Source organism: Cibotium barometz, chromosome 38, assembly GCF_041138505.1.
Source record: "Cibotium barometz isolate CiBa-2024 chromosome 38, ASM4113850v1, whole genome shotgun sequence".
In the NCBI taxonomy this organism is placed as follows: domain Eukaryota; kingdom Viridiplantae; phylum Streptophyta; class Polypodiopsida; order Cyatheales; family Cibotiaceae; genus Cibotium; species Cibotium barometz.
Genome location: NC_141083.1, coordinates 27693368 through 27765456, shown reverse-complemented (window position 1 = coordinate 27765456; position 72089 = coordinate 27693368). Strand labels below are relative to the sequence as shown.

Here is a 72089-nt window from a genome sequence, read left to right as displayed (position 1 = left end):
TGTGATGACATTTTAATATACATATTGAGTTGAATACCTCTTTGCAATCATGCCTTCGGATGCGGAATCATTTAATGAAGCTTATATCAAGAAATCATTGAAACCCAAAAGCAAAATTAGAAAACCTAGGATGAAAATCAAGTCTAGGCCTAGTTATTATTACTATGCAAAGGCTTATGGGTTTGGGGAATTCTTGAGTAATAACATGCATCTATATGGTGAACGGGGATTCTAGCTTTTAATACTTTGCATTGTTCAATTCCAATCATGGAGTCATCATCCTCTTTACATTTCATCAAGAAATTCAACGGTCATGACTTCCACACTTGGCAAGTCAAAATGAGGTTATTACTAATGAAAGAAGGAGTTTGGGGCATAGTCAATGGTACTATACCTAAACCTGCCACACGAGAAGGAGAAGTCTCTTGGCAAACCAAGGATGAGAAAGCATTAGCTCTCATTGCCCTAGTTGAAGATAGTTATATACATTACATTGGTAATGGAACATCTTCACAAATTGTTTGGAATTCATTGGATAAATCCTTTGGTGCTCAAGGCCTCCACAGCAAAATCAGTCTCAAAGTAGACTTTTACAGTCTAGAGTTCAAGGTTGATGAGACACTTGCGTCTCACATCAACACCATGAAGAGCTTGATGGCCCAGCTCGAAGCCATCAATGAACCAGTCAAGGAGAGTGATGCCATAGCCATCCTCCTAAAGTCAATGCCATCCGAGTATGATACACTCATGCCGACCTTAAAGTACATGCAGGATCCCACTTTGGAGGGGATAGAGAGTGTTCTCTTGGAAGAAGAGAAGAAGTTGAAAGGTAGGGCCATTGATCTTGTCTCAACCCAGGCATACCTTGTTCAAAAGCAAGCCGGCAAACCACTCTAATGTACACATTGTGGAAGGATAGGCCATCTTCTCAAGAATTGCTACTACAAAGACAAGCCAAAGCGAATGTGCACCAAATGTGGAAAGCCAGGTCACCTCGCCGACAAATGCTACACCAACCAGGCAAATATGGCAAGCACTTCAAATGATTTCGAAGAAGCAATTCAAGCATGTAACAATGTTACTACCTCTTTTGATGAAGCGGTAGATGCAGATTGGGCTTTCTAAAGCCAACAATGTTTATGCCCTCTCTTACCCAAATGTTTATGTATGGACACCTCTAACCACCGATGATGTAGGTTATGTGTTATTTTTATGATGCCTACAATATCTCTCAGTAGGCCATGTAGCCCTCAAGGGGAGATTGATGGGGAGTTAGGTCTCCATGACCAACAAATGATGATGATGCCCATGGATATGATGATGATGATTCTATGATGATGATGGGGTATGGGAGAGGAATGTTTTCATGTCATGCTATTTTCTTTTCGCAATGTAGAAGCCATGCTCCCTATGAGCTATGCTAACTTGTTGTATGTACTGTAGAGCTATACTCCTTATGAGTTAAGCTTCTTTTCTTTCATGTAATGTTTGGATGAAGGGAGGGCAATATACCATGCCATGATCAAGGGAGGGTGTTGGAATATGTGATCAATGTCATGGCCTAAGGTTAAGGCACACAATGAAATGTAAAAGGACCATGTAATATGAAGAGAATCTAGGTGAATGAAGGGTAAACCCCCACTTGGAAGAGGTGAGTTTCAGAAGATACTCTGGAGGCTATATTCTAGGGAGCCATGTGGGGGGAGATGGCCTTGGATGCCCTTGATAATATGTAAGCAATGATGTCACTCAACCTTGTACACTTTGGCTATAAAATGATGGCCCTCCTAATGAGAAAAATATGAATTTCTATGCTATGTGAAGCTCCTCATTATGCTGCCATTTTGTTCCCTTAATCCTTGATTAAGTGCTAGTTAATTACCTTTTTGCTTATGTGACCACCATGGCTTATCTTGAACCACCATAGCTCATTTATCATCCCTTGCTCACATTAAGCTTGCATTATCACTCATTATGCTTTTACCAACAATGGCATACCGCCTAAACATAAGTTTACTAGCAGAAAACCAGATTTGGTGCACTTGAAAGTGTTTGGGTGCATTGTACCTACACTTGAAAGTTTTTGGGTGCATTGTACCTACACTTTGGGTGCATTGAAAGTTTATATTATGACCAGAAATCCCACTACGTCAGTTCATGACATACCGCCTCCTAAACGTAAGTTTATTGGCAGAAAACTAGATTTGGCACAGTTGAAAGTGTTTGGGTGCATTGTCTATATACATGTACCAAATGATGTGAGGTGCAAGTCAGACCCCAAGGTAGCATTAGATATTTCCTTGAGTATAAGGTAGATATTATAAATCCACTATGCATGAGATGCGAGTGACCAAGAATGTTGTGTTTGATGAGATAAGAAACAAGATACACTAGTGAAGGATTCCATAGAGGCTTATGTAAACAATGTGGTTGCAAACGAATGGAGGAGAAATAATCACATGTGCTTAGTGGACCAAGAAAGTCCTCTAAAAGTGGGTGTATTATTAGAACTCTGTGAGGAGATTAAGACAGAATGCCAGCAATTCTGACATATCGTTTGGTGGTACTACAAGAGTTGAAAATTCAGTAAATTCACATGTATTACATAAGGGAAAAGAGAAGGTGGATCAACCTTTCATAATGCCTAATATTTCAAAAGGTCATTCCTTTCTTGATGGGGATAGTGGTGGCTTAAAACAAAGCCTTATTAAGGAGTTTCAAATCTCATTTGTTGTTACACCTAGTGTACAAAGAGCCAAAGCAGTGTTGAGAATACATGGCCATGATCCAGGTGTACGCAGGTCTACAAGGATCAGATAGCTAGTGGACAAGTTCAGATATGATGAATATACAACCCATCATTATGCATATATGATTAAAGCAATATAAGAGATATAGTCCACATGTTTTGAGAAAGCACTTGGACATCATGGCTTATAGAAGGAAGTCTACATGGTGTGAGGACCATGCACACCTATATTTTTTTAAAGGTTATGTTCAACATTGTATGGCTTGAAGCAACCACCTAGAGCATGGTCAAACAAGATACGATATTATCTTGTCATTATTGGAGATCTATAACATATTTTTCACTTTATGTGAAAAAGAATGGCAAGGACATTGTGCTGGTAGTCATCTATGTTGATAACTTGATTGTCACAAAGAACGGTGATGTTGACATTCATGAGATGAAGATGCTCCTCAAGAAGAAGTTGAAATGAAAGATTTGGGTGAGCCGCAATACTTCCTGGATATAAAGGTGATTAGATCATGTGATGGATTTGGATATCATAGAGAGACAATATGCTTTGGATATGATATCCAAGTATGGAATAACAGGTTGTAAGCTAATCTTAATGCCATTGGAGAAGAACACAAAATTAATTGCAGACATAGGTGAACCTTTAAAGGACCCTACTATGCACATGCCCATTGTAGGGAGTTTAATTTACATGACTATCACTGGACCAGGTTTGAGCTATATTGTTGGATTAGTGAGTCAATTTACGCAAGCCTCAAGAAAGCCACTTGGATGCGATTAGGAGGATTCCTATGCACAAAGTCCATGGTACATTATGAACTTTTCTATGAGACTGGAGTACATGTATAGGTACATGGGTATACATTAGATGCAGGTTAGACTAATAGTGTCTCAAACATGTGATGTATTAGTAGCTTTATGTTTTTTCTGAAGTTAGCTAGAGCAACAAGGAGCAACCAACGGTTGCGTCGTCGAGTATAGAGTATACGGATACTACCATGACAGTATGTGAGGTAGCTTAGTTGCAAAAGCCACTTGCAAATTTAAGTAAGCCCAACAATTGTCATTTATTATGACAACATGAACAGTATACAGTTGGCTAGTAACCCGACAAATCATGTTAGAACGAACCACATTGAGATGCATTATCACTGTGTGAGAGAGACGATGATGTGGATTTGGTATGTATTAATGCAATCATAATGCAGCTCGAATCTTCACAAAGACATTGAAATATAGAAGCCCCATAAGTTCAAGAGCTTATTTGGAGTGCAAGGTCTAGAGTTGAGCTCGAGAAAGAGAGTTGCGATATAGAGCTCAACCACTATGGATATGAATGATTATGGGTGATATGCCACAATGGTTTACAAGTTGTGAGACTACCACTTTAGTTCACTAGAGTTATTGCATAGTTATAATGCTATCTCAAGGAGTCAAATTCACACATTGAACCGACCTTGGATGTTTTAGTAGTAGAGTGGTTTTCCTTAAACATGTACTCTTTTCTTTATGATATGGTTATAGAGAAAAGAAGAGAATAGAAAAAAATTCAACAATCCATCTCTTTTGTTTACTTGTCTACTCTTGTTGGTGTGTTTGATTGCAAGGAGCTCTAGCTCACCCTCTTCCTTGCATTCTTCTCAAAGAATATAATAATGTTCATTTGCTTCCCACAATAATCATGTTAAAGATGACCAATAAATGTGTGCATGTCAAACTAATGTGAGATCACATTCTACGACTTCTTTAAGTTACTAAATCAATTACATCATCACCATTAGATATGTTTAGAAAGCCAAATACAAAACCCATGTGTTTTTAAGGTGTCCATTTTCACCCTTATCTAACCTGCTCTTCCATTTGCTCCCTTTTACATATATGCACCTATGCACCCTTCGCTCATGATGCTCATTGCACCCACCTAAATGCAAAAATGGTGTATGAACCCCATAATCCTAAGAGCTTTGATTGTTGATGAAGCCAGAAAGCTGATTGGTGGAAAGGAGGATTTGAAAAGCATCACCAAGGAAGCATTTGAGGTTAACAATATAAAATAACCCTCCACTTAGGTTCAAAAAGCAAAGGAAGAAGAAAAAGACCTCCCTCTTTATGGGAAGGAGATGACCCTAGCCCCTCTCTCACACAATTTTCTACTTTTTAAAAGAAAATTATTTATTGTCCTCTAATGGGCACATTCTGCTTTTGGCCCTGCTACCCTTTGCTGAATTGAGTAAACCTCCTCCATGGCACCTGGACATTGAGATGAATGAGGAGGGGAAACTGTGTCGGCTTTGGTTCCTTCAGGTAACCTTTTTTTACATCCCATCATACCCAAAACCCTGATTAAACATCTCATTATGCCACTCACAGATCGATCTTCCTTGGGACATGTTCCCCATATTCGCCACCACAGGACACTTCATGCATGGGTAATTCTTCCCAAAACTATGTCTTGCCTTTCATATACTCATCTTGCATGGAGAACCATGCACCCATGATCGTTTGGATGCTATGCTACATGTTTTGCTCAGCCACAGCTAGATCCAAACAGAAAATTTAAGCCTTGCAGCATCTCTACCATCCAGATTCAGAGTCAAAGCAAGTTCCCTAGCCATGTTCCAAAGTGTTCTTGCTCTCAAATTGCAGGTGTTCTATGCTCTAATCTTGGAGTTTTTGTTACCTCTTCCTAGGCTATCCCTTAGTCCATCCAGTGTCTTCCAGTCATCGCTGTTCCAGAGCCTCCCTCTTGGCCACTGCACCATTATGTACCTGTGACCTGATGCCAACCTTCACGTGTATCAGGAGATCCCTGATGCTGTGGCGATCTCAAACCTTATGCCCACCACCAGTATCATCTAATCCACCACTTGGCTTTCTCTCCTCCTTTCTCTCTCTTCCAGGAGTAGGGGGATCAAATCTGTTACTGTGAATTGGTTGAACTCTGGGATCATATTTTTGGGAAGCAAGAAAGGTCGACGCCGTTACGACATCTCCTATGAGAGGCCGATGCACTGCTTGTTCTTGCAGGCACATGGCTGCAACTGCAAGGGATTGATATAATCCTCTCATGGGATAGCATCCTTGAAGCATTGGATCTGAACCTTCTGCGATCCTTGAACAGTGGACGGGCCTGCAAATCAAGTTCCAAGTTAAAATTGCGACATTTGCTAGTTAATTAACATAAAAAAACCTACAAATAGTATGGAACTTTTTTGTTCTTTTTTTTTTTTGGAAAGAGGGAAAGAGTTTCCATAAGCATCCTTCCCGAATGGATAAAGGTGCCCTTCAGTCCCGTGAGGATCAGAAGCAGCCCCTTCCAGCCCCCATCCAACAAGAAATCAGCAGAAAGCAAAAGAGGAACTTCAGGGCTTCCATTTTCAGCAAAGAGAACTGCAAAAGTGGAAGAGAAGACAAGCGTTCAGCCTGGTCATGCATCAAGAGTACAGAGAGGAATTTGCTTTCATGTTCAGCCTTTGTATCAGCATTTTCCTTTCAGTGAAGAAAAAATCAGGAACAAATAAAAGAGAGAAGAGGGAGGAAGGGGGGCATGCAGGCTGTTGGGACCCAATGCCAATGTTTGTGTGGATGGCCTCTTTGCATCTAAAACATGGATGAATCTTCTCTCATGGAATGTGCAGGGCCTTGGTGGCGTCTTCCCTCGCCGCCGGAAGCAGGTCATCAGGAACCAGCTTCACCCTGCAGTTTTACGGATGGTCACATGGAAATTTTGCTCATGCAGGAACATAAGCTTGTTACCAGCCAATGCACTAGACCTCGCAAGCTTTTATCTGGACATACTTTTTGGTCCACTGTAGACAGAACTAAAGGTGGAGTATGTACTTCAGTGGAAGCTGTACAATTATTCCTTATATATGATTGGTCATGGAGTTATTATCCCTGCCAGAGCACAGTGGATTATGATTATGCAGGGTGGATTGAAAATTGGTGTGCTGAATGTGTATGCCCCTAACCTCAGAGAGGAGAAAGAAGTTTTTTTTGGAATGCCATCAGACTCTCTCCCTCAAGCGACTTCAACATGGTTGAGCAACCCGCAAATAAAAAGGGGGCACATGAAGGCATCATTCACCCACTTGAGAGGGCATCCTGGAAGAGATTTATCTTTTCCTTTCATGGCAGGGATTGTTGGTTAGAGGATGACTTCCATAGGAAGTTGGATTCACTCTTCTTTTCTTGGAGTAATCACAAGAGTGGTGCACATTGCATTTATGCCCGCTTGGACCACTATTATGTTGATGATTGGGCACTTGATAGAGGTGGAACTATCTTCATTCTCTCAATTTACCTTTCAGATTGATTATTTGCTTGGTAAGGAGAAAGTGGTAGCCAACGCGTTGAGTCGAAGGCCACACCTGTGCACACTGTCGAGAGTTGCCATAGTGATTATTTCATGCCGATGTAGGCAATGTATGCTGAGGAACCAGATTTCAAGGAACCCTAGGGCAAATGTGTGCTTTGTATTGCTTCAAAATACATCATTCAGGATGGTGGCCCGACATTGGAGAAGTTATCCTGTTTTTGCTTTTGGCCTCACATGAAGCAAGATGTTCATGAGTATGTACAAGTCTGCTAGGTCTATTAGAAGTCAAAGCCAGACACCAATAAAGCCGCTGGTAAGCTTCACCCATTTCCAATTCCAAAGTTGCCATGGGAGAACATTTTTATGGACTCTGTCACCATTTGGCCACCCGAATGGCTCACTCTTGCTTTCACACTATGTACATATTGGATTGGTGTCCATGGCTTATGGAATGTGCCTATGCATGTGATTGACACGTGTCATGCTGTATAGTTGGATATGATATTCCGCTGGGACTTGACGTTATCATGCCCGGAATATATGGAGGACTTGGCTTTCCGCTGGGACTTGTGCCTTTGTGTACATGCTCGGAAAGGCATGGAGGATTGGCTTTCCACTGGGTCTGGTATCGCATATACTTGCTTGGAAACGCCTGGTCTTATATGGTTTCATGAACGGAAATTGCTCATGCCAATGCTGCATTGCATAACATCTTTATGTGCTTGCCTCCAAATGAAATTGCATGCTGTTTTCATGCCTGCATGACCTATGTGTAGTTCCAGGCTAAGGGACGCCCGCCCGTGAACCGTGAACCGTGAACCGTGCGTGTGAAACTGTCTGCTGACATGGTTGTGTGGCATGTGAACAGGTGGTAAGTATTACCCAATCTAGGCTCAAATAGCCCTTAGGACTTAGCCAATATTTATAAGTGAGTGCGTTCCCACTTCATTAAAGTTTGGGCGCCCAAAAGTCACTTATAAATTATGACCGCTTCCAAGTTCACACTCACCGAAGTCCCGAGGGGCGGACAAGACTCAATGTCCAGGACCTGATCCTCCATAAATGGGCATCTCCCCATGTCCCCTCACCTGATTGGACCCCAATTCACTTACTTATTATTAAGAGAAAATTCGTGTTTTCTCTTCATGAGGATTTTTGGAGGCTGAAAACTCTATTTTTCCACCATTTTTCTCCATTTCCAAGCTCTCCATAGCCATACCCAACTTGCTACCGCCACACCGAGCAACTGGAACTCAAATTGAGTCGATCCAATAAGGCTAAACCCTCATTTCAAGGCAAAGAGAGGGCTGTCCAAAACCTTCAAAATGATGGACAGCCACCTAAAAGGGACCAAAACCAAGCCAAATCAGGTCCAAAAGCTGAAAATAAGTTTGCTAAAAAGCGCCCTTATAAGCCGGCAAACTTTGGTCTTAGTGCTGAAGAAGGAGCAATATATGCGTGAAGGCAAATGCTTTACTTGTGGCAGCACTAATCACATGGCAAGAGCATGCCCAAATAAGAAGAACAAAGCTGAAAATGCTAATGTACCGAAGCCCAAGGTACATATGGTTCCGGATGTGCAAGGGGATACAATGCATGACAGCAAAGATAGGGTTGTATGCAAAGCTTGGGGACAACTCAAGAATCAACCCGCTTTGTTTATGTTTGATGATTGTGCAACGGAGAATTTCATATCCACTCATATGGCAGCTGCTTTGGGTATTGAAGTGGAGGACATGGGTCCTCAAATTGAAGCAGGGACTGCCTTTGTTGGTAGAGAAGTGCAGGTCATGCCTATTTTTGGCAATTTGCACATACACATTCAAGGCTATGTAGATCATGAGGATTTTCTTGTGGCGCCTTTGAATGGCTGTGATGTATTGCTTGGAAAGCCTTGGCATACATGTATTGACCCGTGTAAGGCTTACAAGACTAACAGGATCACCTTCATGCATAAAGGCCGAGAATATGTAATTGATGTTGGTGAAGAGGGTGATACCATTCCCCTTGTATCTCATGTACAAATTAAGAAAGTAATGAAAAAGAGTATTTTTGCGTACTTGATTTTTGTATGAGATCCTGTTGAGGAAAATAATGTACATGTAAACACTCTTTGTAATGATAGGCTGAAATTTTTACAAGAGCATAATGATTGTTTTGCTGATGAGCTACCAAATGAGTTACCACCTGTACGACCGGAAGATCATCGCATTGATCTTGTGCCGGGTAGCTCACCACCTAATAGGCCAGCCTATCGTGTAAGTGCATCCCAAAAAGAGGAGATCATGAAGCTGTTGAACCAACGAGAGAGAGAGAGAGAGACACGTCATATGCATCCCCAAAGGTGTGTGGAATACACACAATAGATGAGTATATATAGAGGAGATCCTAGGGCTATATATATAGAGACATTCTATATATAGCCAACACCCCCGCTCAAAGAAGGGTCTCTAACTGTGGATGAAAAAACCCTTGGGGGCTCAAGGGAAAAACCCACAGCTCTATATACACCTACCGCTATATTAAATTATTTTATAGTTACAAAGTATTATTCAAAGGAGCTACATCACTCCCATATATACAATAGCCATGAAGACTGCGAAGGAGCTACATCACTCCCATATATACAATATCCATGAAGGAGCTACATCACTCCCATATATACAATAGCCATGAAGGAGCTACATCACTCCCATATATACTTCATCACTCTTATGTGTACAATAGCCAAATGAAGGCTTTGAAGGTCATCCATTTTCATGTTGTCTTGATCCATTCATGTAGGCTGGGTGCGAGTGTATCTTCGTGGGGTGACGATGCCAAATAATATTTTTGTAGTCTCTTCTCTATATTGAAGCTCAGCAATATCCAAATACAATCCTGATCCATAAACCCTGTAATATGGAAGAAGTCTCCATAACAAATGGAAAACCATAATTTTGTTATAGAAATATGAGATGTACACGAAAAGATGTACATAAAGAAATAGACATAAAGGTATCTATTATATGGTTGCTTAGGAATATAGTCCATCCGCAAGGATATGCATGGCAATGTCAACTTGTGGAAGATCATCCAATCAATGGCAAATGAACTAGATTTGGTAAGGGAATCTGGTTACTTGGAGAAGTTGACTTGGAAGATTGACCTGTCACTAAAATAGAAAATGACACTCATTCTAGTTAGTAAGGATATCATGGAAAGCTAGAATCATATCTTTGCCATGGGAAAAATCTATGACATAAGATCAAACCTCCAATATTATGAGTCAAGATAATGAGACAACTATAACTTGGATCAAACCTCCAAGATGACATGATATGAAAGTAAACCTCATAAGATGACAAGACGAGAAATCAAACCTCTTACGTCCATAGGTAGGATAACCAGACATGATGAAAAAGCAAACCTCTGACATGAAACAATAATTAGGATGTAGACACCTCTGACAGGATGAAAAAGTAAACCTCTGACATGACGTACTTGAAAGTAAACCTCATAAGATGATAGGCCGAGAAATCAAACGTGTGACATTCACAATCAGGATAGTAAACCTCATAAGATGACGGAACAAGAAATCAAACCTTTGACATCCACAAGCAGCATGTAGCTAGGATGACATGATGCACATGAACATAAAGCTCATAAGCTGATAGGACGAGAAATCAAACCTCTGACAGGAAGAGAAATCAAAACTCTGACATGTAGTCAGGGGATGACATGACGTGAACGTAAACCAACCTCGTAAGATGACGGGACAAGAAATCAAACCTCTATCATGTAGTCAAGATGACATGACGTGAACATAAACCTCATAAGCTGACGGAACGAGAAATCAAACCTCTTGGGAAATATGCTCGACGGAATTTCTTGTTAGTTGTCATAGATTGAACTCCAAGACTTGACCACCATTATAGCCATTTAGATCTGCATGGTTGCATTGTCGACCACAAAAGACATTGATAGACTTAAATAAACCTAGTCAATCTGATGAGCCAAAGCCAAGGCACGGTGCATCCAAACAACATGGCGTCATGGATATAATCCATGGAAACGTAGTCAACCATCATTCACGAAACATGTAACCATCATCATGGAACAACACCATGGCATCATGGATAAAATCCATGGAAACATAATCAACCAATATAGATTAGCCAAGTGAACCAACATCAACGAAACATGTAGCTTGGAATGACCAACATCAACGAAAAATGTAGCTTGGAATGACCAACATCAACAAAACATATAGCTTGGAATGACCAACATCAACGAAACATATAACCATCATCATGGAACAACACCATGGCATCATGGATACAATCCATGGAAACGTAATCAATCATCATCTACAAAACATGTAACCATCATCATGGAACAACACCATGGCATCATGGATACAATCCATGGAAACGTAGTCAACCATCATTGACGAAACATGTAACCATCATCATTGGAAACGTAGTCAACCATCATTGACGAAACATGTAACCATCATCATGGAACAACACCATGGCATCATGGATACAATCCATGGAAACGTAGTCAACCATCATTGACGAAACATGTAACCATCATCATGGAACAACACCATGGCATCATGGATTGTAGTGAGTGAATTACATCAATGCAATGAACACATATACATATATCAATAAAATGTGTAACCATCACCACCATGGCATCATACCAAGGCACCAAAATTACAATCTCACCAAACCTGTCAGAATCACCGAGGCTTGCATGCTTAAAATAATAATTGTCAAGTCCGTGAGGCTGGTTGTAATGTAACAAGCAAAGGTAGAACACATGGCACCTTTAACTATTTCTTGCAAAGGCTCTCGAGAAATAGTTGCATGCTTACAAAGCCTCTCGAGTCGTAACAGCATGCTAAGCATCAATAAAGTCCTCTTTACACACAAGACAAACTTCCTCGAAGCCATAGAAAGAACAAATACACAACTTCCTTGTGAGAACAATCAAACGAGAGATCAACATCACCGCTGAGATAAAAGGATAATGAGATCATCACCAAGATGACCATGACCAAGTAACTGTAACGATTCTGAAGTCATGAGATAAAACAATCAGATCATCACCAAGATGACCACGAGCAAGTAACTATAACGATTCCTAAATCATGAGTTAAAACTATCAGATCATCACCGAGATGACCATGAGCAAGTAACTGTAAGGATTCTAAAGTCAGGATCATTGAATTTACCACAAGCATTTCATGGGCACAAATTAGAACCAACCTATTTCAAACAAACTAATGCACACCTTTGGTTTGGTATGCGGGATTTTTGCTCACACGCACAGGGCTACGAATTGATATTTAGAGAAGGAGTAACCATTCAAAAAGTAAGATCCAACATCAGATATGTAAGTAATATCAAGCAGACGTACACCAAAAGGATAGCAAGCCAAAACCATGACATCATGGATAAATTCCATGGAAATGTCATCAACGAATATAAAGAAATCATCATAATGAGCATCACAAAATAAAACCATGGCAGGATGAACAAAATCCATATACATAACATCAGTCGATCGAAAAGTAAGGCATAATTACCATCATGTGATAATACCTTGGATTGTCAATAAATACATTATGAACGTCCAAGCTTAATCATGTGATTCCTGTAGCTAGCACTAAAACAAGATCATAACATATTAGCTCATGAAGCAATCAAAAAGATCAAGATTATTGTAGAAGTATATCATGGTAGCATAAGAGTTATACCAGACCATGGCATAAGTCATGATCAATGTGAGTTGCATAAGATACGAAAGATCTTCTTCTACTTAGTAACTTACATCATGAAAGTAAGAATCAAATATGTTGATTATCATGGACAAACAACTCTAACAAATATGCATCTCATCAATATCAAATACCATCATGATATTGATGAACAAAATCCATATACATAACATCAGTTGATCGAAAAGAAAGGCATAATTACCATCATGTGATAATACCTTGGATTGTCAATAAATACATTATGAACGTCCAAGCTTAATCATGTGATTCCTGTAGCTAGCACTAAAACAAGATCACAACATATTAGCTCATGAAGCAATCAAAAAGATCAAGATTATTGTAGAAGTACATCATGGTAGCATAAGAGGTATACCAGACCATGGCATGAGTCATGATCAATGTGAGTTGCATAAGATACGAAAGATCTTCTTCTACTTACATCATGAAAGAAAGAATCAAATATGTTGATTATCATGGACAAACAACTCTAAGGAATATGCATCTCATCAATATCAAATACCATCATGATGATGGCTAAACTCTATGCATGATGCAAGAGATCTTTTAACGCTAAATATGAATTTTCTCTTAGTTTTGATAAAATTACCATGAGCCGTCGTAGGAAGTAAACCACTGTAGAAGCCGTCGCCTAGGATCTTGCAACCATGAAAAACATACAATATATTCTCTTTCACAAGTATGAAGAAATATATACATGCAAACATATACTCATGAAAGATCTTCTTTCTCCTAGAAACCTTTATTTTCTATGAGAAACAAACGATATTTTCTTTTTCACAAGTATGATGCAATCTATACATGAAAATCGATGCTCATGAAATATTTTATTAGTTTCACAAATCTCTATCTAATACGAACATCATGGCTATATATAGAATGTCTCTATATATAGCCAACACATCATACATATAAGGGATAACGAGATCTTCTCTAAAAAATTTCTCATGCATAACATACACATAATCAAGCAATAAATCATTGTAAAGATTGAGAAAACTAAATCACTTATCTTCTTTTGTCCAGACAGAAAATTTGATAGCCAACGGTCAAAAGATTGCTATCAGTCTGCTGCTGCAGATTATAATCGGTGTAGAATTTGATAAATCTGATATGCTAGACAGCTCAGAAACGCACCATATACCCCCAAAACGACTTCAAAAACACTGAATTCCGAGTCCGGAGCAGAAAATTATGACGATTTTACGTTTTGCAGAATTGCAGATTTTTCTGCGCGCGCGCTGCGCGGAGCCGCGTGAAGCCGAAAACGAATGCTTTTCATAGCGAAAAAGCAACCACGCTCTGATACCATGTTGAACCAACGAGAGAGAGAGAGAGAGACACGTCATATGCATCCCCAAAGGTGTGTGGAATACACACAATAGATGAGTATATATAGAGGAGATCCTAGGGCTATAGACATTCTATATATAGCCAACAGAAGCAAGTAAATGAGCTTCTTGAGAAGGGTTTGGTTTAGCCAAGCTCTTCCCCATATCATTCACCCGTCCTCTTAGTTCAAAAGAAGGATGGATCCTTTCGTATGTGTGTGGATTATAGAGCTTTGAATAAGCTTACCCTCAAAAATCGGTTTTCGATTCCACGCATAAACGACATCCTTGACAAGTTGGATGGATCGGCATGCTTTAGCCGAATTGATCTCAAGAGTGGATATCATCAAGTGCGTGTAGTGCCTAAGGATGTACACAAAACTGCTTTCAGGATAGCATCAAGTGCGTGTAGTGTCTAAGGATGTACACAAAACTGCTTTCAGGATAGCATTTGGGCTTTATGAGTATCTTGTTATGCCTTTTGGTCTTACAAATGCCCCGGCTACATTCAATAGAATGATGGATCGCATATTCCATGGGTATAGGAAATTTACAGGTGTCTTCTTTGATGACATCCTAGTCTTCTCGAAGACCGAAGAAGAGCATAAAGCTCATTTGGCTATTGTTTTTGAAGAGCTCCATAAACATAAACTCTTCATAAATGCAAAGAAGAGTGAGTTCTTCTTGTCAGAGATACATTATCTTGGGCATATTGTGTCCAAAGATGGAGTGCAGATGGATCCTACAAAGATTGATGCAATTCGGAATTGGCCCGAATTGAGTTCGGTGCATGAGATCCGTAGTTTTCTTGGATTATGCTCTTACTACCGCAGGTTCATTCGGCACTTTGCATGGATTGCTTCTCCTTTGCATGATTTGACAAAGAAGAAGGCCGTATTCAAATGGACTAATGTAGAGAGAGATGCATTCCTCAAATTGAAAGATGCAACTACTCATGGTCCAGTGTTGATCGTTCCGGATTTGCAAAAGCCTTTTTGTGTGGAATGTGATGCATCTGGAAATTGCATAGGAGCTGTCCTTAATCAAGAGGGACATGCTGTGGCTTATGAGAGTCGTAGATTGCATGATACGGAGCTATCTCTTGGCATATATGAGAAAGAGCTCTTGGCTATAATTCATGCACTTACTATATGGAAACACTATCTTCTTGGGGCTGATTTCATTGTGAAGACAGATCACCAGAGTTTGAGGTATTTTCTTACTCAAACTAAGTTATCAGAGAAGCATATGAGGATGGCCAATTTCCTCTCTATGTTTCATTTTCAGATCTTGCACACCCCGGGAAAGAAGAATGTAGTGGCCGATGCATTGTCACGAAAGCCGTATGTAGCAGCTATCTCGGTTGCCTCTTATGGGGACTTGTCTACCATGCGTGATTTGTATCATACGGATGCTGATTTTGCCACTATTTGGGCTGATTTGATGGGCTGGTCATGCACATGCCTCATATGTGATCAAAGAGGGTTATCTCATAAAAGATAATTGCCTATGTGTGGTATCTGACATGAGGCAAAAGGTTTTGGATGAGTGCCATGCTCCTCCATATGCTGGTCATAGAGGCATAATGCCTACTACGCACATGATTGAGCGGTATTTCTTTTGGCCAGGTATGTGGAAGGACATAGAGGCACATGTACGTGCATGTACCACCTGTCAAAAGGTCGAATTTGATAGGCAAAAGGCACCAAGTTTGCTTCAGCCATTGCCTATTCCCACGCAGCCATGGGAAAGTATTACAATGGATTTCATTATGGACTTGACACGTACCCAACAGGGTAATGATGCAATTTGGACAATTGTGGATAGGTTTAGCAAGCAAGCTCATTTCTTGCCGGTCAAAAAGACCATCAAAACTCAGCATATGGTTAAAATATATCTTGCACAAGTGTTCAAACATCATGGAATACTGAAGTCCATTGTGGGGGATAGAGATCCCAGGACTACAAGTCTCTTTTGACGGGCCTTATTTGATAATATGGGCACCAAATTGGACTTCTCATCAGCTTATCACCCTCAAACGGATGGGCAAAGTGAGGCTGCAAATTCAGCTGTGTTGGATCTCTTGAAATGTTATGTGGCGGATCAGAAGTCTTCTTGGGAGAAGTACTTACCGCTTGTGGAATTTGCATACAACAACACAATACATGCATCTACGGGAAAGGCCCCGTTTGAGATTGTTTATGGTAAGGTGGTTTTGCCACCCATCCTTCGCACAAAGGATGAGATATTTGCAGCTGATGAGTATGTAAGAGACTTGGATATTGCTTTTGCTCAAGTGCGGACAGCCATTGCAAGGTCACAAGACAAGCATAAAAAGGCTACCGACAAGCATAGAAGGCAATTGGATGTTAAAGAGAATGATTGGGTATTGCTGAAATTTGAGAAAGCAAGACTTGCAAAGAGGCCTGGCAAAGAGGGTGCATATCCTAAGCCTGCAACCAGGTACTATGGGCCTTTTTGAGTGATCGAGAAGATCAATGAAGTGGCTTTCAGATTGGCATTACCTAGTCATTGGCACATACACAATACTTTTCATGTGAGTCTCCTTTGCAAGTATGTAGGGCTGGAGCCCAATGAAAATGGTCATTAAGGATCCACCAGAAGTGGATGAGCTTGAGGAGATCTTGCAGCCAGAGCAGATTGTGTATCACAAGGAATGCAAGCTTGCTGTTTGCAGGCAAAGTTGTGAGGCGTTACCTTGTGAAGTTTAAGAACTATCTTCCCATTGATGCTAAATGGGTAGATAAGAAGTTCTTCAAAGATTGCCTGCATGTGCTTCAGACATATTTGGATGCATTTCAGCAGACAACTGTTTAGAAGCGGGGAGGAATGTCACCATTTGGCCACCCAAATGGTTCACTCTTGCTTTCACACTATGTACATATTGGATTGGTGGCCATTTGGTCCATCTCCAGTTTTTGTGTCTCGTTCACTTGAGGCCAGGCCGGTGTCTCATGTGAAGAGGCTAGTTTTCTTGCTGACATGGATGGGAGCCAGCCTGGTGCCACCCGTGTGTTAGCAGGATGGTGTCGTATGGACAGGAGCCAGACTGGTGCCACCCGTGTATGACCTGGACTGTGTTCGACCCATGGGATTGTCACGCCATGGAAGAGCCAGTATTCGTGCCATGTTTTGCCTATGGGACTGTCACTCCATAGGGAGGCTCGTGCCTGGAACTATGTCTTACCTATGGGACTGTCACTCCATAGGAAGACTAGGTTTTTATGTTTTACGTTGTGCCAGTTTTTGTGCCGACAGATATTTTGTACTTGTTCCATGAACGGGAGATATGTCCATGATACTATTTGCACATGCACTCATGTTCTGCATGTTTAAAATTGTTTTCGCATGACTTGTTATTTTGTGTTTTCTTGCTTGACGTGTTACTTACTGAGCGGGGACGCCTGCCAGTGAGTCGTGAAGTCTGCTCTGTCTTCTGACGAGTTTTGGTGCATGTGAACAGGTGGTAAGTATATGGCACATGTTACTTTAATATTTTATATTCTAAACCTTTTGTTTTATAAGGTCACTTGTTCACACTCACTTAAAAGTGGGCACCCACTTAGGGGCCAAGGTGGGGAGCCCCACTTAAGTGTGTGTGGAAGTAGGCATGGTCACCTACCACATCCCTGGAAACTGGCCACCCACATGCAAACGTGGGGGGGCCAGCCAAATCACTAAGGTTATAGTCCCCCTCCAATACTCATAAAAGGAGAGGCAACCACCCTTCATAACAGAAAAGACAGCCGGCGATCATCTCTTTAGCACGCGGCCATCTCCTCAGGAGGCGGCACCACCTCCCTTCCCTCTTCTCAAGCGACTGCACTACAGGCTGGTGGCTGCACTACAGGTTGCTGCGTTTCTGCAGCCAGGCGGTGATTGTTCCTCTCAGGCTACGCTGCCTCCTCTTGCAGGCAGCTGTGTGTGCTTTCCCTTCAAAACAGGCTGCGCTTCATTCACAGCAGGCGCCTGTCCTTCCCAGTAGAAGACTGCCCTCCACCTCCAATGGGCGGCTGCCCTTTCATCTCCTCAGGCGGCCATAACAGGCGGTTTTTGCACGCTTCCTCCTTCTCAGGCTGCGCATACACTCCAGAGGGCTGTGCGTCTCCTCCTTCTCCTCCTCTGCACAGCAGCAGCCATCACCAGAAGGATACAGCCGGCTGCTCCTCCACGCCATCTTTCCTCCATGTTGCAACCAAGCATCTCCTTCCTTGCAAACGGATACTCCTCCTTTCACGGTAGGCGACTGTGGTCTTTGCGGTTGTACTTGTCTTGGTGGCTACGCTAAGTTCTCTTACAAGGTGGTTGTGCCATCTCAACAAGGCGGCGTCTTCCTTCTTCAAGTGGCTACATCTGGTGTCCCACTCAAGTAACTACACAAGTGCCATGGGTGTTGGACTTCCATCTGCCATCCACAAGTAAGTGAATTTTCATATTTAAATAAAGTACTTTGTGTTAAATCTGATAAGGGATTCATTCCCCTCGATAACACCCTTCAGTGCCGGGTAGTCCAAGCTCTATTGGAGAACCTCGGTCCAAAGGTGCTGAGATCGGGAGAGCCAGGCATTAGTACGAGAGCGCCTGTTTGTGCATGGTCTCGGAACACCAGTGAGGCGCTCTCCGCGGAGTCCAGTGAAAGCACAGGACCGTAGAGACTGGACCACGCTAGTGGTCGTTCTGCTTCGAGCATCTACTTCGAACGTCGACTTTGAGCCTATTTGTTTGTGGTACTGTATTCATATGTACATGGACATCATCTGGTTCTTGGAACCCATAGAGCATTGTATTTGTTAAATACTCCCAATAAATATATCATATATTGGTCGGCCCGTTCGGCCCCAGTGCTGGTGTCCATCTTTCCATTTCATTTCATTTCAATTTCAAGTTGTATTAAGTTGTCCATTTCAAATTGTGGTTTTAAAGTTGTGCTATTACGCGTGTGGGTGTCCAACGGAGTCTTCCCACTTGACGGGATCAGTTTCATTTTGGTATCAGAGCACGGTTGTTTCCCTCTTCCTAGTGGGGAAACGAACCTGTGTACTGGACACCCCGCTTTTAGCAAACTTAAACACAATGGACAGCCAAGGCAACCCTTTGGAGGTGCCAAATTCGAGGGGTCCATCTAGTGCTTCTTGTGGGTCTGATGCCCTGCAACAAGGAAGACACAAGCCCCTTGAAAGGGTTAATGATAGTGAATCAAAGGGTCAACTATCTCCAAAGACAGTCATGCTTGAACAAGAGCTTGATGCAATGAGGGCTGAAATGGAACATATGAGAAAACTTTTGTAGGCACAAGAGCAAGAGTTAAAGTTTTTGCATGAAGATCCCCATCTGCTAAGTGCCATTGAAGCTAGGAAGGCTGATGCAATGGTAGATGTAACTTTTGAGTCTATGGCACAGGAAGTGGGCAAGAAGCCAAGGGAGTTGGCACTTGCCTACCTCCTCCGCAAAGGTGATATCAAAGAGGGGGACGACGGAGAGCTGAAATTAAGAAATCCACCTTGTTTGAAGCATGGAGATCCCGCATCTCAAAGGCTGAAATCTTTTATGCAAAAGACAGAGGTGACAGTCACCTCTCGACATGCATCTTCTCCACACAAGGCACAAAGCTTGACAGATATATGTATGCTAGTGTTCATGGAGGGCATGAAAGTCACATGCATGCAAGACATGTATCCCATGGTAAGGGTGACAGGTCTGCTAGAAAAATTTTTCCTTCTGAGTTGTCTCATGGAGAGACACTGCCTTCTTATGCAGGTAAGTCACATGCATCTGAGTTTCAAGTTCGTCGTGGAGCACATGCCACCGTGCCTCATGAAACTTCTATGACGGCCCATGGAGCCCATGATGCAAATAGGGCTACCCCGTTGGGTAAGGGGAAAAGAAAAAGAGAAGACCATGAGCCTCATGCCGCCAGAAAGCTCAAGGAATTCAAAGCAGGTGACAAATCTGTTAAATTTGATGTTTTTCATGGAGAACATGATGCTTCTAAAGTGTTAGCATTTGTGGTACAGTTTGACATTACTTTTAGCGCGATGAGGACTTCACTGAAAAGTCTAAAGTATGCCATGCTAGCATGTTTTTGAAAGGGACCGCTGCTCATTGGTGGTGGATCACTAAAAAGATCACCAAGGATCCTATTAGCACCTGGAAGGAATTTAAGGACTGATTCTATGCTCAGTTTCTGCCACCAACAAATGCGGAGCAAACTCTCACTCAAAAGTGGGACAGGTTGGAGCAAAGAGATAATGAAAGCGTGCAACAATATGTTAACAAATTCTGGAAAGTGTTGCTGGAAGTAACTCCCTTTATGCAAATCACTGAGGATGAAAGAAAAAGGAAGTTTCACTCTGGACTACAACCAGCATATCGTTCGGGCATTGAATTGCACCCGAAACATACTTTACAACAGCTCACAGCTTCTGCTCTAGCTACGGAGCAATTGGTGCTCAAGATAAAACAGGATCAAGGAGGTTCAAAAGGGAAAGACAAGGCTCTCCCAAGTCTGCAAAAGGGTGGATAGCCACCTAAAAAGAATTTTCGGGAGACTTACAAGGGTGGTAAAGTTGAAAATAACACATCTAAAGATCAAGGCCCAAGGAAGAACAAATTCGGCTTAACCCCAAAGCAAAGAGAGCAATATGCCAAGGATGGAAAATGCTTTTCTTGTGGTAGCAAAGACCACATGTTTCGACAATGCCCAGATCGCAAACCAAAGCACGAGGACAAGCCGACCAAGGCTAATGTACATACAGTTCCTGATGTGCAAGGAAATACAAGTCATGATGCAAAAGAGCGAATGGTATGCAAGGCTTGGGGGCAAATCAAGGATCAGCCCGCACTATTCATGTTTGATGACTATGCAACCGATAACTTCATCTCTATGCACACGGCAACTGCATTGGGTATTGAGGTTGAGAACATGGGACCTCAGATTGAAGCCCAAGCTGCATTTATTGGTAAAGAGGTGCAGGTTACCCCATTGATAGGGAAGTTGCGCATCCATATCCAGGGCTACCTTGATAATGAACATTTCCTAGTTGCTCCACTAAATGGATGTGATGTATTGTTGGGGGCAAGCCATGGCACCATAGGCTTGAGCATCAATAAAGGCCGCATGCATTTTATTGATGCTAGCAAAGAATGGGATTCCATCCCACTTGTATCACACATCCAAATTAATAAAGCAATGAAAAAGAGTCTTTCAGCGTACTTGGTTTTTGTTCGTGATAGCCTTGTACCAAATCATCAAAATGTGGATGCTATGTCTAATGATAGGCTGAATTTTCTTAATGCATTCAGTGACTGTTTTGCTGATACTTTGCCAGGAGAATTACCTCCCCAAAGGCTCAAAGATCACCGCATAGATCTTGTGCCAAGTAGTTCTCCACCCAACAAACCCGCATACCGAGTGAGTGCTGCACAACAAGAAGAGATCATGAAGCAGGTAAACGAGCTTTTAGAGAAAGGTTTGGTTCAACCCAGTTCCTCACCTTATTGCTCTCTTGTACTTCTTGTTCAAAAGAAGGACGGATCATTCCGTATGTGTGTGGACTACAGAGCTTTGAACAAGCTTAACATCAAGAACAGATTCCCAATTCCGCGAATTGATGATATCTTGGATAAGCTTGATGGTTCGGCTTGCTTTAGCCGACTTGATTTGAAGAGTGGTTATCACCAAATACGAGTGGTGCCACAAGATGTCCATAAAACTGCATTCAGGACATCCTTCAGATTATATGAATTTTTGGTAATGCCTTTTGGTCTCACCAATGCTCCTGCTACGTTTAATCGTATGATGGATAGGATATTCCGACCCCATCGCAAATTCACAGGAGTATTCTTTGATGATATCTTCGTTTTCTCCAAGAATGAGCAGGAACACAGAACTCATTTGGTCACAGTGTTCGAAGAGTTGCGGAAGCACAAACTTGTCATTAATGCCAAGAAAAGTGAGTTTTTCCTTTCAGAGATTCATTATTTGGGACACATTTTATCCAAAGATGGAGTAACAATGGATCCTGCAAAGGTAGAGACCATTCGGAATTGGCCCGAATTGCAAAACGTACATCAAGTACATAGTTTTCTGGGATTATGTTCGTATTATAGACGTTTCATGAGGCATTTTGCTATGATAGCCACTCCTCTACATGATCTCACAAAGAAGAAAACTATTTTCAAATGGACTTCAAAGGAACAGGATGCTTTCTTGCAGCTCAAGCATGCTATTATATGTGGTCCAGTTTTGATTGTTCCTGACTTGCACAAGTCATTCATAGTTGAATGTGATGCTTGTGGTGATTCGTAGTCATTCGTAGTTGAATGTGATGCTTGTGGTGATTGCATAGGAGCTGTCCTAAATCAAGAAGGGCATGCAGTTGCATACGAGAGCTGTCGTTTGCATGATGCTGAGCTTCATATGGATATCTATGAGAAAGAGCTCTTGGCTGTAATTCATGCCTTAAAGATATGGAAACATTATCTTCTTGGGGCTGAATTTGTAGTCAAGACAGATCATCAAAGCTTGAGATACTTTTTATCTCAGACAAAGCTTTCAGAGAAGCAAATGAGAATGGCAAACTTTCTTTCCATGTTTCATTTTCAGATTGTGCATACTCCAGGAAAGAAAAATGTGGTGGCCGATGCATTATCCAGGAGGCCTTATGTAGCTGCAGTCTCAGTGGCCTCTCATGGAGACTTATCTTCTATGCGAGAATTGTATCATTTGGATGCTAATTTTTGCCATATATGGACTGATTTGATGGCTGGTCATTCACATGCCTCTTATGTTATCAACGAGGGTTATCTTATGAAGGATAATTGCCTATGTGTGGTGAAGGATTTGCGTCCAAAGGTTATGGACGAATGTCACGCTCCACCTTATGCTGGTCATAGAGGTATCATGCCTACTACTCGCATGATTCAGAGATATTTCTTTTGGCCAAGCATGCATAAAGACATTGAGGCTTATGTACACGCATGTATCACTTGCCAAAAGGTAAAATTTGACAGGCAAAAACCTCCAGGTTTGCTTCAGCCATTGCCTATTCCCTCGCAACCTTGGGAAAGTATTACTGTGGATTTTATTATGGATTTGCCTAGATCCCAGCATGGGAATGATGCTATTTGGACCATTGTGGATAGGTTTAGCAAGCAAGCTCATTTCTTGCCCGTCAAGAAAACCATTAAAGCTGATCATATGGTAAATCTTATACTTGCGTGTGGAAACGCCTGGTCTTATATGGTTTCATGAACGGAAATTGCTCATGCCAATGCTGCATTGCATAGCATCTTTATGTGCTTGCCTGCAAATGAAATTGCATGCTGTTTTCATGCCTGCATGACCTATGTGTAGTTCCGGGCTAGGGGACGCCTGCCGGTGAACCGTGCGTGTGAAACTATCTGCTGACATGGTTGTGTGGCATGTGAACAGGTGGTAAGTATTACCCAATCTAGGCTCAAATAGCCCTTAGGACTTAGCCAATATTTATAAGTGAGTGTGTTCCCACTTCATTAAAGTTTGGGCGCCCAAAAGTCACTTATAAATTATGACCGCTTCCAAGTTCACACTCACTGAAGTCCCAAGGCGGACAAGACTCAATGTCCAGGACCTGATCCTCCCTTTTTACTCATAAATGGGCATCTCCCCTTGTCCCCTCACCTGATTGGACCCCAATTCACTTACTTATTAAGAAAAAATTCGTGTTTTCTCTTCATGAGGATTTTTGGAGGCTGAAAACTCTATTTTTCCACCATTTTTCTCCATTTCCAAGCTCTCCATAGCCATACCCAACTTGCTAGGGTGTTTTCCAAGCTTCCAAGAGTGTTTCCAAGTGCTAATCACTCTCCTACGCACTCCCAATGACTGAAATTCAGCAAAATAGCTCTCATTTTGCTGTAATTTCTGGTCTTTTTGCTGAAAACCCTAATTTCAGCCTTCCTTTCTCAAGTTGAACCATAGGGGAAGCTTTCCCAGGGTTCCCTTCATCCTCTTGAAAACTTTTGTCGCGAAGGATTGCGGGGCAACGCGAAGGCTTCTGCTTGCAACAACTTCTATGAAGACTAGTAAGCTAATTGGACAATGTGTTGTCTCAATAGAAGGGTAGGACTCCTTGTTTAGCCGCCTTGTGTAGTATTTCTCTTGTCCTATGTGCTCTTGAAGATGTTGCTACCTTGCTTGGTAGAACATAGAGCCAATGGTAGAGAATATGGGCACTAAAGTCCGGGCCGGGCATCAAGGCAGCTCCTTGGTGATCTACATCGACATACCATTGTTTTCTAAATGTTGAATTTCATATGCATTGGCATGAAGGATTTGGCAATGGATTTTCGTGATGCTATGTATTGAATTTCTCCAATAGTAATACAATTTACTCAAGGGAGGGGTCGGCCGTTCCAGCTCATTGTGTGTCTCTTGTCAATTCAGCAATTTACTTCTTGTATTTGAGCAAGTGTCCTTCAAATCTTAGTGTATTTAAGTGTATTGATTAACATCGTGTTCAACCAAGTTACAGACTCTGTGGTTGGATTGCCAAAGAGCGGAAGGTTCCAAATATGGTTGTTTCTCCTTACCAGTACGAACCAATTCATACCATACGGTTCATACAGTATGGTACCATACAATATTATACGGTATGACACCCCCCAGGCCCCTCGCAAGGCCCCCCCCTTCTCCCTTCTGATAAACATATCCCAAATGCTCAACAAAAATGAGAAATCCTGCTCAACAATTAAAGACGGAAGATCCCAAATGCCCGCAATACTTCACAACTTTCATGTCCACTTAGCATTCCATATGGGGTTGCTGAGAGTCTAGAGACCCAAAAAATCTCGCAAGGTAGACTAGTAGTGTACACTTGATTGGTAGGATGAGGAGAGAATCTTGCTATATCACTTGGAGATCCCTAGTATAGGTAGGCTAGACAATCAGATCCTCAAGTTATGTACGAAGGAGAAGATTTGGACAGGGCCATTTTGATCTGCAAAGGAGTTCCTAAACCTATCACCCTGGATGCACTACCCGTATCTGTGCAAGGACAGACCCTTCGTCATAAACACTACACTGGGAGACCTTTGGCATCGCATTACCCATGCAGGCTCTTTTTTGGAGACAATTGGGAGATCAAACTGGGACAGACACATCTCCATGTTCTGGTTCCTCAAGCACTGTGGACTCCTCCCCCCCAACCTTCCCTCACATTCAAGCTTGAAGCTCCATAGTTTGTAAGTGTTTAAAAAAAAGGTATTTTATCGTACGGTATCCCAAAATTCCCGTACGGTATCGTTATTTTATACCATGACAACTATGGTTCCAAAATGATTGTATTCTTATAGTTGTTAATCGGTTGAGTAAGCAGATCCAACTTATTCCTTGTGCAAGTTAGATGCAGATGCTCAGGATGTGGCCAAACTTTTCATCCGAGAGGTGTTCTGCTTACATGGACTTCCAAAGCGGATCGCCTCAAACAGAGATCCAAAATTCACTAGAGGTTTTGGGGGGCCTTGTTCTATGGGTTGGGGATGAAGTTATAGTCCAATACCGCCTTTCATGTGACATAGTGAAAGCCTTCATGCCTTAATCATAACCCTTAAGCACTCTGTAGGAACAACGCATGAGACAAGAGAGACAGATAGACTGGTTTCCAGTATATGTATTATGCATGAAAAAAGGCTACATGTATGCTTGGCCATAGGCCTTCCCAAAAGGGCTACTAACTACTTCTAATGACTACACATGATCCAACTCCAAGAGGGAGATAGATGAAATGATGCAAAAGATGCTACTTCTATATATATGATGATTTAGTGGTGCTGGTCAGTCACCTTCTATCGTTGTTGGCCTGTATTTAATCCCACGACTGAGTAAAATGTCAAATAAAATGTTATCGCTTCACACGTGGTCATAACTACCACTGACTGATCATGAGATGCTGCCGATTGTGCTTAGATGTTGCCGACTGGATACTACATGCCCTAAATGCACCTAAAGCTGCCTAATGAGAGATTTAGATCTGGGATTAGCCATGGCATTGCCTTGTCCACGTGACATCCCCTCCTATTGACCTTGATGATGGGAATCCAACTTTTTATGTCTTTGACTTTTGATGACTGTCATCATCCCTTAACTTCTCTGAGATTCCAACTTTGTCATGCTTCTTCCCTGGCAACTTAACTGAATCTCCTGTTTAGCCTCTAATTCCACTCAATGATTGTGCATCTGTTCCATTATTCTCCCCTTGCATGCATACATACCCTTATCCCTGAACGTGTAGCATTATATGGTAATGATGTGTGTGAACACCCTTAAGATCACCGGGGCACTTTTTCCCTCACTAGGAGGTTTTTTCCCCCATGCGTATGTACACCCTCTTATCTACTCATTTTGGGGTGTGTACTTATCTTTTGTATCAAGCACACATTTATTCATTCTAACCTAGTGAGTTTGTGTGCTCTCAAGCTTCTCTTATCTTGTGTGTGTGCATTGTTGCAACCCTAATCCTAATTCCAACAATTGGTATCAGAGCTAGCTTCCTTGATACTTGATCTAGTAGTCTGCCTCTCTCCTCACGACCCTGTTTTTCTATCTCCGATTGAGATACTCTCCTAGGAGAAGAAGGTATATACTGTATACGAAGTATATAAAATTTTCGAGGTCCACGGCACAATTCAGGCACGTTTTGGGCACCGCAAGTTTTCTACAGACGTTCTGGAGATACATCATTTTGGATTGGTTCTGCTCGATTTTGGGTGTTTGGACTATGCAACAGCTAAGATTTGGTGTGCAACGGCATCTACAGTGTCTTCAACAACATCGACCATCATACTTTCACTAATAACACTCTATTCTCTACTGTGTTATTTTTCATACACTTTGCAAGTGATTTAGTCAGTTGGCAGCCATCTGAGATTGCATTCAGTGAGTACTTGCAGTGTGTTGAAAGATTTTACATTTGGTAGACAGTCATGGCTGGCAGTAGTGATGTATTCAACATGTTGTCTGTTGAGGACAAATTTGATGGGACTAACTACCCATTGTGGTCCTATATGATAAGGCATGTACAGGCCTTTAGAATGTGGTCAGTGGTAGTGAAACTCATCCTATTTCACAACTACCAGTGCAACCACGTGCTACAAGTACATCTGAAGTAGAATCTGATACAGATGTGGCTCCTCCACATGCACTACCAGTACCTTCCACTGCTGCTCAAACGAGATGGGATGGAAGAGATACACAGGCACATGCATTGCTTGCACTTTCTGTGAAAGCAAAGCATTATTCCTCATATTCGATCGTGTAAGACTTCAAAACAGGCATGGGATGCACTTGCTTCATTATACCAGGTGCGCAATGAAGCACGTGTTGCATATTTGCGCAAACAGTTGGAGTCTGAGCTCATGAATGAGGGAGACTAAATGGACAGCTTCTTGACCAAGATCAAAGATTTTAAGAAGCAACTCGCTAGTGTGGATGAGATATATCATGTTAGTACATTGGTGCCCACAGTTCTCAATGCATTGCCAGATTCTTATCAGAGTTTTGCTTCTATCCTTAGACTCATGATGAAGGGAAATCCAAATGTCCTTACATTTGATGAGTTGGTTTTAGTACTCTTGCAAGAAGAGCAGTCTAGGCAAAACAGATCTGTTATTGTTGTGCAAGTTGGTAACCAAGCTTTTGTTTGCCAGTGAGAAAGGCAAAGGTAAAGCTTCTTTGCATAGTGGCTATAAGCCAAAATCAGAATCCTCAGGTAAGGATGCAAAGAAAGAAGGTGATAAGCCTAAAAAGAAAGGCAAGTGTCACTATTGCAGGAAACCAAGGCACTACATAAATGAGTGCAAGAAAAGGCTAGAGAAGGAGAAAAAGAAAGAATCAAGCATGGTTGTGGCTGATGCATCTACACCAAATACAGAGAAGAAGGAATCTTTAAGTTTTGCTCAAGATGATTGGGCATGGACTATACATTGCAGTTATGACCCTTCTGTTCATGATGTATGCATGTCAGTGGAGAATCGGATGCTTGGTACTTTGACAGTGGTGCTAGTAATGGAGGGCGGTCATATATAGAGCAATTGAATGCTCAACCAAGTGCTAAAATTCAACCTTTGCAGGTGCAAAATCAACTTGTAAATCAGTCTTTTAATGAGGCAATTATTGAGGAACAAGGAATATATATGAGGAAAGGTAAAGAACTAGTTACAAGGACTACTTCCAACCCAAGTGTTCCAAAAAGGGTAATCACGTGTTATCCTCGAGCTATCCTAAGCCTGCAGTTTAAGTCAGGGCATGCATAGGACCAGGGCCATTAGAAACTACAAGCACAATCCCATGAGGCACGAAAATCCAAACTGAGAGATAGAGGGTCCAGCGCACCTAGAGGCCCAAATTTGGGCAAAGCCACCCAATCCAATTTCAAGGATGATAACCAAATTTAATGGAACTGGAGATCCCATTCAATACTTAGAGAAGTTCGATCAAGTTTGTAAATCCATGGGAAGGATTTTCTCTTCTCCTTCACAATGAAAGGCCATAGGCCCTCCCTCATGAGAGAAAATTTTAGTTTAGTTTGCCAAGTATGGAAATTTTCCCCATTAAACATGTGGGTATCCATGATATGCTATGAATCTAAGAAGGTCTTAGCAAAGGAGCTTTTCCATTGCCAATGTCTCTAATCCCTTAGAGAAAACGCCCTCGAAAAATTTAGGTTTTCAAACAAGGGGGTTCGGAGAAATGATGTTATAGCATCCTTAGAAACACTTTAATGCTTGATTTGTACCCTTAACTTAATAAAAAGATTGAGTAATTAGGATTAATTATTCTAGTTAAGCAAGATTTTACATAAAATTAAAAAAGCTCCAAATCAAGTTTTCTTGCTTAAAGCTCTTTGATTTGTTGATTTTGAGCTTTGCCCTACAGGAATCCCCTATTCTTTAAATTGGTTGCTCTTGTTGTGCAGTGTTGAATATAATGTCTTTACTAATAACGATGAAGCTCAACAAAGTGGAGATGGTATGAATTTATGGGAGAGGCAGCTGCACATGGATGGTCAAGGCAATGAGCTATTGTAGAGATCTCCACACATAACTCTCGGCCTCATGAGATGGATGGACAACATGTGATGGGCTATTGTTAACCCATTCCTAGGGTTAACAAGATCCACCGCCATTATCTTACATCAAGGAGTCACAATAGATACACCAAAGGGTCATACATTCAAGATATGAATTAATGGTGTCCAAACCTACAACTTGGATAGGTGCTCGTAATGGTGTGACGGAGTATTTATAGCGATTCCCGCTTCAAGCTTCATGGATATATTATGAGAGTAGTCATTGTAATAGCATTAGGCCTCTTATGAGCCTAAAGTGCCCGATCGACCACAGTTTAAGTGAGTGTGAACGCTTATGGCCATGTATATAAGTGAATATCTTTCATAGTACAACATGCTCTCCCATTGTGAAGAAGAAGATAGAAGAAAATTCAGCCATCCATCTCTCTCTTGTGTCTTGCTCTCTCTTGTGTATGTGTGTGTTTGCTTGCTAGGGTTTGAAGCTCTCCCTCTCCCGCACATTCAGCCATCCATCTCTCTCTTGTGTCTTGCTCTCTCTTGTGTATGTGTGTGTTTGCTTGCTAGGGTTTGAAGCTCTCCCTCTCCCGCACATTCAGCCATCCATCTCTCTCTTGTGTCTTGCTCTCTCTTGTGTATGTGTGTGTTTGCTTGCTAGGGTTTGAAGCTCTCCCTCTCCCGCACATTCAGCCATCCATCTCTCTCTTGTGTCTTGCTCTCTCTTGTGTATGTGTGTGTTTGCTTGCTAGGGTTTGAAGCTCTCCCTCTCTCGCACATTCTCTTTATGGTATCAAATCCTAGTTCATGTGAGAGGTAAGCACGCAAGCAAGGAAGGAAGGGGTGCTACATAGGTAAGAGCACCATCATCTCTTTCCCCTTCTTGGTTTAGGTACAACACCCTCTCAGTAGCTCTGGGAGCTACACGTCTCCAATTGAGGAGCTACCTTCGTGGGAGCAGAGCTACACGGCAAGTATACTATCTTATAAATCCACGTTTTTGGACCAAATTTGCGTTTCGGGCACGTTACGGGCCCTGTTTCATCACTACAAGGTATTTTTGGGTGGCAGTTTTCTGGAAGTTCTGGTAGAGAACTGTTTTTACTCAAAATCTGGTTATTGCAGTGCAACAGTGCATTTTGGAAGTGCAGATAGGGTGTGCACATGTATTGTTGATACTGGGTGTATGTACATGTACTCTAGTCACGTTTGGTGACACACAAGTTGTGCTAAAGTATCGCTGCTCTGTAGAGCAGACAGTTATAGGAGATACTGTTGTATTACAAGTTGCATGCAGAAGTTGTCTGTTTGTAAGTTATTTGATTGCTACAAGAAAACATGTCTGACGAAATTAATCAGATTGTTAGTGAGAAGTTGGATAAGAATAACTTCCATGCCTGGAAGTTCAGAAGAATGACCAATTTCCTAATGGGTAAAGGATTTTGGGATTATGTAGAAGGAGACAATGAGGAGCCTCCAGAGTTATCTGAGAAGAATGCCACTCCTGCATATATAAAGGAATTCAAGGATTAGAATCAAGGTGCAAGAAAAGTCTTGTACTGGCTTTCAATTAGTGTCACACAGACACTATGATAGGACACATACAGGATGCAAACACTCTAGCAGTTGCATGGCAGAATCTGGTTCAGATGTTCCGGACTAACACAAAGGCAAGGAAGTTGCAGTTTAAGCAAGAGTTGCATACTGTGCAAAAGAAAAGCATGTCCATCAATGAATATGCCTTAAAGATCAAGGGCATTGTTGAATCCCTTGGGTCTATCAATATATCAGTGGAGGATGATGATTTGGTGAGTGTCTGTGTCTAAATGGGCTTGGCAAAGAGTACGAGCCATTCAAGACCTCCATTGTAGGTTAGGGAGAATATTCCCAACTTTCGGGACTTGATATCTATGCTGATCATAGAAGAAAAGGCTTTATGTGAGTATTCTTCTTCACAAAGCAAGAACACATCGGAACAGGCCTTCTATTCTAATTCAGGTAGAGGCCGTGGTCAAGGCCAAGGTGGTGGCCAACAAGGAAATCAGAATTCTGGATAACAACAGTCCAATGATTCACAGCAGGAATCATACAAAGGTGGAAGAGGCCAGCAGTCTAGAGGCAAGGGGAGCCAAAGAGGCCGAGGTGGTTAGCAAAGAAATCAAAATGTAAATAGAATAGAGTGCTATTACTGTGGCAAACCAAGACACATGGCAAAGGACTGCTGCAAAAAGCATAATGACATTAAAAGTGGGAAGTTGCAGCAAGGCAACTATGCATCATCTAGCAAACATGGAGGTGATGACAAAAGTGAGCAGCTATTTTTGTGATGCAGCACATGCTTAGTTCCATAAAACAGGGGATGTGTCAGGGTCTCAAGATATATGGTATGTGGATTCTAGTGCCTCTAACCACATGACCAGCCATGCTGAGTGGTTTAGAGATATGCAAAAAATGAAAAAACCAGGTTATGTAAAAACATGTGATGATACTACGTATCCCATTGCGCATGTTGTTAAAGTGCCATTGTCTATGCAGGATGGCAAAATGAAGTACTTGGCTTCTATACTTCATGTTTCGAATATTACAAAGAACTTGGTTTCTGTTGGACAGATGGTTAAGCAGGGTCTACAAAGTGAGGTTTAATCTTCAAGGATGTTTTGTGGAAGACTTCAAAAATAAGTGTCCCTTGGTTGCAAAGGGTAACAGAAATGGCACAATGTTTACTTTGGATGTGAACATGCCTGAGATAAAGGCAGCCATGTTTGCAGATATTGACATATGGCATAAGTGCATTGGTCATGTGAATGTACACAACTGAAGTCTATACAGGCCCACGATATTGTTGTAGGTTTGCCAAAGTTTAAGGTTGATGGTATGCATAAGGTATGTGAAGCATGCCAACTTGGTAAATAGGCCAAACATGCTTTTCCACATGAAAAGCATGTTAGTGCAAGGCCATTGGATGTCATACATTCAGATGTATGGGGACCGACCAAGACTGCAACAATTGCAAGTTGCAAGGTACTATGTTACATTCATTGATGACCACACTAGGAAAGTGTGGGTTTATTTCATGAAGGAGAAAAGTGAGGTGTTTGCTCGCTTTTAGAGATTTAAAGCCTTGGTCGAGAAGGAAAAAGGCATGCAAATAAAATGCCTAATATCAAATGGTGAGGGAGAATATTTCTCCAATGAGTTCAGCGATTTCCTGAGGAAGTAGGGAACCAAGAGGTAGTTTACATGCAGGTACGCTCCGCAACAGAATGGTGTTGCACAGAAAGGAAAAACAGGCACATTGTAGAAGTGGCACGTGCCTTGATGGCTGAAAAGAATATGCCACATTACGTTTGGGCAGAAGCAGTTGTTTATGGTATAACTCCTTAGAAAAGAAGTTTACAGGCATAAGACCGGATGTGTCTCACTTGAATTTGTTTGGGTGTATTGCATATGTACATGTTCCTGATGATGAGTGAGAACAAAGTTGGATCCAAAGGTAGAGAAATGTATCTTCATTGGTTATGCTATGCAAAGAGGTTATAGATGTTATAACCCTACCACTCGTGAGATGTGAGTAAGCAGAGATGTTGTCTTCGATGAGATGAGTAGATGGTATACACCAGTAGTGAAGATAATAGAAGATGTGGATGTAAGAAGTGTTGATGCTACACCACATGTAGAGCAGCAATCACAGGTGCTGAGTGGACCTGGGGAGTCCTCAAGCAGTGGATGTAAGAAGTGTTGATGCTACACCTCATGTAGAGCAGCATACACAGGTGCTGAGTGGACCTGGGGAGTCCTCGAGCAATGGATCCAATGTTAGCCCATGGTCAGCAGGCAGGTTGAGGAATGATGCATGTACACATGTATAACAGAAAGGGAAGGAAAAGGTAGATCAACCTTTTGTGCCTGATCTATTATCAAGTCACTCATATGTGGATGGTGACTCTCGTGGCTCTAATAAGCAGAGCTTTGATGAGGAGCTTGGCATTCTGTCTGTGGTTACTCCTGGTGTAAGGAGAATCAGGGCTGTTTTGCATACGCCTGGTAGTGATCCAGGTGTACGCAGGTCTACGAGGGTTAGATACCCTTTGACAAGTTGAGATATAATGGATATATAGCCCATCATTATGCTTACATGGTAAAAGCAATAGAGGAGTTTGAGTCCACTTGCTCCTGAGTAGGCAATTGGAAATAAGAAATGGGAAGATGCCATGGATAAGGAGATGGCAGCATTGGATGCAAATGCAACATGGGAGTTAGTGCCTTTGCCTAAGGAAAAGAAGGCAATTGGATGTAAGTGGGTGTATAAAGTCAAGCACAATGCTAATGGTTCAGTGAATAGGTACAAGGCAAGATTGGTTGCGAAGGGCTATACGCAGACTTATGGCATAGACTATGAGGAGACATTCAACTTGGTTGCAAGAATGGCAACCGTGAGAGCTGTCATTGTGCTATGGCTGCAACAAAGGGTTGGTCTTTACATCAAATGGATGTAAAGAATGCTTTCTTGGATGGTAATTTGCACAAGAAGAAGTGTACATGATGCAGCCCCACCAGGTTATGAGAGTGATGCACATCCAAATTTTGTGGTGCAAGTTACGTAAAGCCTTGTATGGCTTGAAGCAGGCACCCAAAGCATGGTCAAACAAGATCAAGGAGTATCTTGTTACCATTGTGGATTTCGAATATCCAATACAGATTTTTCACTATATGTGAAAAAGATAGATAGAGGGATCATGCTATTAGTCATCTATGTGGTGGATGACTTGATTATCACTGGTGATAGTGACGTACACATACATGATGTCAGGATGCTTTTGAAGCAGAAGTTTGAGATGAAGGATTTAGGTGAGCTACAGTATTTCTTGGGCATAGAGGTGGTAAGATCACCTCATGGCATTTTGCTATTGTGCAGAGGCACTATGGTTTGGACATGTTGTCCAAGTATGGTATGACAGGTTGTAAGCCTATTTCAGTGCCATTGGAGCATAACACAAAGCTTTTTGTAGATACAAGTGAGCTTTTGGAGGACCCCACTACATACATGTGCATAGTGGGTAGTTTAATCCATTACAAGGCCAGACTTGAGCTATGCTGTTGGACTTGTGAGTCAGTTTATGTAGGCCCCTAGGAAGCCACACTTGGATGTGGCTAGGTGGATTCTCAGGTACATAAAGTCCATAGTTGATTATGAACTTTTCTATGAGGCTGGTACAGAGATATAGTTACATGGGTACATAGATGCTAATTCGGCTGGTAGTATTACAGACAGGAGATCTACCAGTGGTTTTATGTTCTCATTCGGGAGTTCTGCTATGAGTTCGAGTAGTAAGAAGCAGCTAATAGTTGCCTTGTCAAGTACAGAGGTAGAGTACAGGGGTGCTACTATGGCAGCTTATGAGGTAGCTTGGTTTCAAAAGCTACTTGGTGGACATGGGAGAGCCCATGGATAGGGCAGTTGTCATATATTGTGACAACATGAGCAACATACAGTTGGCCAGTAACCCAGTATATCATGCTAGAACAAAGCACATTGAGGTGCATTATCACTTTGTGATTATCACTTTGTGAGGGAGAAGGTTCTAGTAGAAGATGTAAATTTGATATATGTCAGCACAGAGTATCAGGTGGCTGACATCTTCACGAAGGCATTGGGCACAGAGAAGCTTCACACGCTTAGGAGCTTACTTGGAGTGTGGTGTGTGGAGTTGAGCTCGAGGGGGAGTGTTGAGATATAGAACTCAACTAGTGCTACGGTGGACATTGATGACCCGCCTGGGTGATAGCTTCTGCATCTATACCACTGGCATGGTTGGTGAGATTATGGGTGATATGCGACCAGTGGGATGACCGGCTGTGTGACAGCCATTTTGGATTACTAGAGACTGGCATAGTTATAGTGCCAAATTATTTAGTTGGGTTCACATGATGGACCGACTCTTGTATGCTGTAGTAGTTGAGTACTAACACATATAGTGTGTACTCTTATCTTTATGTTATGTTGGTTTAGTAGGGAATAAGAAGATAGAAGAAAATTCAGCCATCCATCTCTCTCTTGTGTCTTGTTCTCTTGTGTGTGTGTGTGTGTGTGTGTTTGCTTGCTAGGGTTTGAAGTTCTCCCTCTCCCGCACATTCTCTTTAGTAGACGTATATACAACAACGAGGGTGGTTACACTACATAGACACGATCACCACCCTCGTATCAAGAACATGGCCCACCGACCACCGCTGCCCACTAATGATGGACCTAGTATCCGAGGGAATATTCCTCATACCAGCCGGGACAATGTCCTGGAGCTAACGCTCGTACCCCTGACCATATCCTAACCATCATAGTATCCGAGGGAATATTCCTCATACCAGCCGGGACAATGCCTTGGAGCTAACGCTCGTACCCCTGACCATATCCTAACCATCATCAATGGTCACAATAATGACCCCATCGGTATCTAAGCTAGGGTTCCCACTAAAGACATATGCACCATGGCTACTCCTCATAATGGGGGCCTAACAAATGTACATTATACATCAAAGTGAGATACATGCTGAGAGGCTAGCTTTGAGTGTATACTTACATGAGAGAGAGTGATTGCCTTCTTGTGCGGTGGTGTGAGCAACTCTACGGTGATAGCGTGGAGGTGGAGCTTGGAGGATTAGAGCTTCTCAAGTGAGCTTGGAGAGCCCAAGGGACATCAGTTTGAAGCATTGGTAAGTGCCCTATGACAATTGTGTTCTATTGCTCTTCCTCCCAAGGTGAATGCATTGAGTTCCCTCTTGGAGGTGTGGTAGCCCATAACATTTTTGGTGCCGCTGCTGGGGAAACACCTTTGTTTCTTCCATCCTCTTTGAGTTTCAGCTCCCATTACATAAGAGTCATCATTGTCTTTGCATTATGGTAGTGTATTGTGTATGGAATGAATGAATAAGATTTGAGTGGAAGTGAAAAAATGTGAGAAATTGGTTGTTTTTATTGTGTAGTTGTGTGGTGGAGTGGCCTTGGAAGAAGGCTCCACTGTTTTTTCTAGTCAATTTTGATGTTTGTATCACCAGAATCGTTAACGTGAACAAGCAAGGTTATGTTCTATTTTTCTTTCCTTGCAAAAATTTTTAAAAATCATAAAAATAAGGAGCCATTGATTGTATCTTTGAACTTGTATTACATTCCCTATACGTGGCACAATCAATTTGGAAGCATCTGAATAGGTATCTTGCACCCAAACTCATCTCAGTCGATGCGGGAATTTTCCACGTGGAATTGCAGGATACCATTTCACGACATGAAACATTTTTTGCAACTTCACGGCGTGAACACTCCCAACATCAACACCATAATTAGCATCGCAATTCACATGATTACCTTGCTAAAAATAGGTATCCTTATCCTAACACCATGGGTCTGACAAAATTAAGAACCGTAAACACTAAGTAGCAAAGGTTTCACGATGTGAATGTTTAACACTTCACGACGTGAACTGATTTAGAGCCTTTCACAATGTGAACCATTTTCATTTCACAACATGAACCATTTGCATTTCACAATGTGAACAATTTCAAAGCATTTCACGGCGTGAACCATTTTTGCAGTTTCATGCCTTAATCAAATCTAACTCATGAACCTGGAATTGTCAAATTAAGGTTGAGGAATTTCTTTAGACTAGTAAAAACTATAACACGGTAACATGGATTTTTGAGTCCGCCGAAGCAAAAAAATTGGACATGTGAAAGTGCAGAATATCGTTGACGACATGAACGGTTTTCTGACATTTCACGCAGTGAACTGTTCTCTGCAATCTCACGGCCTTAGAAAACAAGTCGACATTATTTGACCAAAATTCAATTGGGGTAGCAAAATAGTTTATCAAATCATATTCACATGCACTTGAGGTTTGGAAAGCTCATCGGAGACAACCTCACTCCCGTGAGACGATAGTGCATCAAATCACCCAGGATCTTCTTATCAAAAGAGTGTGGGTTCAAGCGACTCAGTAAGCACTCAATTGAGTGTCTTAAGGAATCTAACCACCGTCGAAACTAGTAGTGAAAAATTTATAAAAGAAGGGCTGTGCGATACTCTAGGTTTGGGGAAGAGGAGATCCAGTGGTATCATTGATATAGCTCGGGGATTTTTTGGTCTCCAAACCAACAACGATAAAGAGACGCAATCTGCGCGGGCATGGGTTCGTCAACTAGTGCTAGACTTGCAAGGCAAGAAGTACCTATCCAACCTTCAAATTCGAGGGGCTGTCAAACACTGGCACCCCTTGAATGAGAAGAGACATGGAAAGTGCAGCCAGGATAGGTCAAGTATTCTTCCCAACCTCAGAGGAAGTAGAATTAGATCTGAAAAGGATTGAAGTATAACATCGGCTCTATGAGAATTGAGCTTAAGGAAACAAGAGCTCGATACTCAAAGGGCTAGAGCCGAACAAAAGGAGATGGGAAGTGTGAACTTACTTCAATCACATGGCAAGAGTGAGGGAGAAATTCCAAACTTAAGAACCCATTAATGAAGAGCCAAGAGCAGAGGAAGGGTTTGTAACCCTGGATGAAGGGGATAATCTACCAAGAGAAGCGGGTGAAGTGGAAGAGCACCTATACATCAAGAAGGACATCGAGCAGATGATCAAATCATCCCACGTTCTTACAAGACATGGAGCTCTTAATTCTACAAAAGCGTATAGAGGCAACTAATGAAATGAGCCATTCCAAAATGAAGTGGTCGGACCGTCCTATAGACCGAAAATGCCTGGAAGAGCCAACTTAGGAAGAGGACGAGGTCTAGGTAGGGGGGGAGTAGCTCCTCAAAGACCAAGGGGCAGATCCAACCATAGATCTTAACGCAGCCACAAGGACGGATTTGTTGAATGTGGCGACGGAAATGAGCCAAGGAATGGTTAGGAAACTAGGCACTGCTCTAGAATCCCAACCCTCCAAATGACGCCAGGCATCATTTCAAAGCTCATTCAAAAATTCTCTGGGGATGGGGATCCAATTCAACATGTAGAGATCTTTGAGTCCACATACGAAACCTGCGGGCTAGTAAGTGATGTAACCATGATTCATGCTTTCTCATTGACCTTAGAAGGAAAAGCGCATCAATGGTTCCAAACCCTCAAACCCAAAGATAAGGTTAATTTCACACGACTCAAGAATGTGTTTGTGCTAAGCTTTTCCAGAAGTGGCAACAGACGAAGTCTTGTGGCATAGCTGCACAACATCAAACAAAAGGAAATGGAGTCGATGCGAGACTATGTGTCTTGGCTCAAGCACTATTCAAGCACTTGAATTCAAGGTGCAAACTATGGGAGAGGCTAACGGATGATCACCTATTGCCTTGCTTCTAGAGAGGAGTCTGAGACCACAAGATGTATGATTATTTGGTATTAGCCCGGTGGTATTAGCCCAACCGGCTACTCTAGATGCATGTTGTAAATTGGCAATTGAATATGAAGACAATATGTTGGAATTGCCTCAACTAGAAGATGTTAAAATATCTTCGACAGCAACAACTTCGTGAGTTTGGAGTCACCACCCCAAAGATTGGAACTCAGAGCAAGCAAGTCTCGGGAACATGACTGTGGATGAACTCAGTAATGCAATACTAGAAAAATTGAAGGTAAAGGATGGAAGAGAATCATCTATGCATGGGAATAGCCATATTTACCCTTGTAGAGAATTGGTGTGGTGCTCTATATGCAGATTGAATCACACTACCACCACCGAATTCCCACAGTTAAGAGCAAGGCCATTAGTCTATTGTGCACACTGTGTAAAATTAGGGAATCATGACACCTCCATATGCAGATATCCAAGGTTCCAATAGTAGCATAATTTTTGGCACCTAGAGCTCCATTGGCCTTACTATCACCATCTGTGTAAATCACTATAGCTGCAGAACAACCCAACTCTTCCTATTTACCTAGGGGGATGTTTTTGGGTATTTAGGACACTTCACCTTTGCCGCCACCTATTCTACCGCCACAACCACCAAAAGATAAAATCAACCAAGTATTAATTGAAGAGCCATCAAAAGATATGGATATGGTGCGTGAAGTAGAAATTAGTGGAGTACTATGAGGAAGCTGCAGAGATTGCACCAGAATTCTATGTCTTACAGAATAACATGCCAGTACACCTATGTTTCAAACCACAGTATAGTGGAAGGGTAAGGACATAAACTCAAATATGAGGAGAGGACCGCTATAATGTTTTGGTTTGTAGTGGACTGCATCAAATCATTGAATGTCCAAACAAGAATGTGGTTCATACGCACCAACCTCAACAATTGATTGCATCCTCCAATGACATGCCAGTACTTACTTGTACTAAATGTGGGATTGATCATTTGATCAAAGATTGTCCATACCGTGCAAGTGGTTCAACTTCCACTTCTAACCAGGCCACCGTTCGGACCATTAGTGTGCAACTTGGAAACATCATGCCACTTAATGTCCTAACACGAGCCTAGGCCCAATTGGGGGACAAAGGGAAGAACCCAACAAATGCAACCACTTTTAGAACTGGCAGGAGAAGGAGGGTGAAAAAAGTGGGTAAGGGTGACACCAGGTTCACAATTCAAGATGGATCTAAAGAAGATATGATCGACACTAGTAGATACATTCAATCAAGAGAAGAGAGGGATCAAGCAATCAAACCAAATGAGCCTGACCAAGAGATGCAAGGGGAAAGACCATCAACTCCTAAACGAGTCAATGAGTACCCAAATGCTGAAGAGGATATAAGGAAGCTCGAAGAAGCCAAGGCCCTAGTTGAAGAGTGTCAATGACTTCACAAAGCCAAGTTATGGGGTAACCGGATCAGGGATACAATGTATCCAAGAAACGAACCAACAAGGGAAAGGGAATTGGACGTACCTTCTCCAATCCCAGAAGAGACGGAAGAGGGATCTTAAGGAAACACGATGTCAAGAATGTTTGGGGAAGATGCGCAAGATGAGTCCAACCTATTAAAAGACTAAGGCTATGTAAAAGGGGAGAAGAAATTCATGGTGCTCATGCTAGATCAAAGATGTGGAGGAGAGAGACCCAAAATACAAGAAAAGATCTTGCTTATTAAGTTGCTCAAAGTACAACTAAGCTTCATGCTTCATAAAATGCCTTCTAGCTCCACCTTTAAATAGGTGAGCTAGTGGACCATAAGTCCATTCACACACACACCCTTCTCCTCCCATTTTACATAACCTTACATAAATAGCTCACCTATTTATGTAAGGTTATGTAAAATGGGAGGAGAAGGGTGTGTGTGTGAATGGACTTATGGTCCACTAGCTCACCTATTTAAAGGTGGAGCTAGAAGGCATTTTATGAAGCATGAAGCTTAGTTGTACTTTGAGCAACTTAATAAGCAAGATCTTTTCTTATATTTTGGGTCTCTCTCCTCCACATCTTTGATCTAGCATGAGCACCACAAATTTCTTCTCCTCCCCTTTTACATAACCTTAGTCTTTTAATACAACCATTCATTCCCTAGGGATGGATACAAGACGCACACATGGAAGGAACTCTCAATTGCTAGCAGAGAACCCAGAGACATAGGTAGCCTCACGGCGGCTATATTATCCACTTCTGTGCAAATGCCATTGGGACAACTGCTACGCAATTCACCAAGATTATGGGCATATATAAAGGAATGGGTAGAGGGCGGCCAGCCAGCTCTACAGAGAATGTTCTATCACCTCTGGTAGAAAGAACCTTAAAACACACAAGGGAAGAAACAAACAGAGTCATCAAGATACCAGTTAATAAATTGGGGCATTATTCTGAAAGTGACGACACTAATGCTACGATCCCAATTCATCATAACGGTTATCAGGCACACACACTATCCTGGATGGTGGGGCAGGGGTTAGCATGTTAGTTAACCTATGATGAACATTGAGACGTACTATGTTTTACGTCATTAATTTAAATATTCTGAGTCATGGGCCGGGCTTGTCGGCACCATATGTTAAGGATAAAGGGATTGGGTGATCATCGATGAGAGGCGCACCTTGAATATCAGCAGGGTAAGGGTTAGGATCGGCCGGCCATGTATGGACGCCCATGTGTGAACGGCTCAGTCACCTATAAGAGTCAAATGTAACCCTAAAACTCTCATTCTCATGTGTTGAATACAAGAGTGCTCTTGCCTTATCTTCTTGGTTTCCTTCTCCTGCGTGTGTGTGTGAGAGAGAGAGAGAGAGTGTGTGTGAGGGAGCGATCGAGCACTGTGTAGCGGCACGATGGTGGCGAGGTAGTAGAGCGGCGAGACGGTAGCTCCTTCATCACTATGCGACGCGAGAATCCTTCACGGTGGCAGTTTGAGCGGTGAGTGACACACTTTTACATTCTGTTTAAGCTTGCTTTCTGGTTGTATGCTTGCAGCCAATCGTGGCTCGCATACAGTGCTGCTCGGCAAGTCCCCAGCTACGACTCGTGCGGCAAAAGCGCACATTTTTGGCACCGCTATCGGGGAGATGCCCTGCACCAAGCTCCAATTTGCAGCTCGGGCTGCTGCGTGAAGTGAAATTTACACTGTAGGAAAGGCGACTGTCTGTTTGTTGTTGAGGTGTTTCCGTGTTTTGTAATCTGTTTTTGCAATTTGTCTTCTGCAATTGTGTATCTTTTGTTATTTTTCCGCTCCGCGTGCGTTCTGCTCTCTGGTTTTCTGCGTGCGAGGGGGGATTTCTGAATCCCCAGGCCTACGTTGTGTGCGAACTGCGCCGCGGCCAAGTCTGAACCCTAGAAAGAAACCCTAGAAAACTTATCCCAAAAAAAAAGAAAAAGAAAAAGGAAAAAGAAAAAATAAATTTTAAAAAAATAAATTTTTTTTAAAAGAAAAAAACCAAACATGTGGAGAGGAAAAAAATTTTATTTGTGGAAAAAATTTTTGAAAAGAAAAACCCCCAATTGACCCCGGCCTCGGTCTTTTGATACATATATATATATAGGAGAGTGAGCCTCCATAGCTTTCTTTCAAGTGAGAACTTAAGGGAAGTTGAGCTATATATGTAGCCCACTCCCCAAGGAGTGAAGTGAGCATGTGGGATAAAGCCTTCACCCTTTCCTCCACAAGCAAATAGGCCTTCACCCTTCCCCCCACAAGGAAATAGACTGTTTTGAGGACCACAGGAGCTCTGGATAGGTGAACACGGTGCTGTAAAGCGCGCTAGGACCCTTTAAACGATACGCTCGTTTCGAGCTATCACACGCCCTAGTTCAGGTTCGACCATAAGTAAGGGGGTTAGAAACGGGTTAAAAACAGTACAAAAACAAGTAAAAACGGGTGTGAAACACCTAAGAAAAACACCATATTGGGGAATATAGAAATTTTTCATAAGTTTGGGACACGTGGTCAAATCTTTGGATTAATCATAACTTGAACACCGTTATTCCAAATTGAGCGCTCTATAGCTCACTAGATTCTATTTTCCAAGCGCTTTCCAACAATAGGTCACATGATATGGTTTTGAAAAACTTATAGGCATGTTATCCATGTCCCACCTTTTTAGTATTCAAAAAATGAAAGTTGGAAAATTCCCAAACTCACGAATATAGTGTTGAAACCACTTGTGTGGACTTCAAGGGTAGTTATCAACGCCCGTAGGGTACCCACGTCACATGCATCTACAATCTGGTCGGGTACTAGAGCCTAAGCCACTAGAAAGCGTTTCAGTTTACGCAGGCTCACACCATCCCTCCACGTTGGCATCTTGGCCCCTTCAGTTGGAACCCAGGGAAGTGCAACCCAAGATCCACGAATAGCGATAGTGATTCGTCCTCTGACTCAGAAGCCATGGAAGGGCACCTTACCAAGAACCCTGAGGAGACAAGCCAAAACATGCCAGTTTGGGCCCCACAACCCGGATCTAGCGTGTTTAGTCGTCTAATAGAAACCTTTAGTAGAGCTACACGCTCTGAACATGCGACAAGAAAAATAAATGAAGAAGGAGGGGTAGTGGATTCACCATTCACATCTCGTGTGGACCCTACCCTCCCAAGGAGTGTCCATGTGGATATTCTACCCACTTCGTTTAATGAGGGCCCTACTGAACTACCACCTTCGATGCGCTTCCTAAAGTAGAGGTCCCTAGAAGAAGTCAATCCATAAGAAGTGACATTGCGTCCACTTCAAGAGAACCGTTTAGCACACCAAGTCTGGATGGGATACTTCTCAATGAAAATTGGGAATATGATCTACACACAGCCTATACACGGGTTACACATACCATGTAGGTTGGTTAGAAGTCATACGATCTACATCTAGTGCCACTAATCTAGAGGAGCGACAACAAATGATATGTGAGGTTATTCATAGAATTATCCAATTTGAGAGGCAAAATAGGGGAGTGAACCTAGTTTCCACTGGCCCTATGAGTATGTAGGCATATGCTCACTTATGGTAGTGCTATGTGTGAACGGGGCTTAACCAAGGGCACTTTTTCCCATGTGGTTTTTTCCCCTTGGACATCAAGTGTGAAAGTACACTAATATTTTGTACTTCTATATTATATGGATGTGGCACACACGCAAGGGTTGGCTTGCATTTTGTGGATACCACACTTTTGGCTCTCTCTCTCTCTCTCTCTCTCTCTCTCTCTCTCATTTCTGTGTGTGCGCTATTCTACCTTGCACCTAGCCCTAATGTGCAGGTTTGTGTGTGTGAGTGTGTGAGTCCAACACCCAACAATTGGTATCAGAGCTGGGAGCTGGCCCTAGAATTCTGCCTCTGGATAATCTGCACCAAACCCGGCGAAAATCCATCCATTTCTGAGCTCTGGGACGTTCACTGGTTTTTGCCGCCCTGCCGCCGCCGCCGCCGCCCAGCTCAGCCGGTTCAGGCCCTCTGCTCGGCGGCGGTGCCCAACTGCGTCGGCGCTTCTAGTGCCCAGCGAGCTGCCTAGCCCAGCCCAGCCGGCGCGTCACTGCACAGGCACCGCCACCGTCCAACCTGGCCGGCGCGCTTACTGCGCAAGCCTCCGCCACCGCTTCAGCGCGCCTCCACCTGTCCCGTCCGTTGTGTTTTCCGCCGCCGCCGGGTCCCTGGCGCCGCCCCGCCTCCGCCTGCCTCCTCAGGTGTGTGCGCCCTCCTCGACACCTGCAGCTCCGGCACACTCTGCACGCCTCCGCCTGGCTGCCACGTACGTGCCCCCGTCTGCAGCTCCATGTGCTTCTCCTCATTGAGTCTCCAGCTTCGCCTGTGTGCTCCCCGCATAACACCTGCTTCACACGTGCTGCCTCCAAAGGTATTCTTTCTGCACATTTTCTTCCAAATACAAGTACAAAATTTGCAGCCATTTCAATGCAGGTCAGATGCAATTTCGCAGACACTACAGTGCATGTAGTGAAGGGTTCAGGCGATTTGGGAGATTTCTCAATTTCAGGACAAATTGAAAAAAATGGGCATGTTGCTTTGCTTGCAATTTGGGGGTTTTCAAAATTGAGGTCAAAATCAGCAAATTGAACCTCTTTCAGTTGCAGAAATTTGGGGCTTTTGTGAAAATTGGCCAATTAGATGCACATTGAAGCGATTGGAGTGCATAAAAATTGGGGATTTTCATATTGGAGCATGTAATTGGGCATTACAGCTGTGATTTGTCACGTATGTATACACATTGTGTGTAATTGGACAATTTGGTGCAGGTTTACACTTGCTTTGGTTTGCAGGCATACATTTGCACAAGACATTTGGTTGCCTGGCAGTGCACATTGGTGCTTGGTTTGCTTGCAGGTATATTTTGTTGACATGGCACAGAATGCTACAGATGTATTTGGCGTGCTCACCCAGGAGGACAAGCTGGATGGATCTAACTATTCCCTCTGGAGTTTCATGATCCGTAATTTGCTGGTAGCCAAAGGGCTTTGGAGCATCATGTGTGGTGATGACACACGCCCACTTACCATACAGCCAGCCACGCCTCAAAGGGGAGGTGCTCAAAGAGCTCCTGATGTAGAACCTGCTCCCACACAAGAGCAGAAGAGATGGGACGCTAGAGATGCACAGGCCATGTCATTGATAGCCCTTTCAGTGAAAAGGACTATTATTCCGCACATTCGTTCTTGCAAGACATCGAAGCTTGCATGGGACACATTGGAAGCAATGTATCAGGTACGCAACGAGGCAAGAGTTGCCTACTTGAAGAGGCAATTGGATCTTCTTTCTATGGATGAGGGTGACTCCATGGCAGATCATCTCACCAAAGTGAAAGATTTGCAGGAACAATTGCTCAACATTGATGAGGTTATCCCAGACAGACAGATGGTCACCAACACTCTTCATTCTTTACCACCTTCCTACTTGGGCTTTCACACCTCTCTCAACCTCTCAATGAGAGGAGGTAGTAATCCCGTCACTTTTGAAGAGCTCATGGGTTTACTCTTGCAGGAAGAGCAAACAAGAGCAAACTTATCGAGCAACCGTAGTGGAGACAAGGCATTTACAGCTACTTAAAGTTTAAATCAGTTACCAAGCCCATTACACAATACCTCATGTCAACAGTCATAGTGATATAAGTAAGAACCATGAAAGTCATAGATGATAAAAGAGAGTACAAATATCATGTCTACAGCACATGTCCTGGTCCACGAGTGCAAAAAGCAAAACAATGAAACACTACAGTTGTCTAGACTCTAGACGCAAGAGTCTCAAATCTCATCATCAGATGAAGATAATGTCTTCTGAAGAGAGCATGCCTCCATCATTGATACCATTGCCCTCTTCATCGAACTCTGGCTCAGCAACAACAAGCTCCAGTGCATCCTCGTCATGTGCCTCGGGGATCTGAGTGTGAATGAGTTTGACAGCCTCATTTGCACGCCTCTGCTGGGTGCAACGAACTGGAAGCTTTCCCCTGCGAATGCTCTCTCGTCTCGCAGAGCCTGGATCTGGAGCTGCCTGGCGTAGAGGAATGCTGAGAGATCGTGCACGTGAGCGGGTCACACAACGATCCACACTCTCAAGCTCTCTATGTAAAGCTCTCAAAATCTCATCTTGCTCATCTCTAATCTGCCAATCCACAAGCTCCGGGCTGGGTTCATCTACCAATTTGTGTAGTGTTGGATCAACCTGTTTAAACATGCCACAAATTGCATATTGGATATCCATTGAACTAGAAAAAAATTTCTACTTCTAAGTTCTTCTTGAGTCCAAATTCCAATTTATACCTACTTCGGTGACCCCAAAGCATGGTAGCTTCGCACGAGCCTCATGTTAGCTCTGCAGTACACCAACTTCTCTAATTGAGAAGTACTAAGGCGATTCCGAATCTTGGTGTATATAAGAGAGGATGAGCTCCAGTTCCGCTCACATGCTCCAGCTGAGCAATCCTGTGCAAAAATGAGTGCAATGCGAGCAAATTTGTAAATCTTCTAATGCTAAAACATCAAGCTTCACTTCCGAAGACTATACTTTAGAGATTAATTACAAGTTACCTGAGATAGAACACGAAGAGCAAAGCGTGAAAGGTTTGGAAGACCAACCCTTCCATAAGAGTGCCACCATGTCAAAGGGAATTTCATGGCTTCCTTCCTCAATGACACAGGTCTCGCAAATGAAGCACCAATACCACTCATTTACTTGGTGAACTCTCTATCGATCTGAAGTTGCTTCTCCTCTGAGAACATCCTTCCAACATACTCTAACTGCTTCATGCTCAAAGCAGTATTATTCCATAGCTCTAGCGACCTGTAGAGAGGATGAAGCATGGCAGCCATCGCATGGATGGGACGGCTCATGAATGTCCACCGTTTGTCTACAATGTCCAAGATCTCACCTCGGCTGAAAATGAGAGATTGAAAATACATGTCTTAGGTTATAGTGCTAAGTGTACACATGTCAGTCCTGACATGTCATGAGAATCGAGAATCGAGAAGTCATAAAAATCAAAGAAAGAGGAGGAAATTAGAACTATTGCTTACCGTTGAGCAGTCATCATGGAGCACTGAGCAACATGGTCTTTCATTTGCATAAACAAATAAAAGACCAGCCCCAAAGTTGAGCCCTCCATGTCTGTAAGTCGGAGAAGGACATACACGGGCTTAAGTGCAACTGAAAGGCTATGAACTTGCTGCCAAAAATCATCATCCAGGATCCGCCTCTGCAAGTATTTTGTACGCTCATCCTCTGAATGATGCATCTGTCGCCACCTTGGATCCACAACTGTTGATGATAGTGAATCTCTTATCTTGTAGAGCCTATCCAAGACCAAGAATATGTAGGCAAACCTGGTCTTGGAGGGTCTCACCATATCCAAAGGGCTATGGCTCCGAAAGATGGCAAGAGCCTGATGCTTCTTGCGGAAGAAGGTGGTGATCTTTACAGCATCTGCAACAATGGGCTGCACCCAAACAAGCTTCCCAATGTCTTCCATAAGTAAATCAAGACAATGGGCAGCACATGGAGTCCACACTATATGTGGAAACTCTGTCTCGACCATTTGACCCATTGCCTTGCAATTAGAGGCATTGTCGGTCACCACCTGCACAACATTGTCCTCCCCAACCTCAAGGATAGCCTGTCGAATGTGGCCATAAATGAACTCCCCTGTGATCCTGTCTCCTGCTCTCCCTGCATCCACGGCACGCAAGAAATAGGTGCCCAAGCAAGATGACACAAGGATATTGATTATGTGCCTCTTGCGAATGTCTGCCCACCCATCTGAAATAATAGTGCATCCAAACTCCTGCCAACCTGCTTTCACAGGAGTGAGTGCCTTGTCTATCAAGGCCTTCTGCTCATCCAACATGGATGTACGCATCTTCGTATACTCAAGACCTGTCCACGTCTCAGTAGGCCCTACCTGCGCAATTGCTTTCACCATTCTTTTCCATTGGTCTGTCCTTAACACATTGAAGGATATATTACACTCAATAAGAGTACGACAAATCTCCATTTCTGCCACCCTTTGCCGCTCCTTTACCCAAGCTTGTGATGAGATACAAGAACGCAGAGTGGATTGCTTTGATGCCTCCCCTGTACCTCTCGCATCTTGTGGCAGGAGGTCCTCATCATCGGCAATACGTGCCCTCTTCCTGCTTGTGGTGGATTGGGCTGAAGCCAAAAGACTTTCACCCTCATCTAGTGTACCTGAACCTGTAACATCAACAAAAGCATCATGGAAAGCCTCTTGCGTACTTTCACCACCTCTAACACTGCTTGCACCACCCATTGCAAGACAATTCTCCGCAATCAATTGGTCCCTCAAGGCTTGTGGTATTTTATCACATGGACCACATTGATTGGTGCACCCGATACCTGTCATGTGCTTGATGACGCGAGTTATGGTGCTAGTGTACTGCTCCCTGCAATACTTGCATGCCCATAGCCGAGTACCTGACCCTTGCTGAGAAGGTTTGTTAACAACCCTCAGGACATTGGTGTGGATTGCTCAGTTTGGGTTAGTCTTGCGCGGCATGATGAAGTCTGGGCGGGAGAGAGAGCGAGAAAATTTGCTCTGCAAAGTTTTGCAGGTACACACACGACACTCGATTTTGCAAGTACATACAAAATGCCCAAAATTTGGTCGCTTATCTACACACGCGCGCCTCGCCACACACGCCACATATTTTTATTTATTTTTTGAATGATTCCGTACGGATCCGTACAGTAGAGTACAGTACAGTACCGTACTGTATGGCTGTACCGTACTGTACGAATCCGTACATACGTATGGCAGCAACCTTGATGTGGTATTTGCTGAAAATTCAGAACAGCCCATGGACAGCTTGTATAAAAGCAACGATACAGGCATACAGGACATGTTTGATGGACTTTTACCCATTGCAATTAGGGGGGATTCAAATCAGCCAGCCCCTACACAAGAAAATCCTCACGTAGAACATGTGGAACAGCCAGCCATTCAGCCCCCTTCTATGGAAGAAGTGGAAGATCTTGTCAGGGAAGAGCAAACAGCCATAGACACAGCCAAGTCAGATTGTTGCTGAAAACTTTGCAAGAAAGCAAACTTGTAGCTTCACTCACAGGTAGAACAAGGGCTAGTTCCAGCCATGCTTTGAATATACATCGTGGAGAGTCTGCATTAGCAATGGGTGGTCTCTTTGATTCAGAAGAGCCTTCTTCTTATAAAGAAGCACATGAGAATGCGCATTGGTTGCAAGCTATGCAAGCTGAAATTTCTTCTATCATGAAGAACAATACATGGGATCTTGAGGAATTGCCTAAAGGCAAGCATGTCATTGGAACAAAGTGGGTGTACAACGTCAAAAGAAAGTCTGATGGTACTATTGACAGGTACAAAGCAAGACTTGTGGCTAAAGGCTACTCCCAGAAAAAGGGAATAGATTATGAAGAGACTTTTGCTCCGACTTCGAGAATGACCACAATAAGATCAGTGATTGCATTGGCTGCACATAAAGGATGGAAAGTGAATCAATTGGACATCAAAACTGCATTCTTAAATGGGGATTTACAAGAGCAAGTATATGTAAATCAGCCCATTGGTTTTGTAGTTCCTAGTGAGGAACATAAAGTATGTAGGTTACACAAAGCATTGTATGGGTTAAAGCAAGCTCCAAGGGCTTGGTATGATAAGATACAGCTCATCTAACTAGCCAAGGTTATGAGAATAGTCCAGCTGAAAGCACATTGTATGTGAAGAAAACCGATGCCGATATTCTCATATCAGCAGACACCCACCACCATTCTCACTGATAGCTAGAGTGCTATGGCCGTGGCACGAAATCCAGTATTTCATGCACGTACCAAACACATTGAGATTCATTATCACTATGTCAGAGAGAGGCTACATGCAAGGGAGATCAGTTTATCTTACTGCCCTACACAGGATAATGTTGCAGATCTATTAACAAAGGCTTTACCTCGAGAAAAGTTTGAAGCTTTCCGCAAAGCTTTGGGCTTACTCTCATACAGAGAGTGATCTACTACCTTGTACAGGTTCACACTTCCACTACAGGGGGGATTTGTAGGCATATGCTCACTTATGGTAGTGCTATGTGTGAACAGGGCTTAACCAAGGGCACTTTTTCCCATGTGGTTTTTTCCCCTTGGACATCAAGTGTGAAAGGACACTCTAACATATAACATTTTGTACTTCTATATTATATGGATGTGGCACACATGCAAGGGTTGACTTGCATTTTGTGGATACCACACTTTTGGCTCTCTCTCTCTCTCTCTCTCTCTCTCTCTCTCTCTCTCTCATTTCTATGTGTGAGCTATTCTACCCTGCACCTAACCCTAATGTGCAGGTTTGTGTGTGAGTGTGTGAGTCCAACACCCAACAAAGTAGAGGAAGGGGAGTTACCGTCGCTCCGAAAGGACCGAGAGGCTCAGACACAGATGTGGGATCGTGTCAACGCCTGGGTCTGTTCGTTTATCTTTCTCATCTGCACACCACAGGTAATCAATCATGTAAAGCATATGACGCTGGCCAGAGGTATATGGCAGCATTTGGCTCTCTTTACAACAAGGTATCGCCCATGAAGAGGATTTCCTTGGAAGTACAGATGTGGGCTATGAGCCCTGCAAAGTCGTCGACGATGCGGGAGCATATTAACAAGCTGCAGGCTCTTCAGCAAGAAGTTCTTCAGGCTGGGAAGGAGATATCGTCAGAGGACATGGCCATAACGTTGCTGCCACATTTGCCCTCTCAGTACTCAACATTTTACTCGTCTTTGATTACCAGTGGCAGGCTCAGCACCATCACGTGGGAGGAGCTTGTGCCCATGGTCTTGGACCAGGAGGAACGATTCACGAACCCTCCTCAGGGTGGAGGTTCGGAGGCCTTAACCAGCCAACGATAGAAAGGCCGTAACATGGGCAAAGGGAAGGCTTCGTCGGAGAAGTCTTCTGAGAAGAAGTCCGTTACTGACCACGAGAAACTAAAGGCAGAGAGGACTTGTAATGATTGTGGCGAGAAAGGCCATTATTGGAGGCAATGTCCCAAGCGGAAGACCGAGAAGGGTGAAGATTCCTCAGTAGCAATCATGAAGACTCCGGCTTTTGTGCACCTAGAGGTGATGGACACCGATGTTTCATTTTCTTCAAGCAGGGAGGAGATTGGAGGATTCTCCGCAACAGATACTCAGGAGTGGATTCTAGACAGTGGTGCTTCCAAGCACATGACTCCTTCCCGTTCAGATTTACAAGATCTCTGCAAGTATTCTGGTCACATTCTTACTGGGGATACATCCACTATCCTAGTTCACAGTGAGGGGGACAGGATGGAGATAGTTCCCGATGGCAGAGGGGGGAAGCATTCCTCCCCGGTGTTGTATGTTCCGTCACTTGGTTTTCAGCTGTTGTCAGTGCATCAGGTTTGCAAGATTGGCGTACGGGTGGAGTATGATGAGCATTTTGTTGCTCTCTGGGACAAAGCAACAGGCCAGGTGGTTTGGGAAGGCGGAGTGGAGAATGGAGTTTACAAACTTTCAGCACTCTCTCTCCCAGGTCCTCAAGTTTGTGATGAGTGGGAGTCTGGTAATGGCCACTTAAGTATGGATACGCTACAGGTGCAGGCTTTCCGGGACCAGATGATGGATAGCTTGCCAGTAGATGGCAGCAGTTTGGCAGGAACTCTCCAGTACTGATGTTGGTAGTTCTTGTATTCATCAGTCAGAGGAAACTGAACAGGTAACTTATGCTCTCATGTCTCGTAGTATTCAGGGCAAAGAACCTCCTGTAGATGAGGATGTTCTTTCCACGGGGACCTTTCGGAAAGCCAGGCAGGTGGCAGTTGATTACTTGCAGAAGAAGGTGGTTTTTCCAGGCTTTGTGGTTCCAGATTCAGAGGGGGTAGTTGACAGGTTTCCGAAGGCCTTGCGTGGTCTTCAGCAGGTTTCCAGGACTTGTTTTTGCACCGTAACAGGTGTTGATCCTTGTGAGCAGTGTGATGCCTCTTTGACTCAGAAGCAGAATGGTTCATTGATCTGGTTGATGGACACTAGATTGGACAGGAGCTTCCTGATGAGGCAATTGAGCTCATGGTTGCGGATGACTCTTTGGGAGGCAAGATTGCGTTTCTTGTGGTTTCTGCGGCATGCGAAGGATCATGGACTCTTGTACACAGGAGACGGATTGATTGATGGAGTCCGACTCCAAGGTTGGAGTGACTTAGTTTGGGAAGGAGATCTGGACACGAGGAGATCTACTTCAGGCCCAAGAGCAGTTTTTTGGAGCAGTACGAGGCAGTCATCGTTTGCCTTGTCAACGACAGAGGCAGAGTACCGGGCTGCTTGTGATGCTGCTTGTGAGGTGGTGAGGATGCAGAGGTTGCATTGCAGGTTTGGGCTTCCACTGGAGGAACCCATGGTCATCCAGAGGCACTTTGTTCGTGAACAGATCGTTGCTGATGACATCTTGCTAGAGTTCTGTTCGACGGAGGACAGTACAGTGGACCTCTTCACGAAGTCGCTATCTCAGGATATGCTCAAGCGGCACCCCAACTCCCTGTGGTTGGTTTCACAGCCAAGAGCTGAGAGGGGGTGTTAGAAGTCATCTCCTGTCTATTTTTATACACCAGGGCCTCTGTTGTGGGTGTGCCCACCCTTATTAGGTGTTTTCTCATTTTTCTCCACTCTTTGTATTTTTCGCCTATTTTTTTTCATTTTTTGTGACTTGGGAGGTAGCCCTGAGATGGCAAGAGGACCCAGTTGCTGGCCGACAGCATCAGCATGTTTATGTTCTCATTTTGGAGCTGGCCGACTGGACTGGACAGGTCGTGGACCTTCTGTGCTAGCCGACTGCTGTTTGCAAGTCGTGGGTGTCCTGTCGGCTACCCTACAGCAAGCCGACTGCTGTTTGCAAGTCGTGGGTGTCCTGTCGGCTACCCTACAGCAAGCCGACTACTGTTGGGGGGCCATATAAAATGGCCCCCAGCCCCCTTGTCAGTATTGTACCTTTTTTGAGATTCTTTTGTGTATATAGAGCAGAGTTACACGCCTCTATCTCTCTCTCTCTCTCTCTTGTGCTGTGATTTTCTGCATTGCGTTTTGCTCTTGTGTTCCCAGATCTGGTCATCATCTCCGTTGCGTATTCTGACATGTGCCTCTATAGTCTCTTTCCATTTGCCCGTGCTTCTTGCAGTGAAAGCACTTGCCCTCCTCCGCAAGCTTCTTTCGGCACTAATTGGCCCAATGACCTAGCTTGCCACAATGGTTGCAATTCTCGGATTTCTTGACATATTTCTCTTTTCTCTGTGAACCCACGGAATCATATTCCTTACTACTACTGTGTGATGTATCCCCCAATCTCGGCTTATAACCCTCGATAGGTTTCTTGACATATTTCTCTTTTCTCTGTGAACCCACGGAATCATATTCCTTACTACTACTGTGTGATGTATCCCCCAATCTCGGCTTATAACCCTCGATAGGTTTCTTGCCTTTTCCCTTGTACCTACTTACATAGGCTTTCACCCCCCCCAACCCCCCCCCCCCCCCCCCCCCCCCGGGCGCCATGAGAAACATCAAAGTTCTTCATGCATTGCTCTTCCTAAAGAAGCAACCCGACAACATGATCAAAGCTCGCCACATCATTCTCATCTGAACTCACGACAAGATTGAGCACTATCACTAAACTAGAGAATGATGGAGTAATGTTATTGAGCATAGTGGAAACCAAAGTCCTGTTGTCTATGACCTCACCCAGTCAACCAAATCACGAACTTTTGTGACATAATCCGTGACATTGTTACCCTCAAGCATGCCAATGTCATGGAACAACTTTTTCCGAAAATACATGAACTTGACATCATTCTTGGCATGAAACATGTGAGCTAGAGTGTCCCATGCATCCTTGGCCATCTTGCACAACCTTATGTGAGTATTGGCATGTTGCTTATAGCATAACGTGATCACGGCCATAACCTAACCATCTCACTCATATGTAGCTCCGACCATAGGCATTGGTGCAATAGCTGCGCACTAGAACGCCTCTCCCACCTCCATGCGCAGGAGTTGTTGAGCTCTCTGACTCAACAGTCGGTCTAGTCTCATCATCGGAGACTATATCCCATAGGCCTTTGTTGACTAGTATGTTTTTGACCATGAACAACCACTACGGGTAGTTCAAGCCATCAAGTTTGTCCTCATTTTGCAAAATTGCTTTGAATACATCAAACCCATCCTCGCACGAAGCGAAAAAACACAGGTAACAAAATGTGCACAAAATCCCCTGGAAATCGGCAACAAGCCGTCATAATGGTGCACCAAACTGCCTACTCAAAGGTCCAATGCACATGAACAACTATCAAGCCTCGTGCATCAAAATCCCGTCAAGAAACAACATCAACACATCACTATAATTGGCATACAAGCCATCAACGCATAAAACGCCCAACAAGGTAATATGCAATTATGTCAATGGTAAACCAAGCCCTGCAAATCAGTTGTACCGAGCTGTCCGAGATCTACCCGACATCAAAACACAACAATCTGTGATCTTTCCGACATCAAAACACATCAATCTTGCATCTCATATGCGTCTCAAACTTGCAGAATAGCACATAGTGCACTTGCCATTGCCCCCCACTGATTTTGTGATGGTTGCGCACTTCCCTGTTGCTCTATGAATGAGCACTATGCTACTGAAGTTGGGCCCCGACCTGCCTTATACTGCCGCCTTGTGACCACGATGACCTGATGCAACAAATTCTGCTCCTCTTTATGTTCAATAGCTGCCCCTGATTATTGCCTTTATGGCTGCCAGCACAAAACGCTGCTGCTCACACCGTTGGTCGACACCCTTTATGGCTGCCACCGGCGCAAAACGCTGTTGTTTCTTGGTCATGGCCTGCAAATGGCTTATGCAGCCCCTTCTAGTCGATTCAGTTATTTCTATTCACGATGAATGCACCTTGTTTGCACATTGTTTCATCTTCTCTTACTACAGACGCAGAAAAGTACATAACCTCTTACCCGAGATGTCCGTGAATGCTTTCGGTTGAAGCTCTCTCCACACTGCTGCAAATCGCCTTCTCTCACCACGCCCCGAGGAGCTCCTACTATTGTGCAGTAAATGCAGCTCACACCTATGTGCCCGGTGTCTACATTAGCTTCGATCTGAATCTCTCCCTTGCGTGATGCGACCATCGATGCTCCGATACCAAATGATGAACAAAGTGCGATGTAGGAGTCTGATGTGTGGAAGAGCTCTCTCTATCTCTTCTCTATTGCATGCAGAATGAAAGTACACCATGATAAGTGACCAGTCATAAGTGTCCTAGGTGGTAGGATGTGACTAGACAACTGTTTCTTGGACCATTCTCACTTTTCAACACCAATAGTAGTTTTACCAATGGACTTGGGTGGTGTGAGGACACATTAGAAAGGGGTTATATTAACCACTCCTTAGGCTAACATGGTTTCACCTACCCAACCTACCATAAGGTGCTTTGCCATCTTACCCACTTGAACTTATATTTTGTTAAACAATGCTTATTTTTTGTAAGACGATACTAGAACATATAAAGCAGCCTTATCATGAGCTTACTGCTGTTAAATAGGAAAGTTTTTAAGAACTTTGTATACATACTTGCTTTAAGACTAGTAATAGTAGTAGCCGAACCATTTTTTAAGTTTGGCCGACCTAGTGTAAAAACTAATCACTTGCATATAAGTCATTTTTGACACTAAGCAATACACAATCATTCCTTTATAATAGAATACTTGTGAGCTCCGCTACTTTCTCATTCTTGCTTATGTGTATGCTATTAAATCTTGCTTATATGTATGCTATTGAATCATGCTTGCTTGATGGATGCATGAAAGATAGGTCTAATTATAGTAGGTTTCCCTCTTGTATCAGCTTCTCCTTCCCCTGCCTTTTGTGAGAGAGATCCACCACAAAGACCAATCTCTATTTGCCACCATTTAGGTAGAGAGAGCTATTCCTTCACTCCTCTTTCTTCACCCCATTAGTGAAGGAGCATTCCGATGTGACAATGAGTGAGGACATGAACGGGCTAGTGCACCCACATCGAGAAGTTATAATTTTATAGCTTTAAGGTGGCAAGGCCCAACTACACATGAATTCAAAAAGGCTAAGGTAAGCTCTTAACTTGAACATGTGAGCTCATAGCTTCTTTGTATGGAGGAATAGGCTAACTCAACTCTGGTGATGAGCTAGATAGGTTTGGTGGACTCACACATTTTTTGTATGGAATAGACTCACACAGGTCTAGTGTGCTAGACTCATATTTGATAAGCTCATGCCTTTTTTTATATGAAATAGGCTCAGCAAGTCTAGTGAATTAGCAAGCTCATATCTTATGGACTCATTCCTTTATGGACTCATATCTCTGGGCTCATGCCACTTCTAGCCTCACATTAGGTTCACACCTTGTGGAATCATAGCTCATGTTTAGTGGTGGGCTCACAAAATTTATTATAAAATAAGCTTACGATTTTATTTATATAAAATAGGCCTACTTGGGCACAAATTCTAAGTAGTAGTACATTGGAGCTTCAAGCCTATGAGACAGGATTAGTAAGTAATAATTATACTTAATATCTTAATAATTTTAAAGGATAAGAATTTTCCTTGGTAATTAAATTATTAGGTAATAATTATACTTAATACCCTAATAATTTCAAAGGATAAGAATTTTCCTTGAAAATGATTGCTAGTATTACATGATAGGAAATAATAGGAAAATCTTTGTAGGGCATAAGTAGATATGTCCAAGCTTCTTAGCGACGGTAAAAGCTCTAAAATAAGTAATTCTATCGAAAATAGAGGGTGTCGAGGAGATGATGGCATGAACTCTGGAAATGGGGTTGAGTGCTTTTGCATTCTTGCAAACCATTCCAACGTCAGAAAGAATTGTCAATTCTCTTACGTATCAAAGGCTTCGAAATAGAGACTAATCCGCCTCTTCTTGAAGATACTGGGTGGTCTAGAACTACGGGTTATAGCAAACTAGATTTATTCCTTTTTGCTAACCTTCAAGGTAGTTCTGATTGGCTAGTACAATATTAGATATACCTATCTCTAGACTCACGCATATGTCTATGCAAGTTTATAGACTCATACCTCCAAGCTTACATCTATACACGTCTATAAACTCATGCCTCCACGCTCACATCTCTATACTCATGGCTCACTACTCCAGACTAGGCTCACATGTGTTTTTTCCACAAGACTAGTATGGACTCAACTCTCCTTACCCAAGAGATGGTTTGGCCTAGTTTTTGGAAATTTTTGGAGATTTTTTAGACTTGACAAGACGAGGGTGATTAAGGTTCCTAGTTCGAATTATGATGCTTGTTTATGTGATTAAATGTTTTCTTTATTGCTTTTTTGATTGATATTTTATGCTTATAAGCTACTAAGGTAATATATATGAAAAATATATAATGTATATACAAAAATTAACTTTTCTAATCTAATCCACACCAATAGAGCTCAAAGCCTATGTTTTTAGAGTGGATTGTGCTCCTAGTCATAAATGCTAAGCTATTCATTGATTTCATGCGATGAAATCTAAGCCTTACGGGCTTCAAACTGATGCAAATCACCAAAGAAATTAGGGTTTTCCCCTCCTAAGTATGAAAATAGAATATAAACAAGCTTTTAAAAAATAAAACGTAACAAATCTAATATATTCAAGGGATAAAACTAAGCCCTAGGCTAGTCTCCATCATTTAACAGTGCTAAAAATGTTCTAGTCAAGAGCTTTTACCTTAGCCTTTGTTGTTTGGTACTTTTGCCATAGAGTTGCAAACGCAACTTCTCATGTGGGTATGCTAGCTCATCATCCATCACATCCTCACTCTATTGTCACACCAAAATGCTAGATGGAAGCAAAGAAGAGATAGCTTTCACGGTGGTTCTCTCCTATAAAAGGTGGATGGGAGGTTCCTACATACTCAAGAAATATCCAAGTGATAGATCATAACATGGATTAGGATTCTGCCCACTATGCCTCCCCCCACCCAAATATGTACATGGAGGGCTGATGATGATGAGGCTTAGTGTAGGTGCTAGCTATTGTGAGTGCCTTTATATATAGGATGTGCTTTTATAAAGTGTAAATCCCCAGTGAGTAATACAGGTGGTGTCATGCCTGGGCTATGAGGGCTGAAGGTGTGCCTGTGTATGTACACCTCCATGTGATAACTCTGACCCACTACCTTCTTTAACCTCTCATTTCTACTTTTTTTTAAATTTACCTTTCACCCCAATAAATTGGGGAAAGAAGGTCATGAAGATTTTACGTCACTCCTCTTTGAGTTGACGAGGGTTTTGTACCACCTTTGGGCCCAACCATAAACAAATTGGACGTAGTGGGTGATGGGGCCCACTACTATGGTGGTGAGACTTTGGTGCCAAGGATACTGCTGGTCTTGTAGAAGGAAGTGATGAAAGGCTTACGAGAAAGCCACTGACTCAATCTTGCTACATGGTGGGGCCCACTACTATGGTGGTGAGACTTTGGTGCTGCCAAGGATATCAATAGTCTCACAGAAGGAAGTGATGAAATGCTTGTGCGAGAAAGCCACTAACTCGATCTCGCTACATGGTGTCAAAGGGTTTCCAAAACCAAGTATGTCTTTGAAGGTGACCTGGAAAAAATTTGGGCCTTCATTGAGGTTGACAATGCCCATATATTATTTACTTGTCCATTGGTCCTTTGGCACCTCCTCAAGGATGAGAATGATGAGATAGAAGGAATATCATTTGGCAATGATTGGGTAAAGTTACTTAGTATACATACTTACTTTTGACTAGAACTATTAGTAGGGGAATGGTGGGTGAGCTTAAGCTCCTTGTAAGCTTTTTTCTTCACACACACACAAGAATAGACAAGCACACAAGAGAGAATGGTGGGTGAGCTTAAGCTCCTTGTAAGCTTTTTTCTTCACACACACACAAGAATAGACAAGCACACACAAGCACACAAGAGAGATATGGATAGCAAAATTTTCTCCTCTCTTCTTACTTCTCTACAACCATAACATAAAGATAAGAGTATATACTATAAGGGAAAGAACTTTACTACTAAAATATACAAAGTTCATTGTGTGAACTTGACTACATGAGTTAGCGCTATATATGGATGTCATAACTCTATAAACAAAGTGGCTTATAACTTGGCGGCATATCAACCATAAGCTCACCAACCATGTCAATATTGTAAGTGTGGAGATGTCTTTTAAGTGTATCATCCATATCTGCACTAGTTGAGCTCGATATCTCAACACTCCCCCTCGACCTTTACTCCGCACCCTAAAACTCTTAGTAAGCTTATAAGCATGTGAAGCTTCTCTATGCCCAATCCCTTCATGAAGATGTTAGCCTTACTTAATCCTATATGCTAACATAAACTAAATCCACATCACTTTCTATAGTCTTCTCCCTCACAAAATGATAATGCACTTCAATGTGTTTCATCCTGGTATGATACACTGGGTTATTTAAATTGTATGTTGCTCATGCTATCATAATAAATGGCAACTTACCTATCCATAGGCTCACCCATATCTATAAGCAGCCTCTACAACCAAGCTACCTCACATGTTGCCATAGCAGCGCAAGCCTTTGTACTCAATAAAGCAACCGTCTTCTTGTTACTCCAGCCAACATCACTCCTAAAAGAGAACCTAAAGCTGCCAACAGTAGATCCCATGTGTAATACACTACTACCAATATATGTACAAAGCATACTTTCTCCATAAAATCCAAATCCCATCATGCGATCTAATTACCTCGATACCAAAGTATCGCAGTTTACCCACATCTTTCATTTCAAACTTCTTGGAGTAGCATCTTCACCTCATGAATGCCATAATCACTATCACCTATTACAATCCAGTCATATGTGAGTGGTCATTTCAAACTTCTTGGAGCAGCATCTTCACCTCATGAATGCCATAATCACTATCACCTATTACAATCCAGTCATATGTGAGTGGTCATCTATATTGATGACCACTTTTTGTGAGGAAGACATTATGTGTGTGATCATATATATTGACACACATATAGATTATGTCAATAGTGGGTAGTGGTCATCAATATAGGTGACCACTCGCATCCCCTTATTTACTCACATAAAGTGCGGAATTGCTTTAGATATTTGAAAAGATACTCCACTATCTTGTTTGACCATGGTCTAGGTTTTTGCTTCTTCAGTCCATGCAAGACTTTGCACAACCTGGGTGTTCATGATCCTCATATCCTGGTGGTTGCTGCTACACCATGTAAAGTTCCTCTTATAAGTTACCATGTAAAAATGGTGTTTGTTGTACCATGTAAACTTCCTCTTATTATAAGTCACCATGTAAAAATGCATTCTTTATATCCACTTGATGTAAAGACCATCCCTTAGTTGTAACCATGTAAAATGCATTCTTTACATCCATCTAATGTAAAAATGCATTCTTTATATCCACCTTATGTAAAGACCATCCCTTAGTTGTAACCATGTAAAAATGCATTCTTTACATCCATCTATTCTACCCATAGCCATAGCAATGCATTCTTTACATCCATCTATTCTACCCATAGCCATAGCAATGACTGTGCTCTTTGTATAATCTAGTTATGTGAAATACCTCCATGCAATAAGACTGCATAGCTTTTGAAGAATATGCCTTCAAATGCAGAGAACCAAGATCAGATATTTGTTCAATAACTAGTAAATAATTACGTCCATGTAGATCTACTAATAGCACTCATCTCCACAGTAAAAGCTCATCAAAGCCTTATGATGATGAAGTAGATGCAATAAGATCATCATCAATAGTATATTTTGGAAGATTAAGTAGTGCTTAGTTTCCTTCTCTTTTGCTTTACTGATCTTGGTAGTTTCTTGCACTTTCTCTTTTACGTTGTCTCTTTTTGCCTTCTCATACCAGGCTTGGATTTCTAGTTCTAACATTTCCTCTCCAATCTTTATCTTCTTGGTTTATCGATGTTCAAGCCAAGAGCTTACCTTAGTCTTACCAAAGTATGTATCATTGGGTCTTGCCTTAGAGTCGCAAACTACAACTTCCCTATGTGGGTGCACTAACTCGTCCATTGTATCCTCACTCCCTTGTTACACCAAAATGCTCCTTTGCCTAAAGGGGGTGAAGAGAGCTCTATATGCCTAGATGGAGGCAACAAGAGATGGTCCTTTGCAATGGTTCTCTCTCACAAAAGGCAAGGAATGAAGGGGAAGTCAACATATAACCAAACCTATCTATCATGCATCTATCAAGCAAGCAAGATTCCATAGTATATAAGTAACCATAAAGAGGGAAGCGGAGAGCTCACAAAGTAAACCATTGCAAGGGAATGATTGTGTATTTTTATTGTAAAAAATGACTTATCTACAAGTGACTAGTTTTTACATTAGGTCAACCAAACTTAAAAAAATTTCAACCTCTATTACTAGTCTTAATCAAGTATGTACATGGAGATGGTAGGCTTTCCCTATTTGACATTAAGCACATGGTAAGGCTGCTTTATGTGTTATGTCTTATACAAAACATAAGTGCCAGCTTGAGTGGGTAAGATGGTAAAGTGCCTTATAGTAGGTCGGGCGAGTGAAACCATGTTAACATATGGAATGATCAACATACCCCCCTTCCTAATAGAGACTGTATGGCATGCGAGGTTAAATGGTATGGTTTGAGACCGATCTAGAGTCAAATGTAGGGCATATTAGTGAGAAACTTTGGGTAGCCTTGGTGCTAGATAGGCAGCTTATTGAGGTGGCAAGAAAGGTATAGGTGATGTAGAAGTTCTTCAGGCCTTTGGTGGTTATGAAAGTGGCATGGACCCTTTAAAATTAGGTAGTTGGGAGAAGCTGTAAAGCACCCTATGATTGAAGGAATGAGGGCTAGGACCACTATGGAATTATTAGCATGGGTAGATGGTAGTTTGAGATGTCTTTGCACTATAGGGTTTTTTTTTTTGAATCTCATAGCGTGATGCTTAGAGAGTAGGCTTCTTCATGGCAAATACATTGGCCACGGAAAGATTGTGTTGGTGTGGAAGTGGAGTGGAAGTAGAGGCTGCATGCATTGAACATATTTGGAGGCTTCTTCATGGCAAATATGTTGGTGGGGGCAGGTAGAGGTTATGTTGGTGTGGAAGTGGATTTGATGCAAAGATTGCATGCATTGAAGATCTTTGGAGGAACTAGCAAGGTTGAGGGTTCTTTAGGAAACGGTCGTACCATGGGCCAAGCTTGCACCTGCCATGGTCCCCCATCCAAAGATATACCTAGAGGGTTGGCATTGGTGAGGTTAGGTGTAGGTGCATATGTGCATGTGAATGATGTAAAAAAATAATATTGCCCATAGTGAAATATGCAGGTGATGTGCATGGCCCCTGTGTGTGTACTCCTTCAACTTGAAAATATGCAGGTGATGTGCATGGCCCCTGTGTGTGTACTCCTTCAACTTGAAAATTTCACCATCTCAATTGCTTTCTTTGACTCTCTTTGCTGCTTTCTTAGGCATTATCCCTCTTCTTGGGAAGTCAAGGTCATTGTTGATGCATGGCAACCGACTTTGCCCATATCTACAAATGGAGCTAATTGGATTATGTGGCTTGAGGGACTAGGTGTTAGCAGAGATAGAGGCAACGTAAATCAATGGATGGTAGGGCCAAAGAAGAGGAGGTAATGGAAGGTTCTTACTAATTTGAGGAAGTTCTAAGCAATGGGTCATACCATGGGGGCTAGGCTTGATCCCATGGTCCCCCCCATCTAAAAATGTACCCAGACAACATTCGATAGTGAGGCTTAATGCAATTGCTTAAGCCAGACAACATTCCACAGTGAGGCTTAATGCTTAAGATATCAGTGCTTATGGATGTGCCAACAAGATGCAGAGCCCGTGTGTGCCAACAAGATACAGAGCCCGTGTGTATATTTCAAGTATCGTGCATGGGAATTGGGAAAAAGGTGGGCCCATGTAGAAGCTCCTTTCGGTGAAAACTCCAAATACCGCTTTCTTTGACACTTATTCATCTACATTTTTGTCTCTTACACATGGTTTAAGATAGGGAATTGAGTGTTGACTTGTAGCGAGGATGGTCGATAAAGCGAGTGTGAACGAGATTGGGTTGTCCATGAGAATGGAAGAATTTATAACACACCTAGTATATAAATATACATTGGTAAACTGTGAGTGATGTGGGTGACTTATCTCGAGACCGTGGGACGTGGCTTTGCAGACAGTGACCTGGGCATCTCTACCTTGTTTAATTAGCATGATTATTGGCATGTTTTGTGCCTTCCTTATAGAGGGAGAGATAGAGCCAATTGAGTCTTGGGCTTTTGTTATCATGGGTATGGGCATGTTTTTCACCTTCCTTGTAGAGGCAAAGATAGAGCCCAATTAAGTCTTGGGCTTGTTGGCTTTAGTTGTATTGCCGACTCTGCTCCCTCTTTAGGTTCTCTTCTTGATTCTCTGCCTAGTTCTCTTCTCGGAGGAGGTTTTCATGTGTCCTCTCTCTCTCTCTCTCTCTCTCTCTCTCTCTCTCTCTCTCTCTCTCTCTCTCTCTCTCTCTCTCTCTCTCACACACACACACACACACACACACACACACCCCTTTCTTTTTCTTTTAATATAAAATATAAAAAATATAAAAAGATACGTCTTTTTGGTTGATGATGTGACATACATGAGTTTATATGATGATGTGGTAATTTTTTTTCAAGAATTTTTTAAGGAGTTATGATGTGGCACATGTGAGCTTACATGATGATGTGGCACATGAGAGCGTACGTGATGATATGGCACTTTGTTAAAAGATTTTTTTAGGTGATGATGTTGCACCATACATGAGCCAATGTGATGATGTGGCACTCTTCAAAAAAAAAGATTTTTGTGAAGGGTGATGATGTGGCACATGTGAGTTTACGTGATAATGTGGCACTTTTCTTTTGTCTCAAGTTTTGCTTGTGTGTAGAAAATTTTTCAAAGGGGGGTGCTTTAAAATTTTAGGGAAAGAATTTTAAAGGGTTTAAGGGGCATAAAATTTAAAAGGGGCTAAGGGGTGGTAGTTTTTAGAGGGGGATGAGTGTCCGTGCACGTGTATGTGTGGGTGCAGGTGGGTAAGTGTGGGTGTGTGTATGTGCGTTTTTTTAATTTTTGGTCGTCTTTAGTTTTGTTTTGAGTTTCAAGTTTTTTATCATTTCCAAGTATATGTGTATGTATAATTAATAGGAAGTGTCACGTTACATATGCACAATAGGGTTTTAAGGTCAGCTTACCGTGTGGCCTCACTAAGCAAAGGTGAAGAGTCGCTTGCCCATCCATGATGAAAGCCTTGATGTATTGCCCTACTAGTGTGTTTAATTGAGCTTTGTCTTTCCAGTTCTAGCTAGCAACTTGGTGTTGCGACACAGTGCACACATGCATTATGGGGTTGTTTGGTGATATTTATGAACCTTACGGTTCATGGCTTGTTTGGCACCATGGGTAGCTCTTCTTCAATGGAAACATGGATTGGTGGTAAGGACTCAACACATGGGAAAGGTACTACCTCTTATTGCTTTGCATCCAAAAGGTCATGTCAAAACATGAGTCAAGGTGGAACCCATTGGTTGTCATTCCTGCTTAAGATTTGGAGTTGGCCTAAGGCATGGCTTTTGGTCTCCACTATGGTGTGGGATTTTGTGACTTCATAACCCAAGTATAGGGGTTCCTTTTACAGAAGCCTTGTGCTTCAGCTACTTGGTTAGGACTCGATGGGATGTCATTTTGCTGGGCTTGAACATAGGCCATCACCTTACTCTCTTTGGCTTTGGAGATTGGGGTGCAATCTGCAAAGTTTTTGGGACCCAAGCAAAAGGGTTTTGTCATAGAAGCCTTGATCTTGTAATATCTTGATGGGGATCCAACAGGTCTTGGGGGTTGGGTAAAACTTTTGTTACATGGGGCTCCTGCTTTGTAGTAGATGATGCCAGGAGGAACCAATTGGGGTGGTAATACAAAAGGTGGGCAAGGCATTGGTGGCATAGGGTTCTCATAAATTACCACTGAATTAGGGATAATGGTTGCTTTAGTGCTTGGAGCATAGGTTATTGTGATGTGGAAATAGGTTACGGTGCTGGGTTTCCCTCTAGTACCAACAATGGGCTGTATCATAATTTCCATGGTGCTAGGAATATTGTTGGATGTGTCTAGGTCTCAACATTAAACACAATGTTCTGGCAATGAGCACAATATTTTTGGTCATGTCTAGGTCTCAGCATTAGACACATTGCATACCAACAAACCAAATCTCTTTGTGGAAATTAATATGGGTGTCTCGCTTGAGAAATTGGCTAGGATTGGCCTTGGTTTTGGGGCTAGGATTGTGCTACTTTCGGCCTAAACAATTTAATAGAATCTCTACCAACTTATCCATGCTCATGTCCTTGAATAGGACTTTAGCTGGTGTTGGTTGGGCACCCTTGGCCTATGAGGCTTTGGATGATGCATCCCCTATCTCTTGGTTAGGGTTGAAGACTTATCTACTAGGTCTATTGCCTTGTTGTGGCAGCACTCATCAAAGGATGTAGTGTCTAGACCTATAGAGATGGTTTCGATGGTGATGGATGACTTTACGTCCTTCAGATTGTATACTAGGTCTATTGCCTTGGGGAAACACTCATTGAATAATGTAGTGTCTAGACCTGTAGAGATCGTCGTAAAGCCTCTTGCTCTTAAGATTGATCATAAATCGTTCAATAAGCAATAAATTATCTAGTCGGGGTGCAGTATCTCATGTGGAGGTATTTGATTCTAGCAATATAGTCCCACATTGTTTTTCCCTCCTCTTGCTTAAGGTTATAATTCTATGCGATGGGGTTTCATCTCGCCTTGTTAGGTGAGAATTCCACAATGGACGTGTGTCTCAAGACCTTGTAGGCTAGCCTTTTTATGTAGTTTAGAGACCTACCACTGGCCTACTTTACCTTCAAGTCAAAGTCTGAATGATCAGATCTTGGTGGGATCATAAATCCTTCCCATGGCCTCATAAATTTGGTCGAACTTCTCTAGATATACTAAATGGGATCTCCAATTCCATCAAATTTGGTCATCATCCTTGAGATGTGGATTGGCTTTGTTTTGCCCAACTCTAATCCTCTAGATATCATGTTTGTGGCAACCCCCCTTCCCATTTTAAATGCCATCCTAAGCATGTCTTCTACATATTCACGTGGTGGTAGAACATAAGGGAGTGATTACACAAAATCCTCTCTTTCAAGATATGAGATCTTTAGCCCTATATGAGGTTAGGCTATGCAATTTCCAATATGGACCTGTCCTCTGTCGGCTTGGCTTCGAGGATGTAGGTTGAGGACACGTTATGAGATTTCTCTTGTGGGTTCCTTTAGTTTGAGATAGTCCTTGACATTGGCTCTTTACCCTTCTTCGTGTTCCATGTTCCTCGTCTAATTAGAGACCATTGGAGAAGAGTTGGAACTTGGTTCCATGGTAAAGGCACTTCTATGGATGAGCTCTTGTGGAGAGTGGGCTCATGGTTGCATTGTGTGTGCTTGTTGTTTGGTGTATTGGGGGGAACGTTCATACCTAATGGTATAGTAAAAGAGATGTGATGTCCCGATGCCATAACTATGGTTGTTGGGCTACTTGTCGATCATGGTGAGCTTGGGATAAACCCAACTTATGTGATCGACACCAAATGTTTGAAATAATTATGGCGTCTGACATAGTTTGACTGCTTCTTAAGAGGGAGAAAACCTCAAGGTTACTTGTCCTACTCTCGCTTCTTCACTAATTTTCCCAAAATAGGGCGATTTAATACCCTTCACTAGAGATTTGCCCAAAATAGGGCTATGTATCACCCTTTACATGAAGTTTGTGTGGTGATGTTTACAGAGCCAGTTGTGGTGATTTTGAGGCTTAAAGGACTATGGTGGCTCTTTTGTCTAGGTGTTTCATTGTTCCTTCGCTCATGTCTACATTTAGTTGGCTCATCTCGTTTCAAAGCTCCTTGCTTGAGGTGGATCCGAAGGAGTTTTGCCTTCTTAATAGGGAGAAGTGCTCTGTTAAGTGTTGGTCATTTTCTAGGACTGAAGGCTGGGTGGGTTTAAGGAAGTGTGATTTGATGCACTATAGTTGACTACATTGTTGTTTCCAACAATGTAGTCAACCTAATTTGGACAAATTGTTATTTCCAACAATTTGTCCAAATTAGGTTTGTATCAAGGGTTTCCCTATGGTGAAACATTCTTTAGTACTTCTTGAATCAGGTCTAAAATTGATTTCAAACATGTATATTCTGCTCAAGCTATTTTTTTATGACACAAAAATGGGTTTTGTTCTTTTTTTTATTTTTTAAATGAGTTTTGAGATTTTTTAAAAACCTTTTTGAACCTTTTTTGCTAGTCTCGTGTCTCTAGGTTCACGTCTCTAGAATTATGTGCCCAGGTTCATGTCTCTAGAATTATGTGCCCAGGATCACGTCTATAGGTTCATGTGCCTAGGATCACGTCTATAGGTTCATGTGTCTAGGATCACATCTATAGGTTCATGTCTCCAAGTTCACGTCTATAGACTCACACATGTCGGCTCACGCATGTAGACTCATGTCTATAAGCTTATGCCTTTTTTGTATAAACTAGGCTCACATACTTTACTTTTATAAAATAGGCCTACCTGAGGCACTTAATTTTATGCACTAGACCTTGGTGTGTAATTATTGGGCATGGAAATATTGGGTGTAATAATTATACTTTAATGTCCTAATTGTTATAAAGGATAAGAATTTTACTTAAAAATTGTAGCTCCTACATATTGTATGACAAGAAAATCCTTATCCTTAAAGGACATGAGTAGGTATGTCTTTAAGGAAGTAATAAATGGTTGGTAGAATATTAGGTTTACTTATCTCTAGACTCATGTCTGTTAGTTTATGCCTCTAGACTCAGAGCTCATGACTCACGTGTCACAGCTCATGTTTGTTGACTAACATCTCTAGGCTCATGCGTGTTGACTTACATCTTTTTTTGCAGGACTACATGCTCACACCTGTAACTCAAGAGCTTGTTTGGCCTAATTGTAACTTTTAAGAATTTTTTGAGGTTTTTTAGACTTAATGGGAAATGATTAAGAGTCCTAATGCTAGATAATGGTTGTCATGTAAGTAATGAAGTGTTTTTTTAATTGTTTTTTGTTGGATTTGTATGTTTCTAAGCTACTAATTCAAACAATGCATGAAAAAACATGAAATAATGAACAAAAATTAACTATCCCACTCTAATCCATACTTAATGGAGCTTAATGCTTATGTTTTTGGAGTGGATTCCACTCCTAATCATAATTTCTAAGCTACTCATTGCCTCAAAACAACAAGATCAAAACCTTATGGGCTCCAAAATAATGTAAATCGCCAAGAAACTAGGGTTTTCCCCTTCCAAGATATGCATAATGCCCTGATGCAAATAAACTTCAAATCAAAATCAAAGGTAGCAAAAAACATCCAAGGCTCCAAAATGGTATGTTTTTCAGAGTGTGATCTCCTAATCAACAATACTGAGCAATATTAGGTGATCCCAATAGCTTGGAATGGATGGATGAATGGAGCTAATTCCTAGGCTAGTCCTTGGCAGTGTCACTAAATATGTTCAAGTTAATAGCTTACCTTAGCCTTGCCGAAGCATGTGTGGTTGGTTCTTGCCTTAGGGCCGTAAACTGTAACTTCCCTATGTGGGTGTGCTAGCTCATCCTTCGTGTGCTCACTCCGTTGTCACACCGGAATGCTTCTTTGCCAAAGGGATGAAGGGAGAGCTCTCTATGCCTATATGGAGGCAACGAGAGATGGTTCTTCATGATGATTCTCTCTCACAAAGGTAGGGAATTAAGGGGAAGCTAATACAAGAAGAAAACCTACAAACCAAACCTATCTAACATGTATCCATGACACCAACAAAATTCAATATCATACAAGTAAGTAAGTTTTCACACTAGGCCATCTAAATTTAAAAATGGTCCGGCCTTTATTACTAGTCTTAAGTAGTCTCCTACTTTTAGTAATTTGGTAAAATTCACCTTTATGTCTTTGGGAAATGTGAGCATTCATAAATCGTGCTTGTTGATGTTGTATATCCCAATTTTTAGTAAGATTCTTCTCCTATCAACCATAATATCTACTCATCAAGACTGGGTCTAAGATGCTAAATAGAAAGATTTCTATATTTGTGCCTTCCTTTTCTCTTAGTTTAATTTCCATCAAGATTAACCGATTTGACTCTTGGGGTGAGTGGAATCGTTGGGCAATATATGTCTTTGTCGATGGAGATTTTGACACCTTTGGCTTTCACCAGCTTTCTTATGATGTTAAAGTTGTGTAAAGCTTCTAAAGTGTGGTGGCATCTTCAGAGAAGTTAAAGTCCACCTAGCTAAACTACCATAGCCCTACTTGCATCATGTATTGCTCATATCTCCTTGTTACTTCTCTGCTTATTCTTAGCATCTTTGCAGGTGGAGAATAGAAAGAGGAAGAGGGTTTGGAGTAGAGAGTTGTATGCACAATGATGGAAGTAGAAGAAGATGAATGAGAAATGACCTTTTCCATTTAGGATTCCCACCTCTTGCCTCTCTTTTTGATTTGATGACATCACCCTACTCCTTTTGAATAGAAAGGAGAACAGTGTTTGGAGTAGAGAGTTGTATGCACAATGATGGAAGAAGATGATGATGATGATGAAAATGAGAAGAATGAGAAATGACCCTTTCCATTTAGGATTCCCACATTTTACCTCTCCTTTTGATTTTCCTTTTGATTTGATGGCATCATCCCACTCCTTTTTAGATCCATTAGATGATTGTCCATGGTTGCTCTCCATGGAAAACAAGTGCTCTTTTTGGCCCCTTTCTCTTTTTAGTTTGTGTTTTCAGACTTTTACTTGTAGGATTTAGGTTTTCATGTCTTTTAAAATTGCATGCTTCCTGGGAGTCTCAGCAATTCTCGCTTATGTTTCTTTTTGCCTGCTTTGCTATTTTCCCTTGATATCCTTAAGGTTCTCCCTCCTCACATCATAGAACTACTCGTCTTGCATTTGGTTGAAGCTCTCCATGCCAAAATGCAATACATTTTTCTCCACGATTCAATCTTCTAAGGTACCAATTTTTGGCTCTATTTCTGGATAATAGTCAATCCCTAAGTCTGGGAAAAGTAATCAATTTGTAGAATCTTCTCCTAAAAATAGTGAAAGTTAGAAGTTCCGATTTCTAGTCATGGACTACTTTGCCTTAAGCCATGGTTAGGGTAGGTCACTATGTTCTCTAGGGCTATGAATGATAATTCTAAGTTTTCTTTACACAGCCTAGCCATGATATTTAAGATAATACCCAAGGGTTTTACCAAGCAATGCTATGCTAGCCTAATGTTTAAAGGTTGTTTGGGTCATTCCTTTGAGTTTAAGTTTCCTCTCCTGGTATCTTTAAGTAGAACATTCACTGCTCCTTCTAACAATTCTCCTCGACATTCCACCATAATTTGAGTTGCCCCAGCAGAGAGTTGTGTACTATTGAGTTGGTGATAGATCTATGTTGGAGAGAAAGTTGTTAGGTTACAGTTCTTCTTCTTGATCTTGGTAGTGGTCTGATACTTCTTGCTTTGGTATTAGAGTTTCTATGAACTGATCCTCTGGTTCTACCGTTAATATGGTCTAGTGTCACATTGATCATGTTTTTGGTCTTCAATGTTACTTGCTTTGGGCTCCTCTTCCATTCCCATCTTGGGGTAGGTTTTGGTATTGGCTCTCCCTAGACTATCCTACACGTCTTTTCTTGAACTTTGTTTGTTCACTTCCTGGGTTGTTTTTTTGTTCATCTTTTTAATTAGGCTCTTGTTGATCCGTGCCTTCTCTTTACCTTGTGATCCCACTTTATTTTCCAAGATTTCCTCGGATGTTGTCATCTTGACTCCTCTGCACCTATATCGTTGTCCATCTTGACTTCTTTTGCCAATATTTTCTAGGTCTTTGGTATTTGTTTTCTCTTCCCTGACATCTCCACAAGTCCCTTTTTTAGGATTCCCCCGATTGTTATCATCTTGACTTCTTTTGCTAATATTTTCTAGGTCTTTGGTATTTCTTTCTTGGCATCTCCACAAGTCCCTTTTCTTAGGACCTTTCCTGCTCTTCTCTGTTAGTATACACTCAATGCCCGCCTCTCAGTATATGTATCTCACTTTGATGTATAATGCACATTTGTTAGGCCCCCATTACATATGAGGAGTAGCCATGGTGCATATGTCTTTAGTGGGAACCCCGGCTTAGATGCCAATGGGGTCATTATTGTGACCATTGATGATGGTTAGGAGATGATCAAGGGTACGAGTGTTAGGATCTGGGGCATCGCCCCCTGGCTGGGGGGTCCTAGGGGGCTGCTGCCTGCTCTGCAGTCCCCTTGGCAGGGGTTCGGGGGAGGAAGCCCCAAGGCGATGGTTGAGGAATATTTTCTAGAATATTCCCTCGGATACTAGGTCCATCATTAGTAGGTGGTGGGCCGCATTCTTGATACGTGGGCGGTGACCCTGTCTATGCAGAGTGTAACTGCCCTCGTTGTATACGCGTCTACCACACTGCCTACAGTACTATATATGGACATGGTTGCCGTGAGCTAAGGCATCCAATGCTTGTGAGTATCCACCCCCTTCTAGACCTCGTACAAACTCCATCTAGAGTCTGTCTAGATCGCATCTAAGCTCTACTTGAGAGCACACGGGTGGATAGCACCATCACTTGTACCTCTTTGGTATAACCAAATTTTAAATTCTCTCCATTGTGTATCTATTGCATTGTCTATTGTGCTTTGTCTTGTTATCTCTTTCCACTGTGCCATATTATTTTATTCTCTTTTTGGATTCTTGATTG

The 72089-nt window shown here is 42.3% G+C and overlaps 1 protein-coding gene across 5 annotated transcripts; it reads right to left on the bottom strand.

The window, feature by feature from the left end:
- Positions 1-45972: 45972 nt before the first annotated feature.
- LOC147616545 (uncharacterized) lies at positions 45973-55438 on the bottom strand. Of its 5 annotated transcripts, none has more exons than XR_015262511.1 (3): positions 55174-55438; positions 46444-46595; positions 45973-46345 (listed from the first exon to the last, which is right to left on the bottom strand). XR_015262511.1 is itself a non-coding variant. In XM_086777611.1 (3 exons), the coding sequence occupies exons 1-2, from the start codon at positions 55345-55347 to the stop codon at positions 46444-46446; spliced, it is 336 nt and encodes a 111-aa protein (XP_086633737.1). In that variant the 5' UTR covers positions 55348-55438; the 3' UTR covers positions 45973-46345. The 5 variants fall into 5 exon arrangements, 2 of the variants coding, with proteins under 2 accessions (XP_086633737.1, XP_086633738.1); XM_086777611.1 differs by having other exon boundaries at positions 46444-46605; XR_015262509.1 differs by lacking the exons at positions 45973-46345; positions 46444-46595 and adding an exon at positions 53722-55070.
- Between the last annotated feature and the right edge of the window lie 16651 nt (positions 55439-72089).

Bases quoted from the DNA above. Each gene is read 5' to 3' on its own strand.
- LOC147616545 (XM_086777611.1), bottom strand. From the start codon at position 55,347: ATGGTCGCATCACGCAAGGGAGAGATTCAGATCGAAGCTAATGTAGAC. The intron at 46,606-55,173 runs GTAAGAGGTTAT...ATTTTTGCACAG, and splicing joins AGCATTCACGGACATCTCGG to GATTGCTCAGCTGGAGCATG.